This window comes from Balaenoptera borealis, assembly GCF_965194805.1.
Source record: "Balaenoptera borealis genome assembly, contig: HAP1_SCAFFOLD_440, whole genome shotgun sequence".
Lineage (NCBI taxonomy): Eukaryota > Metazoa > Chordata > Mammalia > Artiodactyla > Balaenopteridae > Balaenoptera > Balaenoptera borealis.
The window spans coordinates 62360-134448 of record NW_028123757.1 but is presented as its reverse complement, the minus strand read 5'-3'; the positions used below and the strand labels follow the sequence as shown (position 1 = coordinate 134448).

The 72089-nt window shown below is 44.3% G+C and overlaps 1 long non-coding RNA gene across 1 annotated transcript; it reads left to right on the top strand.

Moving 5' to 3' along the window:
- Positions 1 to 20365: 20365 nt before the first annotated feature.
- On the top strand, positions 20366 to 46059 carry LOC309621443. Its single transcript, XR_014240023.1, has 3 exons — positions 20366 to 20944; positions 30631 to 30765; positions 44259 to 46059. It is a non-coding gene; the product is annotated as an uncharacterized lncRNA (long non-coding RNA).
- Positions 46060 to 72089: the final 26030 nt, after the last annotated feature.

The following is a 72089-nucleotide window of genomic DNA, read 5'->3' as shown; positions in this document are numbered from 1 at the left end:
TGCAAAAGCTTTTAAGTTTCATTAGGTCCCATTTGTTTATTTTTGTTTTTATTTCCATTTCCTTAGGAGGTGGGTCAAAAAGGATCTTGCTATGATTTATGTCATAGAGTGTTCTGCCTATGTTTTCCTCTATGAGTTTTATAGTGTCTGGCCTTACATTTAGGTCTTTAATCCATTTTGAGTTTATTTTTTTGTATGGTGTTAGCGAGTGTTCTAATTTCATTCTTTTACATGTAGCTGTCCAGTTTTCCCAGCACCACTTATTGAAGAGGCTGTCTTGTCTCCATTGTATATTCTTGCCTCCTTTATCAAAAATAAGGTGACCATATGTGCGTGGGTTTATCTCTGGGCTTTCTGTCCTGTTCCATTGATCTCTATTTCTGTTTTTGTGCCAGTACCATACTGTCTTGATTACTGTAGCTTTGTAGTATAGTCTGAAGTCAGGGAGCCTGATTCCTCCAGCTCTGTTTTTCTTCCTCAAGATTGCTCTGGCTATTCAGGGTCTTTTGTGTTTCCATACAAATTGTGCAATTTTTTGTTCTAGTTCTGTGAAAAATGCCACTGGTAGTTTGATAGGGATTGTATTGAATCTGTAGATTGCTTTGGGTAGGATAGTCATTTTCACAATGTTGATTCTTCCAGTCCAGGAACATGGTGTATCTCTCCATCTGTTTGTATCATCTTTAATTTCTTTCATCAGTGTCTTATAGTTTTATTGCATGCAGGTCTTATGTCTCCTTAGGTAGGCTTATTCCTAGGTATTTTATTCTTTTTGTTGCAGTGGTAAATGGGAGTGTTTCCTTAATTTCTCTTTCAGATTTTTCATCATTAGTGTATAGGAATGCTAGAGATTTCTGTGCATTAATTTTGTATCCTGCAACTTTACCAAATTCATTGATTAGCTCTAGTGGTTTTCTCGTAGCATCTTTCAGATTCTCTATGTATAGTGTCATGTCATCTGCAAACATACAACTCAGTTTTGAAACCAGTGTTTTAGTTACTTATGATGATGAGATGGTAAGGATGATAGTATAATCATATTGACCATTTCTAACCATTAACCATTATCAACCAAATCTATTTTGAAAACTTAAGCTTATGTCTTTGCTACTCAAAGTGTGGTCTGTGGACCAGCAGTAGCAGCAACACCTGGGAGCTTGTTAGAAATGCAGAATCTCAGGCTCCTCTTTGGATCTGCTGAACTTGCATTTTGCCCAGTTCCCAGGTGGCTCATTAACTTTGAGAATTGCTAACTTATACATCTTAACGGAGACCTGGGCCTCTCCTGTGGCTCTGTCGACCTGGGGTCTTCTTTGCAGGCTTGAGGAGAAGGAATGGGGTGAGCAGAAGTAGATGCTCAGGAGGCCTTTTCTGGGGGATGCCCTAGGGTCTGAGGACCCAGTGATGCAGCAGGCAAGTCTTTGTGACCTTCTCCCCTTCACTTCCTCCAGGTTGGTAGACCAGGCCTTTTTTTGTTTGTTTGTTTTTTACTGCTGACCCCCAGTTGCTTGCCCTCTGCAAGTATTGGCATTGTGGGGGTGGAGGACAAAGCCGCTTCTAGTTTTTTCTGGGAAGCCAAGAGTTTAGGGTAATTTTCTAAGCTGCTTCCTCTGGCAACCTCCCCTTGCCCTCTTGCCCTCTGTTCTGAGTCTCTGGGGGTAGGGGGCTATGCTTTGCTGTGCTTAAATTTGGAAACCCCTTGTTACCTGTCTCAGCCCCCAGCTCTGATAGTGCCTGTCAGATTCTGCTCCCTAAACCTTCCCAGGCTCCAAATAATCTCCTGTGTCTTTCCTATAAGCTCCTTTGAATTCGCTCACTCATGTAACATCGAGGAGAAGAGCTGCGTTGTTATGCCAAAGCCAGCTTCTCCCATGAGCCTTTGTCACACAAATAAAATAGATGTTTGCTTTGTTCCTCCTGCTCCACTTTTTTACACGCCCAGGCACAGGCTTTTAACAGAGTTTATTAGAAATGGAAAAGAAAGCCTCTAAAGGCAGCAAAGGGCGCCTGTGCATTCTTCTGATTCTAACTCCTGCCCTTCCTGGTGCCTGTGTTTTCGATAATGAATGTCACAGGGGGACGGGGAGGTGAATGGGGACTGATAAGTGCAGACCGTTATTGTGTTCAGCTCTGTGGAGCCTGCGAGGGGTGCCACCACCGAGCTCCGGCTGCGACAGCAGAAAGCACTTTCCTGCCATCCTCCCATGTCCTCCACCCCAACCCGAAGGAGGACTTTTTTGTAATGGTGCAGAGGGGGAAAAGCAGTGGGTGTCCCAATACTCCGGTTACTGGTTCTGGCTTTGCCACCAACATGCTGGGAGACCGTGGCTGTGTGACTGAAGCTTTCTGGGCTATAAACCTAAACTGAACCTATAAACTTGTTCCTGCTTCATGAGCTTGCACAACTATATATGTTAAAATATTCTTACTTGGATTAAGGAAGAAATATAGGCCGCTCCATGCACCCCGAAGTGCCTACCACTGGTTGCTTTCCTGTGGGGCTCCAGAGACCAAGGCTAGCCTGACTTGATGGGATAATAGACAGATGTGGAAGCACTTGGTAAACTGTAAAGTGCTATGCCTGAGAGCAGTGTTGCCATTGCCATTATCCTTGAGTCTGCTGGGGCAGTGTGGGCCCATTGTGGGGTGCTGAGAGGGAAAAAGTGAAGGAAGTTATGAGGGTTGGGTAGGCCTGGTGAAAGGCTATTGATGGGGGAATCTAAGGTGAGATAAAAGCTGGATAATGTGGGAAGGGAAGACTGAGGGAAGTGATGGATGGTAAGAAAACAGGTCAGACAATGCACTGGAGATAATGATTGTCTTAGTCCATTCAGGCTGCTGTAACAAACCGCCACAGACCAAGAGGTCTACAAACAATAGATATTAATTTCGCACAGTTCTGGAGGCTGGAAGCCCGAGATCAGGGACCAGCATGGTTAGGTGTGATGTGGGCCCTCCTCTGGGTCACAGTGGTGAGGGAGCTCTGTGACATTTCTTTTTTTTTTTTTTTGCCTGCAACAATTATACTTGTAGTATTGTTGCAAGCTCTATTTTTTTTAAATAGATAAATTTATTTATTTATTTATTTATTTTTGTCTGTGTTGGGTCTCCGTTGCTGCGGGCTTTCTCTAGTTGTGGCGAGCAAGGGCTACTCTTCATTGCGGTGCGTGGGCTTCTCATTGCAGTGGCTTCTCTTGTTGCGGAGCACGGGCTCTAGGCGCATGGGATTCAGTAGTTGTGGCACGTGGGCCTAGAGCGCAGGCTCAGTAGTTGTGGCGCACGGGCTTAGTTGCTCCGCGGCATGTGAGATCTTCCTGGTCCGGGGCTCGAACCTGCATCCCCCGCGTTGGCAGGCGGATTCTCAACCACTGCACCACCAGGGAAGCCCAGATTTCTTTCATAAGAACACTAATCTCATTTGTGAGGGTTCCACTCAAAGGCTCCACCTCCTAATACCATTACCTTGGGCATTAAGATTTAATATATGGATTTTGGTGGGGGAAGCGCAAACATTCTGACCATAGCAAAGATTGTAAAATGCTTGGCATCTTTATTATGCTTTCAGTTTGGATTTCACCCTTGCTCCCTCATCTCTGAACTTACTTTGGGTTGTCAAAGCCCCTCCTGATATGTTACAAGACTTAAGCTCAAATTTCAGTCATCAGTAAGAATGTCACCTCATTTAAGAAACATACTCTAGAGCTATTAATATAGCCCAGAATTGCAATGATCGTTTTTTGGTCTGTTTTTGTCAATTGTGTTTTCCTGCAGACTATCTGAACTTCTTGTCCACCAATGCAGTCCCATCTTTTCTCTCATAAGCTGGTGCCAATGTGGTTCTCACTGATTCTCTATTTTATATTTAAGAGAAAAGCTTTGCTCTGATAAATAATGACATTTTTAATAATTTTAAATATTGGCAGCTTCAGCAGGCATGATAGGTAAGGGTTCAGCCAGGTGGATAAATCCTTGTATGGATATCCAGGGACTTAAAATAGCATTGGTGAAGTGGTGACCAGAAGCAGAGAGAGGAGGGGAGGGTCAGATGGTAAATGTGGGATCTAGCCTCCTTGATGACCCCCAGTGATCCTGAGCTCTAGGTATTCACACCCTTATGTAATCTCCTCCCATGATGACTCAGAGGGCCAATCAAGTATGGCAGTGGTTACAGTGTGTGACTTCTGAGGCTAGGTCATAAAAGGCATTGCAGCTTCCACCCTGGCCTCTTGGATCTCTCACTCTGGGGGAAGCCAGTCACCATGACATGAGGAAACTCAAAGGACTAGGTGAAGAAGAGCTGGGGCCTCCTGCCAACAGTGAGCATGAGTTTGCCAGCCATATGAGGGATCCACTTTGAAAGAAGGTTCTCCAACCCCAGTCAAGCCTTCAGATGACTGTAGTCCTGGTCAATCTCTTGGCCCTAATAGACTACCTCAAGTTAGAATTTTCCAGCTAAGCTGCTCCTGAATTCCTGACCCATAGAAACTCTGAGTGATAACAAATGTTTACTGTTATTTTCAGCCACTGCGTTTTGGGGCAGCAATAGGTTACTAATACAGGGGTATGAACTTGGTGGCAGGGAGATGAGGTCAAAACTACAGAAGCCAATTTTTGCTTTTAATCTACAAAGTAAAAAAGCAAGGAAACAAAAAGACTGGGATTTTTTTTTTAAAAAGAAAACTTTGTGGTTTATGAGAATCGCACTGTAGGAAGCAAAGAGGAGGATACTCACCATTTGGAGGCCTGGGACTTCCACACCCCAGATCCTTAATACATAAAGTTCCAGGCTTAAAAAATATCCATGAGTACAGCCAAAGGCCCCTATGGACGTTACCTTGTGGTCGTCAGGGGAGGAGGGATCTTGTGACATTTGTGGGGGAAAGATGAAGTCTTGTGATGCTCAGCAGAGGAGAGGAAGGTGGTCCTTGCCATAAGCTAGCAAACTTCAAAAAGGCTTTTGAAAAACATACAGATAACTTATCTTTGAAAGAAGTCACTATATTTGTCCAATAAAACATGCAGGGTCTCTAAATGGGCTCTAGCATTTTTCCAAGAGAGTAAGGCTTTGAAGATCTATAAAGGGGTCATGATGGGGGTCGAGCAGAGTAAAACACTCCAGCTGTCTTGTTAGCTGAGATTTTTCAGTTTCAGAATATGTGACATGAAGTTCAGTTAACTGTGGACTGTCATCAGCGTGAGGACAGAAGTAAAAGCCAGACCATAAGGATGAGGAGCTGGGGTCAGGGCCAGGACAGGGGGCCAAGTGAGAAGGACTTTACAGTTGTTACAGACACGGCTGCTCAGATATTTTTAGAGGGACTTAAGCCTCTATGACTGGGATAAGCAGTTCCCTGCTCTGTCTGGAATTCTCCAATTTACTTTCCAAAATTCAGGGGAAAACTTTAGTGCTTCCCTGCTCCTGGGGTGTATAAAGAAATCCATTGACTAGACCAGGATGAGGCCACAGATGCTGGGCAACGAAGGAGTCTGGCCCTTGCCATGAGAGATCCACCCCATACAGGAAGTGTAGGGTGGGGTTTTCACTTTCCTTCAGAGAAGGCAGTTTTCCTGCCCTTTCCATTTATGTGCCTGTGCCATCCAGATGGTATGTGAGATGGAGGGTGCTCGTCAAAGAATTACCGTTATTTTCAAGACATTAAATCATGTTACCTTTTCCATTAGATGGGCCTCTGGATAGTATTTTTTCTGATTTAAAATAAAGTGTAACCAATTGAGGAAATACATAACATTAGATATTAGGGAAATTTTAAAAGGCAATAATATCTTCATCCAGGCACTCAGAAATATGGGTCATTTTATATCTCTTCTGGGCAAATAAAATGACCACAAGAGAGGTATGGCCTAGTCAAGAGTGATTTGATTATAAGAGCCAAAATCCCACTTGAAACAAAATAAGCAAACCAAAGCAAAAGCAAAACGAAAAAACAAAAGAAGAAAGAAAGAGAAATTTATTGGACTGTTTCATGGTTCATTGACTTAGCTCCATCTTCCACTTTCTTGGTTCAAATTCTCAAGAGAGAGAATTGGATTGGTAAGAGTGGTTTGGGATCCTTTCCAGGCAGGCAGGTAGCATGGTGGTGCGGGCCTACCCTTGTGTGTGGGGTAGGGTCATTATCAGATAAGAGGGCCACGAAGTGCACAGACACTCTGAAATGTCTTCTACAAACTTCTGCCCTGGCGGGGAGCTCTGGTTAGCTCACAGACATGCACACCGTGAGGGACTGTAAGAAATGCAAGGCTATAAAGTTGCCAAATTAACAAAAAAAAAAAAAAAGAGAGAGAGGGAGAGAGAAACGAAAGGAGGAAGGGAAGGAGGAAGGTGGTAGAAAGAGAAATGGGAGGGAGAGAAAACTATCATTAAGTATGCAATAATTGTTATATACTAAAAAATCATTTTTTCTTTATCTGAAATGCAAATTTAACTAAGCATCCTGCATTTTATCTGGCAATGCTACCCAAGGGCAATCCTTCTCCATTGGAGCTGTCATGGAGGAGGACTAGGGAGAATTTAAACTGAGTCTTAAACTAAATTTTCTGTGCCCTGGGGCTGCTTGTGTCCATGTCCTGTTGGTTTTCTGTGATCTGTTTTTATTTTCAAGAGAAGCAACCTGGTGTGATGAAAAAGCAGAGAACCTGGCTTTGAGGTCTGGATCTGTCACTTAGGAACTGGGTGATACTGGGCAAACCATTTGGTTTTGAGGTGCCTCTGTTTCCTCATCTAGAAACCAGGGGTAGTCATGCCTATTTCAGAAGACAGCTGTGGGGGAGTAACTTCAGGCAGGCAAAATTAGCTGGAGGGATACCAGCCATGTAGCCGGTACTCAGCTAACATGTATGCCCCTTTCTTTTTCCATCCTCATTGTATGAATAGAAATACCAGTATGTATTACTATTTATTGAATTGCTGTAATCATTTATATGCCAGGTACAGGATAATATGCTGTACAAGCATCGCCTCATTTAATTCAAGCAACAATTGAGTGAGAGAGCTACTATTTTCCTTCCCAATTTGCTGATGATGAAACTGGGGCTCAGATTGGTGCAAGAGGACTGACCAGAACCTCTTAAAGGACAGAACTTGGGTGTAGACCTGGGCCTATGGGTCTCCAGAATGCCTGCTCTCTACTTTCACTCGAATGCCTTTCCTTGTGCTCATGAAGCACACAGCCCACGGCATGGCACGTGGAGCATTTGCAGTGCTGGATCCACTCACTGTCCAGTCACTCCTTTCACTAATATTTTTTGCATGCTCGCGCTGTTGCAGGCTTCCTTCTGGACACTGAGGATGCAGTGACGATCAGGTCAAAGGCCTCCCTCATAGAGTTTCCATTCCAGCTAGGAACAGACAATAAACATGTAAACAGACACAGGCAAGATATGGCATTGTGCTGTGGTATGTGATATGAAGAAGAACAGGAATGAAAGGTGTGACCTGGGGCTAGGGAGTAGGAGAGAGATATTTTAAATAAGGGTGTTCATGGAAGGCTTCTCTGAGCAGGTGACCTGTGAGCCCAGACCTAAAGAAGGCATGAGAAGAAATGGGCAGAGGGTGTGGCAAATGTAAACACAGAGACAAGAGCAAGCTGGGGTGATGTAGCACAGCAAGGAAGCCAGCGTGAAGCAGAATGTGTGAAGGAAGGAGGCCGCGGATGAGGTCAGATCCTAGCAAGGAGCTGGGGATTTACTCCTCAGTGATGGAAGGTGATCATTTGCCGGGAGCTGTTGTGCCCGTGACCCGTGGCGCCCACCACAGCTTCAGGAGAAAGGCCCCGTCGCCGAGAAGCGGCTGCGTCGGCACAAGGAAACCAATCATGCCACTTATCGCCCCAGTTCGAAAGGTAATTGCAGACACATGTGTAAAGGGCAGGGCAATCTTTTCTGCCAATTATGTGCCCTGCTATTAGGCGACTAGAAGATGGTAAAGTCACGGTGTGAGGGATTAGCAGCACAATTCCCTCTCCCGTCACCTTGGCATTTCTGCTTCTCCCGAGGGTGCCTTCTTCCCTCCTCAGGTGCTGGTCTCAGCTTGACCGGGTACCTGTCCCAAATTATGTCCCCTAAACACACCTGTCCTTGTCTATAAAAGGAAAAGAGCATTCAAGAGACTCCTGTAAAACTGCAGGTGAAAAACAGGGTTAGGTTTGCCTGGCTAGGAGATTGCAAACTTGTATTTACAGCAATACTTGTGAAGACTGTTTTGTTCTGGGTATTTCCAAAGCTGCTTATCAACCAGAGTGTGCTGGTCCTTGCTGCACTTTCATGCACATGCCTTTATTGTTTTATTTGCTTCTCATGCCTGTGCACATCTGCCCATTTCTTTGGGCCTGTGTATTCACGAATCCATCTGTCCCTTCATTCTTCAAGCCAGTACTTAATTAAGCATCTATTTTCTGCCCGGCGCAGACCTGCTCTTTGAAATTAACAGTAAAGTCTAGTGGATAAGAGCTTCAGGGTCAAATAGCCCTGAATTCAAATCCCAACTCAGCTCCTTTAGTTATTTTTGTGGTCAGTATTTCCATCTGAAAAATGGGGATGGTGGCAGAATGGGATTCTCTGCCACTCTAACCTTCTTCACCCACCCTCATTCTCAGTCCTGGTGGAGAGAGGGCTTCTAGTCTCGCACCCCATCCAGTTATGGCCTGACAGCTGCGAGAAGACATTGGTTGGTTTATAGGTGTCCCACTCTAGAGGTGAAGATCCAAGGGCAGGCAGCACTGCGGGACATGGGTTGGGGAGGAGGGTGGGACTCATGGGACTCCAGTAACTGGATGAACCTGGAAGCCTGAGAGGAAGAAGGAAAGAGGGGCAGAGGAAAGGAAGAAGGGAGCAGAGACAAGAGAAGGGGCCTCCCAAACATGCACCTAAAGGAGTCTAGACCAGCTATCCTGTACTGAGGCTGCTGCACACCTTGGTTCGCTAAGGGAGTAACTTAAACCAGACCGCTAGGGATCAAGTCCTGGCTCTGCCCCTTGTTGGCTATGGGTCCCTGGGTAAGTAAAGCCTCTAACCTCTCTGTGCCTCATTGTTTCATCTCTAACGAGATCCTAATAATAGGACTTACCTCCTAGGGTGGCCGGAAGGACTCAATGAGTGCATACATGTAAAATGCTTAGAATGATGCCCGGCACAGAGTAATCATGAAAAAAACATTAGCAGTTATGGAATTCTAAGTCTCTTCCCAAGTGCTCTCTGCTCCTTTCCTGCCTGTATTTCACCAGAACTCTTCTCACTATTTATCTTATCTCACATTTTTCTCACCCCACCGCCCACCACACTAGAATTCAAGTTCCTTGTCTGGGGCTTTTGTCTGTTTTGTTCACGACTGTATTCTAGCTCTATTTCCTGGAACAGTGCTTGGCACAGGAAAGGGACACAATCAATACTTCTTAATGGTTGAGGGAATGAATGGATAAATGAAAGAATGAATGAGTTATTATCCTGTGCACTCTGTGTTCTTGATTAACTCTTAGTAATAATGGGCTACCCACCCAAACTTTCATAAATTGTGAGCATAGTGGTGGTGTTCTATGATAATGATAGTGATATCGACTTTCTAAGGATTGAGGAGTGGAATATCTGTAAGATACCCAGGGTAAGTGCCTGCTAGTGACATTGTTGCTTTGTATGGTGTACTCTCTCCTCCAAGACACCTGGGTACCCACCAAGGTTACTGACCATGAGGAATCTATGATTGATGTAACTGAGAGATGGGGAGGATCCAACCAAGGCTGTGCAATCTGGTTGTCTGGTTCTTTCCATCTTGAGGGCAGTGAAACCATGTGGCCAGGCCCTAGAGCTAGAGCTCTTTGGTGGTGGCTGTCTGGAATCAGTGAGAATTTTACCATCTTGTGACAGGTTTCCACTGTTCATGAACACCCAGTCTTAGATGCCACAGAATTGGCTGAGACTGAAATATTTAGAAACTTCAGTTCAGTGGACAGTCCCATAAACTGTACAGGTGCCCAGTTGGTGAAACAATTCTCAATTAATGTTACTTTTATTTCTGTAATTATTCCCACCACATAGGTCACAACTTGGCAGATGGCAAGAGCTCAATGGTGATGAGTTAAGTAGCTCACCTAAGGCCTGTTCTAGAAAGTGACAGAGTGGAACTTAAACCTTGGGTGTCTGACTCCAAAGGCTGTGCTTATTAACAAGCAAGGAAACTGAGGCTTTGAGAATACTGACCTGTTCTCTGCTAAGGCACAAGTAGGCTGTAAAGACTGGCTTAGGACTCGGATGCTTGGACTCCCAGGTTAGTGCTTTTTCTTCTACAGCCCAGTGCAGGTTTGTCTGTCACTGGTCACCAGTAAAAGGGGATAATCCTACTTCATAAGGAGCTGGCTAGGATTCAATGAGAAAAACATGAGTGTGAAGTACTTGGAAAAGTGCTTGGCACTTAATAAAGATCACAGCTCTCATGATTATTTATGATGTGTGTGTATCAATGCATAGATATTATTTTGAAGTCCTATGTCTGCTTGGCACTGGGCTTATTGAGGATGTCGATGAGAATAAAACTTGGTTCTTACCTTAAGCAGCTGATAGTCCAGAGAGGGACCCCAGTAAATTAATAATGACATGTTCTAAGTGCAGTTAACTCAGCCTGGGTGGATCAGGGGTGACTTCCTGGAGGAAATGGCATGTGAGGTGATTGGTACTTAATGATGAGCTGTGAGATCTAGGCCTGCAAAAGAGAAATCCAAGAAAGCAGCATGTGCAAAGTTCCTGTGGAATGAAGTAGCCTTGCATGAGGTGAGGTGAATGCCAGAATGTTCTGTATGGCTGGTGCTTGAGCTTTGTTGTGGGAGATAAAGCAGAGCAGCCATGTAGAATCTTTATGTATGACACTGAATGCCAAGTTAGGGATTTGGAATTAAAGGCAATGGGGAGCCGCTGAAGGTTTTATATATATATCAAGAACAGATACAGGAACAAAAGCCAGGAACAAAGTTGCTGTTATTCACTGCTAAGTAAAATAATGCCTAGATTATGGTAGATACTTGATACTTACTGCTCCAATTAAAAATTACTCTAGCAACAGTATGAAAGTCAGACTGGGGAGCTGGAGGAGTCTGGCAATCTAGGGATCAACTACTTAGTTTGATTCCAGAAAAATACTCCTTTTTTTTTACTGTATCTTGTTGCTTATTACAAAACAAATTGCCGAATGAGTGAATGAACAAAGAAATGAATAAATAGTTGTTGTCCTATTCTACTTTCTATGTAAAGAGAGGGATGATTTATGGGCACGGAAGGCAAGTTAGCTGGGAGCAATAAAGTAGGAAAGTCCTAAAATAAATAACCATTTAACCCCCAAAGAATAATAACTGGGTCATGAGCATCTTCTGGGAATATGTCAAGACCTGCGTCTTCACCCTTAAGGCTCCATGACAAGCAGTGAGAATTCTTTGTCTTCTCTCTTGACATTCTGTGGTCTTCAGAGTCTCCTGGGGACACCAAGTGAATCGATAGATTCATTACATGAACAAGAACCTGGCACTCTGAAAAGGCTTTAGATGAATTCCTGAACTGTCAAGTAAGAGAAAGTCGTGTTGAAAGTACTCTACCAAGATTTCCTCAGGTGTGCCCCTGCCCCCTCAGCCTCTCCTGATTCACCTTGGGAAAACTGGGTCCTTAATTCACCTAGGATGTGCCCCGGAGTCCATATGAGCTTGGTCTTGGCAAAGAAAATAGACAGTAGTTTACTTGGCTCACTCACAGGGCCCCCGGACCCTTGATCTTATGTTTTATACAACTTAAGGCTTTGAGGTGTGCACACTTAATCCTGACTACATTGTTGCATGGTGGTTCTCTAGCAGTGTTCTGCAGTCATCAGCCATTGGACCATTACTTGGTATTCCTAACAAGATTAATGCATCTAGAGATCCACTGGTCCATCTACTCTCATTGGCCATAATATCATCTGTTCATTCATTTCTTCAAAAAAAAAAAAGAAAGGAAAATAAAAAGATTATTGAGTGCCTGTCATGGACCAGGTCTGGTTCTAGGTCCTGGAGTACAGTGATCAATAAACAGATATTTAGTTGCCATCATGAAACTCATAGTCTAGTGAGGGAAACAAACATAGAAAGAGGCAAACAATAAATAAAATAATGACAAAGGATGGCAAATGCCATGAAGGAAACAAATAAGGAAATGAGCTAAATAAAGAGTGAACTGGTGAGGGACGGCTTCTCCTCTGAGGAGGTGACATATAAACAGATTCTGGGAGGATGAATGACCTGGAAGTAGAGGAAAGAACATTCCAGACAGAGTGACTAGAATGTGCAAAGGCCCAAGTGTAGGGAAAAGCTTGGCATGCTTGATGATTGAGAGAAGAGCAGAGCACAGTGAGCAAGGGGAAAGTGGAAATGGAATGAATTTGGAGAGAGAGGCAGACTCTCCATCATTTGCAAGGCCTTGGGGGCTGTGGCCAATTTCCCTTTTCTGTCATGTCTTAGGAGAGAACTTTATAATTCAAGACATACTCCCTTTTGAGTTTTATGCAATAGAAACAGTAGACAAAATTTCCATGTGGAGTGTTGGGACCAAATGGGGACATACAGTGGGACAACAGTTTGAGAACCACTGTTCTAGGAGATGGATGCTGATAATAGAGGTGTATTGTTTGATAGTTTGTTTGCTGCAGTAATTATAGGTATGACAAACAGCAGATGTGTAAGGCTAAACAGGACCTCTCCTATGGTGCTGCACTGTTTTATTGACACATCCCTCTCATGTCTACTGAATGTCAACTCAGAGCCATACAACGTGTGGCCAAGGGGTATTCAAGGGAGAGAAAGACAGATGTCATCCCTGACATCATGGAAATGGCACACTGACCGTTTTAACTCCATAAAAGCTCAGCTTAAGAAACAAAAGAGTCTTGGATTTGCCTTTTCTGGTTCTCATTTGGTTAAATTCTGGCAGCTGTCACACATTTAGAATCATTAAAATGTAGTTTTCTGTGCTTAACTTGCTTCCACAGATTAACTTTCCTCAGCTCATTATGGTGGCCCTGACCTTGGTCTATTCATAAAAGGCCACAGAAACCATTAACCAGGTGTGTTGCTTTTTATAGGAGCAACACAATTTTATCTACTAGAGGCATTGGCAGATGTGGATTACATTGTAAATAAATTTATCCACTACAAACATTCAGGGATCTGCCTTGCATTGTAAATAAATTTTCCCAAGTAATTGTTAAGTGATGGCCTCACAACTATGCTGGCATAAGAAAAACAACCAGAGACAGATTCAGTAGCTTTGCAGTAAATATTCAGATAGGAACCTAGTGTTTTGCAAGGAGACAGCTGACTTGGATTAGGTGAGTGGAAGGAGAGGACTATTTGATAAGTCGAGAAATTATTAAGGGCTTGGATTTGTGGTAAGCATTAAACATTGGTCACACCATGTAAATGTCTATGCTCTATTTAAGTATTCACCCTTTATCCCATTTCCTGAGCTGTACATAGTCCCAAGAAGAGGGTTCATTTATGTATCAGTCAGCTGTTGCTGGATAACAAACAACCACACACTGTGGCATGCAATAGTAAGCATTGATTCCTTTGGATCCATAGGTTGGTTGGGGTTTGGCTAATCTAAGCTAGACTCTAGTTCTCACTACAGATCTGTGGATGGGTGGAGGTGGCTCAACTTCACCTGTTTCTCATCCTCCTTGGATCAGTTGGATAGCCAGGGAATGTTCTTTTCATGGAGATGGCAGAGGTGTAAGAGAGCAAACAGAAACACATGAGAGCTCTTAAGACCTAGGCTCAGACTGCACACTGCCACCATCACCTCATTCTGTTAGCCAAAGCAAGCCATATGGTCAAGCTCAAAGTCAAAGATGAGGAAGTTCACTCCACCATTAATGAGGCATGGATTAGATGCAGGGAAGGGTGAAGAATCGGAGCTCAAAGGAATCTCCTGTAATTTAATAAGTATGTTTCATTCATCTATTATTGTATAAGTTTCTTTTATGTGCCAGACACTGCTAGGCAGCAGGAGAGATTGCCATGTAATATTCCTATACCACTCACTGGTTAGAAAACTAAGAAAAAGAGTTCTGGCTCTTATCTTTTGTATGGTATGTACAATAGTTTTCTAAAGTCTCTCTTCCTTAGTTATGGCCTTGATGCAGTCCATCCTCCAGTGTGGCCAAAGTGAACTTCCTAAAATGTAAATGAGATATTGAATCTTCCCTTTAAGCAGTTTGGATGATTCCCCTTTGCCAGTAGGATAAAGCTCAACCTCCACATGTTGACATTTAAACTGATCCTAATCTGGACCCTCAAACTGCCCACACTTGTCTTCTGCCATCCCTCTGGTCATCAGCCCCTCCCCCAAGCATCCCCTCTTCCTTATTTCCCTTTTGCTCTGGCTCAGCAGTTCCCTGCTTTTAGACCACAGACAGGTGGTGGGTAGGGAGGTGGAGGGCATGGCATCATTGGAAGGCATCTTACTGAATGCACACTAAGCATTACCTGTCAACTCTAAATAATGCTCACCCTGCCCCGCCCCACACCCCACACAGACACTGCCATTTGCAATTTTACCTAGATGAGATTGTGAAGAATACACTGCAAATTAAGTTAGAGGGAGGTGTTGAATTTGAGCTGCCTTTTGCTATTATTTAGTTGCTCATCAACAGATGCAAAAAGTACAACTTCTGTCAAGTAGAGATCTATAATGGTTTTGACAAACAGTGGAAACGAACGACAGTGGAGCCCTTGCCTCTTCTTAAAGACATCCTGAGCCCCCCATATAGCTCTGGCTACTTTGACTCTCTCAGCACCTCCTGCAGCACGTTGTAATAGAATGATGTCTTTCTCTCTAGGAGTCCTATTTTCTGAAGCACACAAACCATGCTTTTTCATTTCTTTCCCTGTTACCCAGCTCAGTGGCTAATATGCAGTAGGCGCTTTATGATAGTTCTTGAATGAACGAATGAATCTATGTAAGTGAGTGCCGGAGAATTCTTTAGAGGAGTGGTTCTCAAACTATGCATATGAAAAGCTTGTAAAACAGAGATCTCTGGACTCTAACCCCAAGTTTTTGAATCAGTAGGTCTGGGGTGAGGCCTGAGAATTTCCATTTCTAACAAGTTTCCAGGTGGTGACGATGCTGCCAGTCTAGGGGCCGCACTTTGAAAACCACTGCTTTACCATATGGATGCTGAGATGATTCTCTGTGTAGAAATAACCCCACTCACTAATTTTGGGTAAGGGAGACACCTAGAGGGGGGTTTTAACAGCTTCTAGTTCCCAGGATAAAATTGGTGTCTGAATACCCAGTTTTGCTACCAAGGGGGGACTGGAGTCCTAAAGACAGTTAGGCCAGTTGAATTGAGATGGCCTAAAAGTCACTCCCTGTTTTCTCTCTGTGCTAGTGTGGAAGTCATGATTGTATTAAAATGTATTCAGAGGACACTATATTAGTGCAGTACCTCAAAAGCCAAAGGAGTATTTTCTGTCCAATTTTTAGATGTCTGGGCTCTTCATACATTGAGGAAATTCAGAAGGATGTCTCACCCCAAGTGTCCTTCACCAAAGATCCCCAAGCACCTGCCTGTTCACACTAGTCTCTGTGGAATGTTCCTTATTTTGTCTAATACTGGTCTAGACTATCATAAGAAGTGCTTGCCTTGTCATAGGCCGAATTAGACGGCCACGTGGCAGTGGAGACTGTCAAGGTCATAGGATGCTTTCCACGTGGGGGGACTGAACTGTCACCATCAGAAAGTATTTCTGTTAGGGCAGTACATGTAGGGGGGTTTCATATCAGCATCACAATTTTCAGTACAGAAGCCATTTAATGCATCTTCTCAACAAAAATCATTTGAGCTCCTACTATGTGCCAGACACTGTTCTAGAAGCTGAGCACACAGCAGCAAAAGACAGATGTGGGACTTATATTCCAGAGGAATAGACGGACAACAAACAAGCCAATGTAATTATTGGTTAGCTATTGCTGTATAACAAACCATCCCCTGATTTAGAGCAATTATTTATTTTTAGTTCATATAACTGTGGGCCAGCTGATCTGGGTGGGGCTCTGCTAGGCTTGCTCAAGTGTCTCTGGGTCCATGGGGGTGCTCATCTCTCCTCCTCTGACCAGTGAGCTAGTCTATGAATGTGCCTTTGAAGGCATTCATTGGCAGAGGCCCTAGCAAGAGCCAGGTGAAATGCACAGGGCCTCTTGGGGCCTTGGCTTATAACTGGGTTTGTGTGGCCAAACCCAAAGTCAAGGTGTAAAGGATATAGGTACAAGTTGGAGTGAATAATTGAGACAGTAATGCAAGTGACCATTTATAGTATAAGGTCAAGTAACATAAAGGACTTTGAAGAAGATAAAGCAGGTTCATGGCTCAAGAGCAATCAGGGGTCCTTTTTGGTGGCCAGGTGTTGTGAGATGGTGTACTGTCATCATCCTGGGTATTTTTAGCAGGCTATCCCACTGGGAGAGGTATAGCTTCAGCTTCAGCCTGTTACAAGGCTGTATAGGATGGGCTTCCCTCCCCATTGTCCCGGTATATCCCAGTTACCAAGGGCTCCTGGCATACCTGATAAGTGTTACATCTCGTAAGGGCATCTATTTGGTTTATTACTGTCTATTCAAATGCCTCATCACAGCAGCACATTCAGAGGTACCAAAATTGGAACAAATTATCTCTGCTGGATGATACACCAGTTGCCCCCTGTTCATATACACACACCCATGCACTTGTACACATAACACACAAGCACTTCACTCACCCACATGGCCACCTCCACACACTCAGAAATGAGGTCTTCATCATGTCAGTCAATGAGAGGAAACAGTCTCAATCCCTGGCACCTCAGGAGACAGCTGCTGACTGTTGGATGATTCCATCAGCTCCAAAGCCAGAATGATGTGCCCAGAAAAGGAGTGTGAACCTGGAATGTGTCTGAATGCAGACACAGCTTCTGGGGAGCCCACAGCTGCAAGCTGCAAAAGCAGTCAGGGGTTGTTGTGGGCTGGGGTGGGAGGAGATAGAGTCAGGGTAGGTAGGCGGTGGTTTTCAGTTTCAGTATTTACTTACCACCATCAATCAATGCATCAGCCAAAAGACCCTCATTAGGGAGCTGAAGGGAAAACAAGGCAAAACAAACAAACAGAAATGGATTTCTTCTTCAGAAGCCTCTTATCATTGGAGTGAAGTGATTTTTCTCCTGTCTTTGTTGAACAAAACCTGATATTATGTTTTTGGCAAGATGCACATTTTCTGAGAGTAGAGGGGAGTAGGGGATAGAGGGGAAAAGTGACATCAATTTTTACAACAGTTCTTGGAGTGTTATGTTATTATTCCCATTTTATTGATGAAGAAACTGAGGTTTGGGGAGTAAAAGCAACTTGCCCAATATAAGTAAAGTCCAGAGATCCCAATCCAGGTCTCATTTTGTGGACCAATCTTTTTGACTTCCTAGCTTCCATGGTTTCTAGACGTGAGCCTCAGGGCCTAAGAAGACTCTTGAAATTAACTCTCCCCAGCCCCTAAAATTCAACCTGTGGGGGCTGAGGTAGGAAGGAATGGAGACTGGCCCTTTGGGTACACTCACCTAAAATCAGGTGAGGTTGCCTGGAGCCACTCTGCCTGCCAGTAGAACAGTTCAGGACAAAAGCCCAGGACTTTGGTAAATGCCCGTGCAGGTCCTGGCTGGAGACAGAGTGAGCAGGACTTCAGCCAGGCAAATCTACATCCATCTTCACTGGTACCATCAGATGCACAAGGTCATCTGCAGCCTGGGAATCACAGCCTCCGGTTACCTGTTATGGGTCACACCTTAGTTTTCTATAGAGCTGACAAAGCTGAGGTCAGACTGGAATATTGCCCTTGGGAACAGCCAACAACTGGCCCACTGGGGGCACTAAGGCACAGCCCCCTGACTCTGTTAGGCTCATCTCTAAAGGGCCACTCTAACCTCAGAGCTCTCCTGGGATTGGCTGAGGCCTCTGCTGCAACTGCAAAGTCATCCACCTCACCCTCTGCCAGTCTTGTTTTCCTCCCTCTTGCAGTGGTTGTGGTGAGAACACTCCCCACTAAGCCTCCTGCACAAATTTCCATCCCAGCACCTATTCCAGGGAAACCAATCTGTCTCACATTGGTGATTAAATGCTCCACCTGTCACTTTTGCTCCCAGCTCATTTGCTAGAACTAGTCACATGGCCCCACAGTAAGCACAAGGGGGCCAGCAAGTGCAACCCTGCAAAAAATGGGGAAAACTGGATCTATTTGGTGAGTGGCAGTAAGGGAGATGGGATGGGAAGACCACAGAAAGAGCTGCCAGAACTATAAAATCAATAATACTGCTTTGCACCTTAGACAAGGCAGCCTTGGACACACCCTACCCTTAGGAGTGCTTCTCTGCCCAAGTGGCTGCTTGTGGAAAAGTGGCTGGAACATCATCTTACTGCCCTCTTCACCCCTTATCACGGTTGATCATCTCCCAGGAGGTCCTCTGCTCTCTCTCTGTCTCCACGTCTGCTAAATCCATGGGCTTAGCTCAGTTGACCTCTAATTGACAAGATGGCTGCTACCCTGGAATGGAGAAAAATTAGGGTATTTCAGGATGCCTTGGTCTGAAGTCTCTTTGACTTCAAAGTACCTTGTTTTACTCTTTTTTTTTTTTTTTTTTAAGAAGGTTAGTAGCTTTATTTATTTATTTATTCATTTATTTTTGGTTGCGTTGGGTCTTCGTTTCTGCGCGAGGGCTCCCTCCAGGTGCGGCAAGCGGGGGCCACTCCCCACCGCGGCGCGCGGGCCCCTCCCCACCGCGGCCCCTCCCGCTGCGGAGCACAGGCTCCAGACGCGCAGGCCCAGCAGCCGTGGCCCACGGGCCCAGCCGCTCCGCGGCACGCGGGATCCTCCCAGACCAGGGCCCGAGCCCGCGTCCCCCGCATCGGCAGGCAGACTCCCAACCACTGCGCCACCAGGGAAGCCCCCCCTTGTTTTACTCTTAATGGTGGGTAATGTGGGTATGGATCTCCACACACATGGGTTCCAAGCTGGGACAATCAGATCATCTGTCAAACGCTGCCTGCACTTCTAATAGACTCAGAGGTGGATGCCTACCTAGGCAAGAGAACAGTGGAAAGCAGAAGAGACTGGAAGAAGCAGCAGCATCCACCTTTCCTGAGCTCTTCTGGGGGCTGTTTGGCCAACATTGCCATCTGTTGGGCTAGTGCTGGCTAATGCAGCCAGGTGGTCAGATGGCATTGCATCTTCATCAGACGCGATGACCGAACTGCTGACAATGAAGCAATTTTAGAAAGTGCATTAGTTTACATTTAATGAGTGGTTATTCTGTCACTTAATCCTCACCACAAACTTGTGAGTTCAGTACAATTTATATTTTCATTTAACCAGTGATCAAACAGAGGCACAGGGAGTGAGAAACTTACTAGTCAGTAGCAGAGCTGGGGGTTAAGCTTAGGCAATGTGGCTCCAGATTTTTTGCCCCACCCCACCCTCTGCTACTTCTTGATTAAGTCTAGACATCTGTTTAACACACACTAATGATTGTCTCCATGTTTCAGGCCCTGTGCCAGATGCTGGGAATACAGCCCAACCCACTGGATCTCGGCATGGTCCATTGCACAGTGTCCTGCTATATTAGATGTCACATTATACATTTAGTCCAGTATTTACTGCTGGGGAAATTCTGTCAGAAGATATTTGTATACTTGTATCTACAAGAACTATGTAATTTAAATGTTTCTCTTGTTGCTTTGGCCACCAGGAAGCTCAGATCCAAATCAGAGGAAATACGTTAGCGTTTGGGTTTAGTATTTCAGTTTTCTGAATTTTTCCTCCTGTCCCAGATTTTTTATTTTTCTTGCATAAATTCTATTGAAAAAGTGTCCTATATTATAAAACACCTTAAATTTTTTTAGAAGGAGGCTGCATGGAAATGAGAAAGTAAGGTCTTTACTGCATATTCTTAAACTCCTACTGGGAAAGTTAGACCTAGATAGCCCTCTTACACTCATTCCCATAGCACCCCACTTATAAAATCCCTTGAACAGTGGTTACTACTGTTCCCAATCCCTGGAGATAGCTAGAAGCTTCTAAAAGACCACATCCAGAGAGAGGAAAAAAAAGTTTCCTCAAATCATGGCCTCAACTTTGGTGCCAGATGCACATTTCTGGAGTAGGCGGCCAGTCAGACTCTCACCTGAGCAGTTAATAAAATCTATTGCCCCTTGATGGATTTTTTTCTGCAAGCTACAATTGATCTGTCGTCTTTGTGATTTGTGAGATGGCAGGGAAACACCAAACACCATCATGACTTGGGCCACACTGAAAAAAAAAAAGAAAGAAAAAGAAAAAAAAGAAAATCCACCGCCAAGTCTTTCCTGGCGTAGAAAGGGCTGGAACTGCTGGGGTCATTTTATTTGATTTATTGGAAATAAAGTGGATCTTATTAACATTTTAATAAAGAGAATCTTTTGCACTGGGCTGGAAGTGGCCGCCAGTACCCGGTGGAATTCCATTCTTTGGAAAAGTGGCATCAGCTGGCGTTGCCCAGCGTGATTTGTGGGGCTGGGCCCCAACAGTCCAAAAAAGCGAACGGGCCGCCTCCTCCGAGGGGCTCGCTCTGCGCGAGGTGCTCGCCCCGTCTCTGCCATGCAAAAACGAGAGAGCTTTATGAAGGAATCCGTCTTGTAAAGCCATTGGTCCTGGTCATCAGCCTCTACCCAATGCTTTCGTGATGCTGCCGCTGATCTATTTGGGAAGTTGGCTGGCTGGCGAGGCAGAGCCTCTCCTCAAAGCCTGGCTCCCACGGAAAATATGCTCAGTGCAGCCGCGTGCATGAATGAAAACGCCGCCAGGCGCTTCTAGTTGGGCAAAATGCAGCCGACAACTCCGCTCGTCCTGTGCGTTCTCCTGTCCCAGGTAGGGAAGAGAGGCTGCTGGGCGCACCCCGCGCCCCGTTTCTGCCTTCCGATTGCCTGGCGCGGGCTGGGCGAGGGGGTTTTCGGGGGGTCAGGGGACTCCGGGCGCGGCGGCGAAGACAGCTCGGGGCTCAGAAGGGAGGTCATACCCAGCCCCTGAGATCCTGGAGGGCGAGGGGGTGGGCCTGCTTTCCCACTCCGGGTTGTGTATGTATATGTTCGGGAGATGTGGAAAGAGCTCCGAGTCCTTCTTTTTTTTGCAAGCAGGGGCGACATTCTCGCCTACATCAAGTGTGGTAACTTTGATTCGCCTCCTCCGGAGGCTCACGCATCGGAGACTCAGCTGGAAGCGACTCCAAGGAGTCGTGGTTTCCCCCAACCCAGCGCCGATCGGGGAAGCGCAGCTCGGGTCGGGATTGCGGGCTGCCGGGCTGGAGAGGTCGGCCTGGCGTCGCCGACTTCCCGGGGCGCCCGGGCCCCCTCGCCCAGCCCGGCGGCGCGCTGGAAGGCGCCTCGGGCCAGCCGAACGCCGCAGCCCGGCTGCCGCTGTCGCTCAAAGGCGCCGGCCGCGCCCGCATCGGGGTCCCTTCCCTCCCTGACCTCGGGCCCGGAAGGGCCTGAGCGCGTCCCCTCGCCCAGGCCCCAGGCCCACTCCCCCCCGCCCCCGCCCCCGCCCCCGCGCCCCCTTTGTCTGGCCCACGGGAGCTCCGGCCCTGAGCCCTTAATGCCGCTTCTGCTGTGTTCCCGGGCGGGCGCAGAGCGCGGAGAAAAGTTCAAGCCTTGCCCACCAGGCTGCAGCTGCCTGTTAACCCTCAGGGCGCTGAGGCGAGAGGGAAGGGCCGGCGACCCGGGAGAGGGGGCGATGGAGACGTGGTCCTTAAGCAACCATCTCTGCATCTCGGAGATCTCAGGAAGTCTGTGGGCAGGAAAGCAGTACTCTCAGGAGGCCAGACTGGAGGTGCTGGCTGGCGGCCGGCTCAGCCCTGCTCGAGGGCCTGTGTTCTGAGAGCGCTGTTACCCAGTCCCCCCCGGCCTTCCTGGCAGCCTATGGGACTTGGCATGAGCTAGCAGGCTACAAGTGGGTGGCTGAGATCAAGGCAGGGCCAGGCAGAGAGGAGGGAAGGAGACAGGGAGTGCCTTGGGGTGCTGGAAATGGGTGTTGAGTTCCTGGCCAGGACTCCTGGATGCCAGGGGAAGAGGCACATGTGTGAGTGTGTGAGTGGGGTGAGAGGGAGGGTGAGGCAGCTCGAGTCCCAGGCAGGGGCTGGCTGGGAAGCAGAGATGCAGTGCCGCCTGCTAAGGGGAGACCACTGATGCGTCCACGTGGGGCTTAGACTTCGGAAATGGGTCAGTGTCCCAGGAAGCAGTAACCATGGTAATGACTCAGAGTTGGGTGTGAGGGTGGATGATGGTGCTTGGGGGCAGAGTAGGGTGCCTGGCTGCTGAGCCCCCTCCCAACTCCTGCCTTCTTTCTTCCCTGGATACACAGCCCCCATTCATCAGTGCCCAGTCATACTCTTCTTCTACTAGGGCTTTGGGCTGATTCTCTTGGGGTCCCTGTAGCTTTAAGTTCTGCCACAAATCCTATGCCTGTCTGTGAGCCAGTTTTCTAGACTTTGTGAACTCTATCCCGGAGGTAGTGTGTGTGTGTATGTGTATATATATCTATACATCTATATATAGATGTATAGATATATATATCCCAATTTAGCAGGGTGGTTCAGAGCATGCCTCTGATTCAGACAGATCCTCTCTGCCATATGCTAGTGGTACCACCTGGGCAACTCGCTTAACCTCTCTGAGCTTCCAGATTCTCTGTGGTGAAGTAATTTTATCACCTTCCTAGGACTGCTAGGCAGATTGGATTGCATTCAACAGCATGTCCTAGGTAATGCATTTAGCACAAGGCCTAGCACTCTGGGAGCTTGAGGTGTCTGGGAGCACTTACCACTGCCTTACCCAGGACTTTACAGTCCTTTTCTCCGTGGGCATGTTTTGACCTCAGTGTGGATTCCAGGGTTTGGCTGAAGTTTCGTCTTCCTTCGAGCAAATCAGACCACATGACAGCACCCAGCAATTCCCATGCACTAGGGGCTTACATAATGCCTTTTGCAAAGCAATTGGTGTGTCTCCTCCCCCAGGGCCTGACTGACACAGGTGGCTTCTGAAGGCTGTCAGCTCTCTCAGTTTCTTTAGGATGGGGGAGCAGAGGTTTTACGAAGAATTTAATTGCCCGCCCTAAGAGGCTTATTTCTCTCTTAGATTGTAATTCATAATCAGAGCAAATGTCCACATTAGGACAGCAATTGATATCCTGGTAGCAATAGCACCTTGCAGGGAAATCATTTTGGTGCAAATCAGTTAACCGGCAAGAGGTTCAAGTGCAGAGCTCTGTGTGCCGTAGCAAAAGGAGGGGAGAGTCTAGGAGCCTTTGAGTCAACAAGCGAAAACAAAACTTTCCTGAGGCAGAGAGAAAACAGAGGAAAGGGGAAAAACAATGTAATAAAGCCAATTAGTCACTCGGCCTTAGTGGTGTTCAGGCAAATATGTGTGTGTTTTTCTACCACAGTTGTAGTACTCTGGGTCTGGCTTTGGAAGCCATCAATCTCTGTAAGTTTATTGGCTAGGTTGCTGTTTTAGGCATTTTGGAAGGGGGAAGAGGAATTCTAAGCAACAATGGCTGGAAGCTGGCAAAGCTGAGGAGCAGTCACCTCTCTTCTCCCCTGGGGCATTTTGGGTAAGCCCTTACCAGAAGTGGCCTCTGGAATTTGGCTATGATAAATAATGAATGTGAAACAAATCAAGAGAGGACATGAGCTAGAAATTCCACTGTAAATATGATTCCCCCACCCCCAACCCAATTAGGGTATCACATCTAGGCAGGCAAAAGTTCTAACAATGAATGAGTAATCCCCCAAGAATGAGGATTTTAGGGAGTGGTTCAGGTTTGGAGAGCAGTCACTTGGGAGTGACTAAAGTTTCCACGGAATTCTGAGATGTTGATTTAAAATGGGGAGGTTTTTATTGGAGTCAGAATCTTGATTTTCAGGATTTTAAATGAGAATCAGTGTCTTCTAGTGCCCCTGCAACTTCATATATTGTATTTTAAGGGCAGTGTTTATTTGCAGAACCCTTTTGATGGGGAGGAAAGACTGTGAGAATTGCAGAGGGCATCTCTTGCTCTGAGATGGGTTCAACATGTGACAGCCTATAAGATTTCAAAAGCACTGGGGAAGCAGAGATATAAGTGGTGAAAGGAATTGCCAAGTGGTAGTGTTCATATGTCTGAACAACTTTTTTAGCAAGTCCCCAAAGAGATTGAATAAACTGTAAGGCTGAATATGTGATCTGGAATTTATGTAATACCACAGTCTATATTAAAAGCCCCAACAGTCATCTTAGCTAATATCTCCTGCTCTGCCTCCGTCCCTTCTTTTCTATCTTTAGCCCTTGGGCTTTCCATTAAATAAATCTATTTTTTTTCTAGAAATATCCTCTGTGTGTTACCGTGCCATTGCCCAACAAACCAATGTACCCAATAACTGCATTATCTAAAAGTACCAGCATTTGGATGTTTATGTTGAGTCTCAATCTGAAGTTCACTGTTGAGGTAAAAGTACAGCTGGGTTCTGGAGAATATCTTTCTTTCTTTACCTCCTTCCAAAAAGATAGTTGCTTGGGGAGTCCAGTTAATTTCTATCTGGTGGAAGCTAAGGAAAAGGCCAAACTATGGATTCAATTCGCATCTGAATGACAGTAGCCAACAGTATTACATATTTCTGTGTGTGTGTGTGTGTGTGTGTGTGTGTGTGTGTGTGTGTGTGTGTGTTTATGTGTGTGTGTTCATCTCTGTGTGTTTTGATCTTGTTTTAATACCTGTTGAAAATTTTCTCCAGAAGAGGGCTCCATCCACAGCATTACAAAATTCTAAATCTACAGCTCATATTTTAAAGAACTTCAGTGTAGAAGCTCCATCAAAACCAAACTATTCTCCTTATTTTCAGTTATTTTCTACAAGCTCCCCTAAAGAGAAGTCCTGTCATTTTGCACTGAGTATCTTTCCTCCTTTTTTTCCCTATTGTAGTTGCTTCTGTTCTATTTTATTCTTCAACTATGTATCCCCTCTGAGTATTAGAGCAGGGAACATTTCAAAGGTAGACAATGCAGTATGATATGTGAGGAAGTTCTGAAATTTCCTGGCATTTGACTTCGGTTGGGCCTGGTTTTACTCTTTAGGCAGCCAAACGGCAGGCACAGTTCTGCCTGTGAAAGGAGATAATCTTCCCCATTAGGTCACTACCCAGAAAAGCGAATCATTAGCCAGATGCACTCACCGTGCAACACCAGTTGAAAAGGAGAGGGAAATATCAGTCTGTCATCCAATTACAATAACCAGTTGGACAGAATCAATCGAGTGACCACTGGTTTTGGCATCGTTTCCACTTAGCTGTGGGCAAGGCACCCACACGCCTGGGAGAATCTGACCCTCCTGAAGGATGCTGCCAATACAATTCCCTGCAGCTTATCACCTCTGCAGCCGCCTGGGGACCCCAGGCCTGGCTCCCTCTATCTGAGCAGACTGTACAAATGATGACTGGCTGGACTGTAGGACCCCCTGCACCTTCACCAGATATGAAGTAGTGGCTTTATTCTGGAGTTAGGGTGGAAAGTGATTTCTTTCTCTACTGAGAGAAGCTTCTAAGGGTAGGCTAGGGAGGAGAAGAAATGACATTTCAAACTTGAAATGCCGTCTGAGCCAAGGCTCATGGAGATAATGGGTCGCCCTTTGGCATAGCAGGTTGAACCTCGAGAGATCTACTTGGTGGTGCTGAAGCCCATTCATCCCAATTCTGCAACTCTAGATTCCAGGGAGAAGTTGCAAAGTAGACGCCACAGGCCAAATGTAGCTCATGGATGTCTCTTGTTTGGCCCAAATGTTTTGAAAAGTAGGATATTGTACATTAAAAAACAAAACAAAACAAAACAAAACAGGTTTCTTGCATTTCTTAAAATGTCAGAAGGTTAGGCAGCCCTAGAGCCACATTCCTGCAAGGCCACTCTTCCCTGGAGCTGAGTCACTACTGCCCCCTTTAGGACATGCCTCTGTAGTTTGCCACAATCCCCTCCACTCCCTACTGTCCACCCAGCCCATTGTACTCATTTATTTTACCTACTTGCCCTTGTAGGCATTTCCATTGGGAACTTCTGGTTTTGCAAATTTTGAGCCTTGATCAAACTGATGTAGTCAGTTTTTCAGTGATAGGCTGTTTGGAAAGGAAGGGACTAGCCCCTTTTTGATTGCTCTGATTGAACCACATGGATGTGAACTTTGGAAGAACATGACCAAGGGGACTGCACCTCCTCCCTGAGAACATTATTACCATCAATGCCATTAGGTGACTAGGGCTACCCAGAGCAACACAACACCCAGGTCACTGTTTCATGTGGAATAGTTACACCCAGAGAAGTGACACACTGCAGTTTTCAGTCAGTCTGAGTGCTGGTACCAGGGTGTTGGTACACCTTAAACATTGTTCTACATCAGCAGCCAAGGGGCTCTGGGACCACTGGATAATATGTAGGCCCTAGTGCACTGTACGAAGTATTACAGCAAGGGCATCCCTGCCCTTGGAGTACAGTGACTCCCTGGGCATTGCCATTCCAACAGTGTTGCTCACGCACAGGATGCGTATCATCAGAACGTCACAACACCTTACTGTCCTTAGTCCTGCAGGGAACTCTGGGAGAACTGAGCTAACACTCCGAGCATTTATAACTTCAGGGTAATGTTAGCTTCGTAGCTTTGTTGTCTAGAGTGCTTTTATACACAGGACATTGTCACCTCTAGTGCCAACTGCAGTTTGTGTGATGTTTTTGTAACTGTTTTTAGCAGTTAACACCCACCACAGTCTACACGCAGTGCTAATGCTACAATTAATGTCCTCTGGCTCCATAAATACTAGACTAATCTGTCCACTCATCCCGTACCAGCAGGTAAGCCTCAGGTAACTATTGTTTTCAGTAGCTACAGACCCCAAAGATCAGCGTAAATATACCTACATACATATACAAAAAAAAAGTGATTGTTTTTCTTCTGTCAGTTGCCAGCAGAAGTCAAATTCCTGAAAATTAGCCTTAGCAATAGGCACGTTTTAACATGCCATGTCTCATTTCAAAGGCCCCAGTGAGTGTCACCCAATCTGCTACAGAAGCACAAAGCCCCTGTGTCTCCCAGCTGAGCGCAGGCTGGGCTGGGGTGGAGGGCAGCAGCTGCTCAGCTGAGAGCAGCCCTGCCACATGCCTGGGCAGGGCCAGGAAGTGAGCTCAGCCTCTGGAGGAGCCTGGGGACCCTGCAAGGAATGTGGCAGCCTCATTCCTGCCTTATGCGGCCTCTAGGCCAAAGTCTCTTTCCTCCAGGGTGGCAGGGAACTGCTTTTCCATGAGCTGCAGGAGATGGTGACTGCAAATGCCTGAAGCTCAAGCTATTGGGATAATCTCCCTGTCAAACAATGTGGGGTCTGCGGAGAGTTGCTGGACCCTGCCAGTAGAACCCATGGCTGACTCAGGCCACACAGGCCCCGCCTTCAACTGCTGTAAGCTGCGGGGCATCTGGGATCATCTAACTCAGGGGTTGCAAACTATGGCCCGTAGGCCAATTCCTGCCTGCAGCCTGTTTTTATAAATAGTTTTATTGGAACATAGCCATGCCCATTCATTTATATAATCGTCTATGGCTGTGCTTGTGCTATAACAACAGAGTTGACACCATATGGCCCACAAAGACTAAAATATTTACTATTTGGGCCTTTACAGAAAAATTTGCTGACTCCTGCTGTGGCTCAAAATTACAGCCAGAGAGACTGCAGAGAGCCTTGTCAAAGTGCAGAGAGACATTAGGGGTTTGTATTAGGAATTGTCCCTTCTATGCCCCAAGCACTCAAGCAACTTGACTTCAGGGAGATTCACCTGGGACCAAATGGATTCAATAAATACCTATTATATACATGTGGGACCTACTGTGTGCTCCAGGTACAGCTGCCAGTAAGGCTGATTCAGTCTCTCTTCTCTTGGGGCTCAGACCCCAAGAGATCCCCTGGCAGGGGAGATCAATGTCAATTAATAAATATTTCAAAACAGAGACAACTGCTAGATGGACGGAAACACAGTTGTGTGAGATCATGTCATTCTATATGGTTTGCTTGTCTGTGCCTTTTCTTTCTCCTCTACTAAAATATAGGCTCCGTTACAGCACGTGTTGTTGTCTGATTGAATCAGTTTTGTAGTCTCAGGGCCTAGAACAGAGCCTGGCATATAGTAGGCCCTCAGTAAACATGAATGAATGAATGAATGGATGAATGAATGAATATAAGAAAGGCATCAGATCCAGATGAAGGGTCTGGGAGGCTTCCCTGATAGCCTGCTGCTTGGGCCACAGTCTGGAGGAGCAGTGAGGCTTATGGACAAAGGAACACTAGGGTGTGGTGATGGGGGAAGCATTCCAGGCAGAAGGCCCGGCCTGGGGGAAGCCTGTGCAGGAGGAAACACCACACAACCCAGAGAGTGGTGTGAGGAACAGCTGGGGTTGCCAGAGCTGCTAGCACCTTGTCAGCCATCTCAAGGATTTTGGTGTTCGTCCTGGAGCAATGGGCAGTCATTGAAAGCAACATGGGGAGGGTATACTGTGACAAGGCCAGATTTCTATTTTGAAAAGGTAATTTGGCTGCAGTGTAGTTAGTGGATGGAGCTGGATATGAATGGAAGGGAGAAGCCAGTCTAGGCTTGAGATCATAGGAAGAGCAGGGACTCTTGTTGCTCTAGACTAGGGAGTGACAGTGCAGATGAGAGAAGTAGACACACCCTACTCAGAGCATCCTAGAGACATTTAGGGGAGAATTTGGCAGGGCTGGGTTTGAGATGGCAGGACAAGGGCTAGGGAGGTGTTAAAGATGCAAGCTTGAGTTCTGGCTCTTCCAGTTGGCAGAAAGCTGGAGCCAGTTGCCCAAACAAGGAACCATGTGTTTGACGTCATAAACAGGGCCTGAGGGCTCTTCCCATGGGGGTGTTAGCCAGGCTGCAGCATGCTCCTCACGCGAGGCGTCCAGGGCCCCAAGGTACGCTGATGTCCGCAGACCAATCCATGCTTGCATCTGGGATGGGCACCGTGGGGCCTGGCAGTGCCCTTGGCTAGAGTGACTGATGTGTAGCCTTTATAATTAACCAATCTCTGAGGATTTTCATGCAAAAGATATTTGAGAGAAACATTGCTAAGCCCTTTAATTGTTTCTTGAACATTCAATCAGCAGCACTAGAAATATTTCTTACATGAAGCAAATAATGATCTACTATTTTCAGCAATCACTTTGCGAATGCTAACAAAACTTCATTTCAGCATCCTAGATATAGCCTTGGTGATGTTTATGTTCCTAGGTATAGTAATCTTCTTCAGCTGGGTGCCAGGCAGTGGTATGCTGCTAAATGTTTAACAACTGCTTTCTCTCTAAAAAAAAAAAAAAAAAGCAGCACAGGTACGTTATCCTCAGAAGGTGAGGGATGTACAGTTGTCCACTTGCTAAGTATTTACTGAAGCATTTGGGGAGTTCATAGGTAAACAAGATGGACATGGACATGGAAACTGTTCTCGTGGTCTTGTGATCTACTGAGGGCAGCCAATAAGGAACAAGAAAGCAAATAGCTGAAATATACACATTTGGTAATTATTACGATAGGAAACAATAGGGGCTGAGATAGTATTGAAGGGGTGAGGCTGCTGTGCTCTCTCTCCTTTCCTTCCATCTTTCCTCCTACCCTCCCTCTGTTCCTCCCATATTTTCTTCTTTCTTCCCACAATTTTTGATATCTAGCAAGTGCCAAGCATTCTGCTAATTTGGGGATCCGGAGATGAGTACAACACGGTCCTGGTCCTCAATAGGAGAAGTGCTGGAGGTGAATCAGGGCCTCTGGTCTCCTGGGACCCAGAGGAGCTAGTGTCTTAGTTTATGAGGATCAGGGAGACTTCTGAGACTTTGAGAAGTGAATTTGAATTCTGACCCAGCCTTTTGCATGCTGTGTGACCTCTGATAAGTTACCTTTTTTCTCTCTTCTTCTGTTTCCTCCTGTGTCTAAAAAGGAGAGGCTACACCTCTCTACACCTGCCTAGCAGGTGAGTATTAAATAAGTGTATGCTTACGGCTTCATCACATGATTGCCAATGCTAGGAGCTTAAAGAATACTGGTTGCATTAACTTTTATACTCCATGCTGCAAAGTAGTTTATGGCTTGAAGGTACCATGGGGCCCTGGACTTGAGCATCTGACTAACTTAGAGGGGAAAAATACTTGTGTCCTTAAAATTGTACGGACATTAAAAAAATAAAGTTTGCTCCCCATAGAAGGATTTGCCAAATCTCATATTGGGAGCTCCCCAGTGATCATTCTCCTGGAGATTTTATGCTTCATAAAATTTTTTGATCTGGTGGGATGGTATCTTCTAGATGTATCTTCCCAGCAGCTGTTCCCAGGAGGCTTTATCAGGGCAGTATGTACGTGGGTATGCTTGCCAACACCATGAGCACTTATGATTATTATTATTATTTAAAATAAATCAAAATTACTGTAGTAAACTTATTGTATAATTTACTGCTAAGTGCCAGTTGAATATATTATCTCAAATTCTCACTGCAACCCTTAGGGACAACTATTCTTGTCTCCATTTTTATCTATGATGAAAAGAAGTTCAGAGTGGATGAGTCATCTGCCTAAGGCTACACAGCCACTAAGAACTGGGATCAGGGTTTGAACCCATGCATTTCTGATTTCTGGGCATGTGAGTTATCCTCCATATTTCCCTGGTATATAAAAAATTGCTCCCTTGTGCCCTCAAATGATGTAAGAATTCTCTTCCTTGACTATTTTGTTCTCTGGCTCTCTTGGAGTCAAAATAGCTGCCTGCGATGACCTCATTTTTGAACTCCTTGTCTCTAAAAGTAGGCGTGGGACCTGGACCTCCTCTCTGGGTTACTGGTTACAACCTTCAGAACTGGGTTAGCTCAGGGTTATTTTGTATACTTTATCGATGAGTCCTTGTGTTTGACCAGGGACTAACAAGCTACCCACACCACATGCTTCCCCCAGCGAGAACAGTCATCCCAGGGAGAACAGCCACGCAGAGGCCAGGACCCAGCCTGGGTGTGGCTCCTCTGCAGCTTCCAACGTGCAGGTAAATTCTCTGGCAGTTTCCTGCCTGCTGCTGAGCCCTGAAGCTGGACGGCATCCCTCCCTGGGAATGCCAAGGAACTCCATTGTCCAAGCCAGTGTCTCCTGAGTGCCACTGTCTACAATACTGTTTTCCCCAATCTATAGGAAAATGAGAAATACACAGCCTGTATCTATATCCAGACACTCAGATCTACAGTGGGTTGCAATTGGACTGAATCTAACCTGAAGTTTAGTTGTGTTTTACTAGATGAGGTTTCTTTTTTTCTTTTTAATTCAATTTAAGGATCTTTAGTCAGGGTAGCCACTAATTCAGTGAACATTGTTGAGTGCCTGTTATGTGCCTGGCACCATTTCATGTCCTGGAGACAGAGTAGGGAGCATTCACAGAGCCCCTGTGCTGGCAGATACACACACTCCCCCTTTGCCCCAGTCCTCACCACCCACACAGTGACCTTGCCTTTCTGCCTCTCTCAGGATGTACCTGTGCCCCAATCTATTCACTCCACATTTGATTAAGTCATTCATTTAACAAATATTTACCGACCAATGACCATATCTCAAGCAGGGTGCTTGACACTGGGTGAGAAGCAGTGATTAAGAAAGACAAGATTGCCTGCCCTCATGGAGTCTATGTTCTCATAAGGGAGAAAGAGAGTAAACAACAAAAATAAGTAAACATGATAATTTTGGAAAATGATAGTGCTCTGAAAAAAAGTTTTAAATGGGATAGGCAGTTGTTCTGAGCTTATCCACTACTCTCTTTGGGGATGGAATGTTCATTGTTCTGATGCAATGACCATTCTACTTTTTAGGGTTAAAATGTCTTATAATTTGTGAAATGAAGTTGGTTAATACATAGAGGGCATTTTTGTCCTTAGTGTTAAAGTGTTATTGGCAAACCTTTGCCATTCTCTATTTTTTGTTTTTCTTAAAATTTTGCTTTTGGGAATCCAAAACTATGGCAACCAATGACTTAAACCACAGGTAGGTAATCTTTTTCTGTAAAGGACTATCGAGTAAATATATGGTCTCTCTTGCAACTACTCAATGCTATCAATGTAGCATAAAAGTAACAACAGATAATATGTAAACAAATGGGCAGGGCTGTGTTCCAATAAAACTTTATTTACAAAAACAGGCAGAGCTGGATTTGGCCCTCAGGCTGTAGTTTGCTGATCCCTCATCTAAACCATTAGCCGCCTCACCAGTTGGTCAAATTGGAATAGGGCAGAGGCCAGGGATAGAGACCAGAACTTTTTCTTTGTTGTCTTGTCTTCATGAGAACTGTGGTACTTCTTTAGCACCACATATCACTGGGATTCTACGTTAACTTAGATCAAGGTAAAGATGCTGGTAGTCAACTATGGAATGTAATTCTTAGACCAGCTCTAAAAGATATAATAATTCAGCTTTTATATTAATTATCTGGACTACAATTCTTAAGGCTTACTCACCACCCAAAGGTATATTGGTGCTAAACCCTGTATCTTGGATTGAGTTCTCCCAAACGGTGATGGAGACAAAGGCTTGTACGCAGGGAGCTGATGTGAGAGATGATTCCAGTTCACAGACATGAGGACTGTAAAACAAGAAAGAAGGAAAGCCAATAAAAAGTGTATCTTTGAGCTGGTTATTGTCATGGGCAACGGAGGCTCACTGCTGCTGGGGGCCCTCGGAAGAACTGTGTAAAACTCGCTTCAGAATGGTCCCTCTGCAGGATAGGAGGCTGGAGTGTACATCTACCTATGCCCGCTTTCCATTGGTCAAGGGTGGCCTCTGGTGCCATTATTTCCTCTGTGATTCCCTGCTGAGCCTTTGTGACCCTGGGGGCAACCATGGTTTTAGAAAAGTTCTGAGCAGAAAAATGAAGAGGCATGACAGGTGCTTGGATGGGCAGTACACGCCCTGAGTAGAACATGAGTATATAAGGGATTCCAATTGCCACCATTATGTGTTACTGGAAACTTCCTCAGTAGAGTTAATGATAAAGGAAACAGTTGTGGTGGTTGTTTTTATAAACCCTCCAAATTCAGTTTAGCACCCACCTGCAAATATGCTCTTTCCCACTAGATGGTACCAGTATGCCAAAGCCCTGGAATGCTACCTTAGGCCCTCATTTTTGAGGAATACTTTCCCACTACTTTTGAACAATTTAGGAATAAACGAGTTGAGATTGGAGGAACAGACTATGGGTGTTTTGGGAACAAAAGATGGAAGAAAAGTGGAGGTTGTCTAAATAATTACCCTCATTCATTCGTTCACCAACACATCTTACTGACAACCTTCTAAGTGCTCACTCTCTTCTTGGCACTGGGAATACAGAAGTGAACAGTGTACACAAAGCCCCTGCCACAGTGAGCTTCCATACCGGTTGCGGGAGAGACAATAAAAAATGAATGGGGGGGCTTCCCTGGTGGCGCAGTGGTTGAGAATCTGCCTGCCAATGCAGGGGACACGGGTTCGAGCCCTGGTCTGGGAAGATCCCACATGCCACGGAGCAACTAGGCCCGTGAGCCACAATTACTGAGCCTGCGCGTCTGGAGCCTGTGCTCCGCAACAAGAGAGGCCGCGATAGTGAGAGGCCCGTGCTCCGCGATGAAGAGTGGCCCCCGCTTGCCGCAACTGGAGAAAGCCCTCGCACAGAAACGAAGACCCAACACAGCCAAAAAATAAAATAAATAAATAAATAAACCCCCAAAAAAAGTTTAAAAAAAAAAAATGAATGGGTAGATACACGATGTCTATCAGGTGGTGCTGTGTGCTCTGGAGAATGACAAAGCAGGCAAAGGGATGGATGGGGGCAGGGAAGAGCGCAGCCCTTCTCATATCTTCCTGTCCTGTCTGCTGGTAGGGTGAGAGATTATTTCCATCTATTTCCTAAACCCAGTTCTGCCACTCACCAACCTCTTATGAGTATGTTTATGTGGTTTATTTTCAAAATGAGACTGTGAACTTGTAGAGGGCAGAAGCAGTGCTTTGCAAACGGGCGTTGACCAGCTGGAACCTACTTCAGCCTAACGCCCAACTCCACCAACTACTTGTTGGCTGATTTCATTTATCTGGAATCGTTGTGAATTATTGTTGTTGACACATAATAGAGTCACATTTTACTCAAGGGTTAGATTATAAAGTCAAGGTTTCAGGCAAACATAGAGTCATCATTAACCTTGAGATCTCTAAGTTGCCCATTAAATTGCAGTGTGTTTGGTTCTGTGTACGCAACCTTGTACTGTAATCAATATATAACAATGTATAATGCATGCAGTGATGTACAGTGCATAATAAGGAATATATGCAAGATATAATTTTATAGCATTTAATTGCAGTATTTAAATTGTTCTTTTTCCTTCTCTTTTTGGTGGAAGAGCTAGATTTCCATTAGTTAAATGTGCATATGATAAGACTTTGTGTTCATTTAAACTGGTTTCCTAATCATGTAATCCCCACCAGGCTGTGCATAGGGGAGGGCAAGAGCTATGTTCTTTGTGCTCTATTCATCTTTGGGTTCCCACCACCAGTCGCATGCTTTGGGGCAGAGGAACAGCAGACTAGTAATATTAGTAGTAGTGGCCGTAATGGAGGCTGACATCTTAGTAGTGCTTACTATGAGCTGGGCCCTGTGTGAGTACTTTAGTTGTATTAATTAGTATATTCAAGCCTCCTAATGACTCTGTGGTATATCTAGTATGATTTTAATTCCATTTTACAGATGGAGGAATTCCAGGAGAACTTGATAAAGGTCACAGAGTTTTTTAGCTCTGGGGCTGAGATTCAAACTTGGGCAGTCCCAGACACAAAAGGCCACATGTTGTATGACTCCATGAAATGGAAAGAACTGCCCAGAATAGGCAGATCCATATAGACTAGAAGTAGATTAGTGGTTGCCTAGGGCTGGCTGGGGGAAGTAGGGAGTGGGGAGCGACTGTTAATGGGTATGGGGTTTCTTTTGGGGGTGATGGAAATGTTCTGGAACTAGATAGTGGTGATGGTTGCACAACTCTGTGAGTGTACTAAAGACCGCAGAATTGCATATTTTAACAGGGTAAACTTTATAGTATGTGTATTATGTCTCAATAAAGCTGTCGTTAAGTGGGAAAACAAGCCGACCTCGGGCAGTCCAACCTCTGGGTTCCTGCAAGTGCCACCCCTGAGCACACACAACCTATCCTACAGGCACTCACCACTTGCTAATGGCATCCTGCTTGTTTTACTTATGCTAACTTGACTATTCCTTAAAAGAGCCCTATTGTCTGCCCCATTTCAGAGATCAGAAAACTGAGGCAGAAGGATACCGAGAAACTTGGGGCTGGCAAGCGACCCAGGGAGTTCTGGGCCCAAATCATCCTTTGACTGCTACACTGGTTTTCACACATTTTACTAATTGAAAGCAATAGTGATTCAGGGTTGCAGGTAGCTTTAGCCCATTAGAAATAAAGCAATGGTTCCTTGCTTTTGTTTTGCTGATTTCCAAAGTGGATTAAGATCCATCTTTGTCTCATTGGTTAGTATGCCCATCTGGCTCACTTGTCTCTGGTGTAGGGTCCTGACAGTAAGACCCAGAAACTATAGGAGAAGGAGGTGTGTTAGAGTGGCTGACTTCAAAAAGTAATAAGCATATGTGGCTCAGGAAGAGAGAGGGAGAGAAGAGAGGGAGGGGAAAAGAGGGAAAAGCAGGAGAGAGGGAGAGGGAGAGAGGTAGGGAGAGGAGAGAAAGTGGGAGAAGGAGTGAAAGAGGGTGAGGGAAAGAACTGAATTGACATGCTGTCGTTGTACTCCAGTTGATACCCAATTGCTGAAAGGATTTACCCAAATTAACAAGAATGTTTGGCACCCCTTGGCTGGTTCAGTTAAAGATTTCCAACGCTGGTAAAGAGAAGGCAATCTAAGGTCTAAGGCACTCATCATAGTCTGAATCAACGACCTGCTCCCCATCCCAAGCACACTCCCCCATCAGCACCTGCCACCTATCCAAGACCTTCTTTGATTCCCAGGCTCCCTAAACATGTATGTTACTCCTCTCTGCCCTTAACCTTGGGTTGCTGATTTGTATTTCTCTTTCACGTTTAATATTCAGAGTGACAAAGCCCTTAGTCATGCGCAGTGCAACAGGGAAGGGCAGCAGGGCTCGCCCCCTGACCAGCCCAGGATGCCTGTTTGTGGTCCTGGGAAGCGAGGATTTATAAAGGCACAGCTAAGAGACTGTAAATACCTTCCTGAGTCTCCAGTCTAGAGGAAAAGCCACAGTTTGGACTGGAACAGGAGCTGGGGATTGAAAGGCCTCTGGCTGAGACCTGGTCACCCACACGGCCGGCTCCCAGGTGACAGGGATTCTGCTGGGCTCCCTGTGATTCTTAAAGCCTTCCCCGGTGACAGCAGGGGATCATACAAAGCCACATGAGTGTCTGATTCAGCCCTCCCTCATCATTTCTCCAGTGCACTGTTTTGCAAAGTGTATTGTGAAGACATACTGGTTCCGTGGGTGGTTAATAAGGGTTCTGGAAAACATAGGTTTGCATGTGCTAATATTTTGGGAAACTCTGAAGTTGCACAGAGAAGTGAACCAGGTTGTGTTTTGTTTTTCATGACTGAACATCCTTGAGACTTTAACGTGCATTTGAGTTTCAAAAAGATGCTCCCCAAGGCTGCATTACCAGTGCTCTCCCCAAACTCCCAGGGGTAAGGGTATTCTTACATAGAGGACATCATGAGATAGGGATTCACAGGACTTGGGTGGGAAAACAAGCTGTGTGGACTCTGGGGTCTCAGAACTTGGGGCTTGACCTATAGGACCAGCAGTGTCAGCAACACCTGGGAGCTTTCAGAAATGCAAATTCTCTACCCAGGACCTACTGAGTCAGAGCTTCTGGGGGTGGACCTAGCAATCTGTGTCTTCACATGCCTGCCCTCCGGGGGATTTCGATGCTCTCTGAGGTTTGCGAAGCTGCTGGTCCAGTGGGCTAGTGGGGAGAGAACTACCTGGTGTTCTTCTGGGTGAAGGAGGGAGACACAAAGCCAGGCTAGGAACGTGGCTCCCCCACAGAAAGCAGAGATTACAAAATGAAGATCACCAAGACACAGGAGTCGGAGCTAAAAGTTCTGCTTGGTCCCATTATGGCCATGGGTGTTTACTTCTGTGAGGCCCTGAGCTGTGTTTGCAGGATGCCTTTAGGTGAAAATTTCTGTCCACACAGGCAGACCAGAAGACTAGGGTGAGGACAGAGAGACAGTCTGTGTAGGGGAGGCAAAACCATACCTCTACCCATGTTAGGTTTTTAGCTGGGGCTCTTTAAGAAAAAGACAGATTAACAAGAGAAAAACCAACAATTTGTTAACACATATAACTCATGTATACATGAGAGATACCCAGGGGAAAATGAGTAACTCTCAGAGGTGGCTTAGAACTCCGGTTTAAATACTCTCTTAAACTAAAGAGAAAGAACAGTATGTGGGAGGCCAGTTATGGGGAGGTAACCAGGAAAAGCAGGGTAAACAAGAGTAAGATAGGTTATGCAGATTTAAGTCTGCCTTCTCCATTGATAAGGATCCAAAGATGTCTCCGGTGATTAACTTTTGTCCTTCCAGGTAGAGAGGGGAAGAAGGACTCCTTTGTAAAGTTTTGTCCTGCTTTAAGGCAAATAGCCGGACGGCAGTAAGCTTTTCTTGTAGCCACTTCTTCTCAATTGCCTTTAGCTCAAAATAATCCTTATGCCAAACTGGTATATTTTGGGGTCGTATATTCTGCTACCCTTCATTTGATTTGGCAGACACCTCCTTTGATTTTATATGTATGTGTGTAATGTGTGTATGTGTATATATATGTATACATATATGTGTCTATATATCTACACACATACATATATAACACAATACATAATATATATACACATGTATATACAGATGTATATACATACATAGCACATATACACAGAATGTATATATGCATATACAACATACATAAGTATACATATACACAGGTACACACATGTACATGATGTGTATATATATCCACATAAATACATATAAATTTAAATATATTACATAAATATATATATTACACCTATTAAGCACTAGTCACTATTGGTACCTACTAAATTCTAGGCCCTCTAAGGTGAACCAGACAGACACAGATGCTGCAGATGCTAATCTTGAGGAGATTCGAGACATGAGGGAAGAATAATAAAAAGACAATGACACTTCTGGGTCTATGAGAAGAGCTCAAGGCCAGCTAGGTCTACAGCCATTGGGTTTTGAAACCCACCCAGAATAATTCTTTGTGTGCCCTTGTGAATCTTTGCTGACCCTTCTGATACCTGCCCATGATTCTTACTTGAGAAGTTCAGTCTACACCAGTGGTTCTCGGCCAGGGGCAGTTGTGCCCACCAAAGATCACGTGGTGATGTCGGGAGACATGTTTGGTTGTTGCAACTGGTGGAGGGGATACTATTGGCATCTAGTGGATAGAAGGCAGGGATGTTGTTCAGTATTCTACAGTGCACAGGACAGCCTTCTACCATAAAGAATTACCCTGACACAACTGTCAATAGCGTGAGGTGAGAAGACCTGGTTTAAATGCAGAGCTTTATACCCCCCCAGCACACACAGGGAATTTTTATCTCTACCCCATCTCATTATTACTAGAAAGTCAGAATCGAAACTTGGGTCTGTGAAAAAATAACTGGAAGCAAGCCCCAAACGTGTATAGTTTTTCAAAAGGTAAAACCATGACTTTCAGGTAAATATGACCGTTAATTCATTAGATTATGAGGAAACCAGTAAGATCTGATGGTAGTTTCAAAGGGTATTTAATAAGCTAGGGTATTTATGAGCAATTTAACAAAGAAATATTAGGAAGAGATTGTTCAGTTAGAAAAAGAACTAGTTAATGTGCAATATGCCTAAATTGTTGGGATTATCTGTTATGTTAGACAGAAATTATTTGCATCTCCACTTGGACAAAATCGACAAGTAACTGGCGACTTCTCTAAGTCTAGAGGCCTCAATCAAGAGCAAGCAGTGAGATGAGCTAAGAACGTGCTCCTAGACATCTTCCCATGGCCTTTGTCCCTGAATGATGTTCAAAGGATTGCCATCAATCATTTTGGTCTAGTTTACAAGCTTTGGATAATTTTTTCTTATGCCTCAAGCACATGACATTTAATTTACTAGTAAAGAAATGGTCTGTGAAACGTGGGGCAAAGAAATGGAGGTTGGTTGAGGGCTAGAAAGTGCTGGGAGGAAAGGTTATAGAAGGTCAAAGTGACAGTATTGCATAGATGCCATCCATTACCTGCCTGTGATGAAGTGTGCTCTGTGCTAGATGCTTTCTTTCAACCCTCTTAGGTAGGTCTTACTATCGTCCCCATCTACAGATGAGGAAAGCGAGTCAGAGGGAGAGTCAGGAGTGTCAGTAGTGGACTTGGACAGAGTAAGAAGAAAATGGTATGTGATCAAGACCATAGCGGGAGAAATAGGATTTAGCCAGAGAAGGAAGGGAGGGTGTTATGAGCTGGAGGGAAGCCTAGTCCCAATTTGAGGTAGAAATACTCATAGCATGTTCAGAGGGCAGTGAGGAGGCCATTCTGGGTGACAGTGAATATGTGAAATTAGATCAGTGCTACATGAATGACAGCTATTAGTAGTACCAGTGTTATTTTAGCCAAAGAATCCTACTATCATTATAAGGCAGTGCCTGGCAGTACACTATGTGCGTTAAGAGCTCAGGCCTTGGGGGGAAGGTGGAATTACAGTTTGAATCCCAGCTCTGTCACTGCAGGGCTGTGTGGCCATGGACAAGTTGCTTAACCTCTCTGTGCCTCACTTGCCAGATCTATGAAATGAGGGCAGTGATATCTACCTGATATGACTGGGATGGGAATTCAAGACAAACATGTAAAATCTTGGTCTAACAAGCAATGAGACTTTGGAAAATGGAAGTTGGTTCTTTGAGGAGGTGAATGGATAGGATTTAGCATGGTTTTTAGTCATTTGCCTGTAAGTGTCACAGTCTCAGTCTGAGTTCCCTCAAAAACAGATTCTGGGGCTTCCCTGCTGGTGCAGTGGTTGAGAATCTGCCTGCCAATGCAGGGGACACGGGTTCGAGCCCTGGTCCGGGAAGGTCCCACATGCCGCGGAGCAGCTAAGCCCGTGCACCACAACTACTGAGCCTGCGCTCTAGAGCCTGTGAGCACAACTACTGAGCCCACGTGCCGCAACTACTGAAGCCTGAGCACCTAGAGCCCGTGCTCCGCAACGAGGGAAGCCTTGGCAATGAGAAGCCCGCGCACCGCAACGAAGAGTAGCCCCCACTCACTGCAACTAGAGAAAGCCCGCACACAGCAACAAAGACCCAACGCAGCCAAAAATAAGTAAATTAAAAAAAAAAAAAAGCAGATTCTGAGAGGAGAATGTGAGTGCAGTTAATTTCATTTGGAAGGTGAGCCAGGGAAAACTCTAGCGGGGTGGGGAAACAAAGCAAGGAAGGGAGGGCTGCCACATAAAGGGTCTTTGATTCAGCCAGTTGCTACTGCAGGTACCTGGGGACCTTTGGGAGCCAGTGTGGAATACCTCAGAGTTATCACACCTGAGGGGCATGGGAGCTTCAGTCTTTATGCCACAGATTTGGGTGGGCATTGTTTTGGAACTGCCCCAGGTGCCGTTGATTTTGAGCACTATCAGACTGCTGAGTATGAAGTCTGGTCCCGGAGGAAGCCCTTGGTAAAGAGGTGTAGATTCTTGCAGTGGAAGTTGGGTCCACTAACGAAAGGCCAGAAGGGGATGTGGGCTTGGCAGTGGGAAGCCATCAGCGTCTGCAGTAGTCAGTATCACAAGGCCTAAAAACAGTAAAGCCCTTTGGGCCAGTAATCCACATCTGAGAAGTTAAAGAAACAGAGCGAAATACAGAAAAAGATGTACAGAAATACTTCTCTGCATTATTTGTGATAGCACAAATTGGAAATAATAACAATAGCCAACATTTATTGAGTGTTTGCCGTGTGCCTGGCTCTCCTAAGTGCTTGACAAATAAGCTAAATTTCTAGCAGATGGAAACTCGTTAAATGACTCAATGGAATATTACATAGGCATTAAAGAGGAAGGTTATGAAGACAATGATGACATGAAAAAATCATATAAGCGAGAAATGAATACTGAATAGGAGAATATGTGTGGAGTAGGATTCTTACTAAGCAAAAAAAGTTTCTATGTATGAAAAAAGGGGGATGGAGTCTGAAAGGATATTTTTCAAAATGCTAACTGCAGTTTTGTTCATGTGATGGGTTCCTGAGTGATTTTTTTCCCCTCTACAAATCTCCGTTGATATGTATATATTACATTTATAATGAAAAATATAATAAACTTGAAAAGTGAAAGAAGAAAAAATTGAAGAAAAATAAGTAGTGGAGATTCAGTGGTGGTTTTGAAGAAGGGAATAACATAATGGAAAATAATATTTCAGAAAAATTAATCTGGGGGCGGTGTGAAAGACGGACTGGGTCCAGAAAAACCGAAGGCAAGAAATCCAGCTTGTGAGCTAATAAAGGTCAAAAGAAGTGTGGAAAAGAAAGGACTGGTTTTAGAGGCTTGGTGGTGAATGGGCTGACGGGGAAGAAAGAAAAAAAAAAATGCCAGAAATGATCTCAAGAGTTTAAGGTTGATTGAGTGAGAGAAAATTAGCAATGAGACAATAAATATGTGTTGAGCACCTCTGTGAGCCAGGTTTCCTTGCATCTGCTGTCTCAGTTAAACCTAACAACAATCCTATAAGCTATGTTTTTAATATTTCTGTTTTATTGGTGAGGTAATAGAAGATCAGAGAAGTAAAATGACTTGTCCAAGTTTACGGTGAATCTGAGCTCAGATAATTGTTAAATGAACTGGATAGATGGACGGATGGATGGATGGGTGGATGGGTAGATGGATGGATGGATGGATGATGGATGAATGGATTGGTAACCATGTAAGGGGGAAGAAATATAGGGTATTATAGTGTCAAAGCAGGAAAGAGGGAATTTCAAGGAGGAACTTGCAGATACCTTAGAAGATAAAGAAAGAAGGGCTGGGGAAATTGCTAGATTCTGCAGGAAGAAGGAGTGGCCACTGGTTCTCTGCTTTGAAAAGGCCACTGTAGTCAAGTAACGGGAAGTCGGCTTAGCTGCATGGGGGACCAGGACGTTGTGGGGGACCCTATGAAATTACTGGTCAGACCACGTACAAGCTTAAAAACAGGCACACGTCTAAGGAGTAGATGCAACATTAGAAAGGAGGAGGGACGTAAGAGAGCAAAGGGAAGGAGAGGGGAAGTGAAGGAGAAAAGGAAAAAGGAAAAGCAATTACTGGTTAAGAATGAGGGCACCAGACCGCCTGGGCTTGACTCTCAGCTCCCACTGCCCTGTGACCTTGAGCAAGTCCCATACATAACTCTCTTTGTCCCAGCTTCCTTATCTGTCAAATGGGGAGAATAGTGATAACTCCATCCCATGGGCTTCTTAGGAGGACGAACTGAATCACGTAACATGCTTAGCACAGTGCCTGGTACAATATAAATCCAAACTGGGCAGGGATCTCGGTGTCTTTTTTTTTTTCTTCCCAGCCATGCTGTGTGGCATGTGGGATCTTAGTTACCGGACCAGGGATTGAACCCGTGCCCCCTGCAGTGGAAGCGCAGAGTCTTAACCACTGGACCGCCAGGGAAGTCCAGGGATCTTGGTGTCTTAATCATCACAATAAATGCCATTTCTTGGGAAACAGTCCCAAGCTATAGATCAAGAAACTGAGGCTCAGTCACTGAATGTGCCCCAAGAACGTACGTCTGGAAACCCAACATCACACTGTTGGGGACACAAGTGGTCAGCTCTCCCATCCTTCAGAAGAAAATAGATTTTGCATAACACCCTATGCGTAGTTTTATTAGATGGAAATTAACCTTACGCAGTTTGCAAGAAATGAGACGTATTAGGTTTCTTTTTTTTTTTTTTTCTTTTTGACCAAAGAGTTAATAAACAGAGGCTGCTCATTAAAGCAAAGTTGGAAGGAGTTTTGAAGGCACTGGAGAATAGCTGAGGGAGCAAAGTAATGAAGCACTAGGAAGATTCGGAGGGGGCGGATGAAGACCCGTCAGACCCCAGCAAGCATCATGAACTCAGCGCCCTTTCTCCATTCCGGAAAGTTTTATGCTGTTATAATTGATGCTTGGATAGGTCTGTGCACTGCAGACTCGGCATGAGAAATCCTAAAAGCCTTATTAACCCAGCCACTTAGACTTTCTGAGTGTAACCCCTACCCTGGCTATTTTGGTTCAGGATTAACTGAGACCCCAAATGTTCTGCTGTTGGGATGAAGAGGTTCAATTTAACACCGTTCTCTGGGCAGTCTCCTTCTAAATCCCCCTGCCTCTCTAGCGCTGGCTGCCGGCAAGCTGCATCGTGCTCTGCCTGCTCACTCCTGCCCTTTGAGATCATGGAACCTGCCAAGGAAGCATTCTCCCCGAGGCTGAGCCACCAGAGAAATTGCACACCCAAGATTGATTTTGCACAGTGTAAAAATCAATCTGCACACTGCGTAGTAGAGTCTGCAAGAGAACCAGTTCAGGCTGGTTGGAGCCCCAGTGGGGCAGGGCAGCAAGCAGTTTAAGTCGAAAAGTTAAAAAAGTAAACAGAAAAAACAGGTGAAATTGAGGGGTGTGTTTTGCCAGGCTGGAATGGGCTTTTCTCTTTCTGTGTTAAGGAGCCTTATCTGGTGCCGCTGGTCTCTACCTGGTGCATGGTTTTTGTGGGGAGGGGGGAGTTGGAGAGAGACCCCCCATTAGACACATTCCCCTGCTGGCAGGTGGGGCCCCAGGGAGATACTGTTAGCTTGACACTGTCTCTCCAAGGACAGAACTTTAATTTGCTTCGGTGGTAAGGCTAAGAACAACCATCATCATTTGTGCTCGAATAATTAATTATTATTTAATTAAATGACACCATAATAATTACTTAAGTTAAAAAATAACATTTATGGAGCATCATCTATGTGTCAGGCACTCAGCTAAGTATTTATTACATACAGGGTGTCTGATTCAAGTCTCTGAATGTGGGAGTTACTGTGATCCCTCTCATTTTGTAGCTAAGGACGTCACCTTTTGCTGGGCTTGCTCACACACAACCTCTTCCTTGATCTCCACTCAACCCTCAGGAGGCTGCAGATGATGTTTTTCAGTTAAGGAACCTGAGCCTCAGGGACCTGTCTTCTTCAGCAAATAATTGGCAGAATCAGGATTTGAATCTGGATCTCCTGACTCTTTATTGTTGCAACTGTATTGGGAGAGAGAGGTGGTGTGTATTCATTAAATTCCTTCTGTTAAGACTGGAGAAAAGAGTTTATTGTGCTTTGTTTCGATCCTCAGTCAGGAGGGTGTTGCTTTCCCACTTTACAGATGAGAAGGCTGAGGCTCAGAGAGGGGAAGCCATTGGAAGAAAACCACTCAGGTAGTTGTAGGGAGTAGATCTGGGCCTTATAGCTTCCCATTCTGCCCTGCGGGTTTTCCCTGTTATCCCCACCTCTCCACGGCAGTGCCTTCGATAGCAGAAACAACACCATGTGATTTCCCAGCAGGTTCAGTGAGAGTGTGATTCTTGACTTGGACCTTAGGATTTAGGATGGATCATGGGTATTGACAATTGAATAGGCTGCTAGAAATGTGATCCTGGCCTGGAAGGAAGATCAGACATGACTGAGACTTTAGGAAGGACCAGATCTGTCCAATCAGAAGGAATTTGGGGCCTTTCATCTTCTTGGAGGCTATAAGTTCCAATTTGCACTTTGAAAGCCACAACTTGCTGGGCCAACCTATTGTTGCTGCCCTCTTCTTGCCAGTCACAGTCATCAAAGCAAAGTTCTCCGAACATGCTAATGTCACAGCACTTTCTGGGGAGACCATTGTACTGAGCAAGGCTCGGGTTCTGGGGAGGAGGGATTACATTGTAGAGTTGGCTCTCCATTTCCCTGGAGTCTTGTGCTTTGGAAAAGCATTATTTGTTTTTCATTCCTGACAGTCACTGGTGACACCTCCAGGCTCTGAAAGGTTACAGGAAAATAAAAGGCTTCTGGCAGTTTCCAGCAGGTTCTCTTTCTCACCTGGGCTAGGATTGTGCATGTGCTTTTCATTCGTGACAAGATGAGGAGAGCTTGGTTAAATAAGGATCCGCTGCTCTTTATTCATCCACTTTTCTGATTATATGGCATCAGAAAACCATTCATCTGGTTTGAAGATAGACAGGTGGTTGCCGTCACTACACTGCGGGCTTTTGAAGCTTGCTCTGTGATGTGATTACAGCACATACTTAGCTTGTGCTCCAGGGGGTAAGGTTGACCTTTGATCCTACTCCTCATTTAAAAATCACAGATCTTGGGAAATGAACCAATCTAGGAAGATGCTGGATGCTGCATTTGCTGCTGAGGTTGGCTGTCAAACCAATTTAACTGGCCTGCTTTACCTAGAATTCTGGTTTTTCTGATTAAAACAGATGACCTTTAAAGCCTTTTTTTCCTCTGACAATCTCTAGAGGACATCTGGTCTTTTGTGAGTTTCAGTGGGAACCCAGAATCATGCCGCTACTGTAGGTTCCAAATGAGGAAGATGCACAAAGCATCGATTGGAAGAAATTCAAGACCATTATCCAAACAGAGTGCATGTTATTTACCTTTCTCTCTCATTCATTCATTCGGTCAACATTTATAGAGAACCTATCATGTGCCAGTTCTGTGACAGGAGCAGCAATAAGGAGGTAACAGAATCGTAGTCCCTGACCGCGGGATCTTATGATTCAGAAGCTGAAACAGAACAGTCAGCATTGTCAAGACAGGATGAAAGGGACTGGGAATTCATCTGCTTGGAAAACTGTTTGGTTTTGGCTTTGATAGATACCACCAGACAGTTTTCCAGCGTGGTTGTAAAGAAGGCGGGAGGGGGGCTTCTGAGAACCTGATCGTGTTTTATTTTTTGACCCCAGTTGCATGGCACCTTGTGGAAAATACTGAGCTATATACTGAGGCTTTGCACACTTCCTGTAGTGCCACAGTAGAATTTAAATTAAAAAATAAAGAAATAAAGTATTGTCAGCTTCAGGCCCTTTGGGAGCACAGAGGAGGGACTGGGCTCTACCTGGGGGAGGAGAGCAGAGAGATTGAGGAACTCAATTGATATTGATATTTGAACTGGGCCCAGAAGGATCAACAGAGAGTAGGCAGTCAGAAAATGGGGTGGGATGTGCTTGCACAAAGGCCTCAGTCAGAAGGAAGGCGTGGAGTGGAAGGAGCTGGCAGTTAGGGCTTGGGAGGGCTGTGAGTTGCTTGCTGTGGCTGAAGCCCAGGGTGTGGGGCTGTAGACATAGGAGAGGTCAGCAGGGGAGGAAGCTGGACTGTTTCACAGACGTAATGTCCCGAAAGCAGCGGGAGCCACGAGGGATTTTTAAGCAGCAGAGTGACACTGTCAAGCCTGGCTTATCTGACAATCAGCATGCTTATGCCTGCATGGGCGTGCAAATGGGAGATGTTTAGGTGTCTTTTGCAATAGTCCCAGAGGAGAAGGCTGAAGGCCCCATGTAAGGCACTGAGAGAGGAGAGGAGGAGACAGATCAGAGATCAGCAGATATCATACAATACATGAAACTTGTTAGTCCACTGCAAGGTCGGGGGGTTGTTGCGGGAAGAGATGGGGAGAAATCAGAAGGTTTCTCTTCCAGCCCAGGCTCTGGTGAGAACCACTCGGATAGAAACACCTGGGCCTGAGCGCCAATTTCTCTTATTATATAAAACCACAAAGATCCTCATTAGCCATTCCAGAAACATCTATTTATGCCCACGATATGTCAGGCAGTAGGGGAGGTTCCGAGGATACAGAGATGGAAGGGACCAATTCTTGCCTTCAAGGAGCCACCTGTAGAGTGTGGGGAGACAGCAGGTCCTATTCGCTCTGCCTTAAACCTCAGAAGGTGTCTTTGAGTTTATGCAGTGGTGTTAGTTTCTTCTTTGATTCAAGGTCAGTTCCCCAGCCCCTGCAACATCACTGACAGGGCATTCCCCAGATCCCTTGCAGAGAGGATCATTCCCATGAGTAGTTGTGAGCCAGGCATATAAACTTGCGTGAATGTTTGAAAACTTCTCCTAGTTCTCAGAATGCAATTCCAACAGTGCTGAAGGCTGCCAATTAAATGAAGATTTAGATAAAGGCTGTGTGGGAGAAGGAGCGCAATATTCTTAAACCTAATAATGGTTTCCTTCTGTCTTTTTGAAGCTCTTGAATAATGCTGATTGACTGGCTCTCTGCTTTGGGCATCCCCATTTACTGGACAATTTAATAACGTTTAAAATGTTTGACAACCTTTATTTGAGGGCAGACAGCCCAGGGGAGCAGGCTCTGGGTAAGGATACGAATGCTGTACAGGTAAAAAGAGGAACCAGGGTTTAAATAAGTTTTTTCGTAGGCAGAACAAACCCCCTGCCTGCTGGGTGGCAGGGGGCACAGAAGGGGTAAGAACAGGCTCCCGGATTATCATATGAACCGTGGGAACACGTGACGACTGCCACGTAGCCTTGCGCCAAGTGCTTTCTCTCCTGTCACCTCAGTTACTCTGACAACACTGAGGTGGGTCTTAAGACTGTGCCAGTCATGCAGGTGAAGTAGCCAAGGCCTATGACCATGCAGCTAAGAAGCCTTGGGGCTGGTGTTCTCCATCCTGTGCTCATTCTCTTGGCTCTGGAGTACTCGGTGTGCTGTAGGAATTGAAGAAGGAATTCAGAAAGAAATCCAAAACAACTTTCCTCCCTTTCCCACTGTCTCAGGGGATTCATCTGTTCATACATTCATTCATTCATTCATTCACATTTATTGAATGCCCTCTATGTGCCAGGTATGGTTCTAAGCACCAAGAAAACAACAATGGATACAACCAAGTCCCTGCCTCTATAGAGCTTTTGTTTTAGTGGGAGGAGCAAATAGCAAAGAAAGTCTGTTAGTCATAAGTGCTGTACATAAACCAAGGCACTGTCAAGGATAAAGTGTAACTAGGATGCTCTTTTCCATAGGGGTGGAGGGTTGGCGGGGGCTCCTCTGGAGAAGGCACATTTCACCTGAGACCTGCCTGTAGTGGAGGAGACAGCCATGTAGGCCTGTGGGGGACAGAATACGCCAGGCAGAAGAAAAAGTGTAAAATCCCTGAAGTAGGAACATGCCTGGTGTGTTCCAGAAATAGCGAGGCGACCTCAGTGGCTGGACCAAGAAAATGAGATGAGATCCAGAGACAGACTGGGCCATGGGGAGAGTTTGGATATTATTCTGAGAGTGATGGGAAACCATTGGTGGAGGGAGGGCAAAGCAATGACATCATCTGTTACTATGTGCGGTAGAGGAAGCCGAAAGCAATTTGGAAGTCTGAAAAAGCTCACCTCCTCCACAGTCTGTTTTCCTGTTTACATATGTTAATTTTACATATGTAAAATTTCTTTCTGAATTCCTTCTCCAATTTTATTTCATTATGTCCTCACAACAACCAATGAAATAGGCGTTGCTCTTATTATTATTCCTCACTTTGCAGTGGGGAAACTGAGGCCCAGAGCAGGCATGGTCACCTGTATAGGAAGCAGTGGAAACAGGATGCCTTAGGGTTAATAGCCCACTACTCAAGTGCTTTAATTCCAGCTAGCATTTAGTGGGCACCTGATATGTGCCAGGTGTGCATGAGGTTCTGGGATGCCTAGACACACCCTTTAGACCCTGGCTTATCTCCAGGGAGAGACAGAGGATTAAGCAGAGAGTTAATGTGCAGAACAGCTAGTGCTCTGATTTTAATTTGGCAGTATGGAGAAAAAGCGTCTGGCCCAGTAGGGGTGGGGAAGCCAAAGGTGACATCTGAGCTGGGAGTGGGCACCATGTTGGAGATGGTCAAACAAAGCTGCGGGTATGGGGGTGGGGAGGGGGATTCCAAGCAGAGAAATGAGTGGTTCAAAGGCATAGGGTGGAGAGTGAATGGCAGCGGCTGGAGAGAAGCAAGGGTGCACCTGGTAGCGTCTGGATAGGAGGCTGGATAGAGAGACAGGTTTACACTTGGTTTCATTTGTTTTTTTCAGTTTTTAAATAGACTTTATTTTTATTTTTTATTTTATTTTGTTTTTTATTGAAGTATAGTTAATTTACAATGTTGCATTAGTTTCTGGTGTACAGCAAAGTGATTCAGTCATAATCACTTCCTCCCTAACCCCTGGCAACCACTGATCCTTTGTCTCCATAGTTTTGCCTTTTCCAGAATGTCATATAGTTAGAATCATACATTTTCAGATCGGCTTCTTTCACTTGGTAATATGTATTTAAGTTTCCTCCAAGTCTTTTCATGGCTTAATAGCTCATTTCTTCTTATTGCTGAATAATACTCCATTGTCTAGATGTACCACAGTTTATTTATCCATTCACCTACTGAAGGACATCTTGTTTGCTTTCAAGTTTTGGCTATTATGAATAAAGCTGTTATAACATTTGTGTGCAGGTTTTTGTATGGGCATACGTTTTCTACTCCTTTGGGGAAATAGCAAGGAGTGCAATTGCTGGATCATATGGTATGTTTAGTTTTGTAAGAAATTGCCAAATTGTCTTCCAAAGTGGCAATGAATGAGAGTTCCTGTTACTCCATATGTTCATCAGTATTTGGTGTTGTTAGTGTTTTGGATGTTGACCATTCTAATAGGTGTGTAGTAGTATTTCAGTGTTGTTTTAATTTGCATTTTCCTAATGACATACAACGTTGAGCATCTTTTCATGTGCTTATTTGCCATCTGTATATCTTCTTTGGTGAGGTGTTGTTAATGTCTTTGGCTCATTTCTTAATTGGGCTGTTTATTTTCTTATAATTGAGTTTTAAAAGGTATTTGTATATTTTGGATAATAGTCCTTTACCAGATATATCTTTTGCAAATATTTCCTCCCAGTCTATGCATTACTTTCTCATTCTCTTGACAGTATCTTTTGCAGAACAGAACTTTTCAATGTTAATGAAGTCTAGCTTATCAATTCTTTCTTTCTTGCGTTATACTTTTGGTGTTATATCTAAGAAGTCATTTCCATACCCAAGGCCATCTGCATTTTCTCCTATGTTATCTTCTAGGAGTTTTATAGTTTTGTGTTTTACACTTAGGTCTCTGATCCATTTTGAGTTAATTTTTGTGTAGGATGTGAGATCTGTGTCTAGACTCAATATTTTGCATGTGGGTATCCAGTTGTTTCAGCTGGATAGTCTTTGTTTAAAAGACTATCTTTGCTCCATTGTATTGACTTTGCTCCATTGTATTGCCTTTTCTCCCTTGTCAAAGATCACTTGACTACAATTATGTGGCTCTTTATTCTGTTCCAGTGATATTTTTATCTATTCTTCCACCAATGTCACACTGTCTTGATTACTATAGCTTTATGGTAAGTCTTAAAGTTGAGTTGTGTCAGTTGTCTGACTTTATTATTCTTCAATATTGTGGTGACTAGTCTGGATTTTTTGCCTCTTCATATACATTTTAGAATCAGTTTGTTGATATTCATAAAATAACTTGCTGGGATTTTGATTGGGATTGTGTTGACTCTATAGATCAAGTTGGGAAGAACTGACATGTTGACAATATTGAGTCTTCCTATCTATGAACGTGGAATATCTCTTCATTTATTTAGTTCCTTGATTACTTTCATCAGTTTTGTAATTTTCTCATACAGATTTTGTACATATTCTGTTAGATTTATACCAAAGTATTTCATTTTTGGGGGTGCTAATGTAAATGACATTATGTTTTTAAACTTCAAATTTCTCTTGTTTATTGCTGGTATTTAGGAAAATGAGTGACATATATTAACCTTGTCTCCTGCAAACTTGGCATAATCACTTATTTTCATGAGTTTTGTCGATTCCTTCAGATTTTCTACATAGACCACTGTGTTATCAGCAAACTAAGGCAGTTTTATTTCTTTCTTCCCAATCAGTACAACTTTTATTTCCTTTTCTTATCTTTAGATAGGATTTAGATAGGCATTAGATGGGACTTCCAGTATACTGTTGATAAAGTGCACTGAGAGGGGACCTTCTTGACTTGTTCTTGATCTTAGCATTAAATATGACATTAGCTGTAGGTTATTTTGTAGATGTTCTTTATCAAATCAAGTTCCTTTCTATTCTTAGTTTGCTGAGAGTTTTTTTTATCATGAATAGGTGTTGGATTTTGCCAAGTGCTTTTTTTGCATCTATTGATATAATCATGTGATTTAGTTCCTCAGCCTGTTTATATGATGGATTACATTAATTGATTTTTGAATATTAAACCAGACTTGTATACCTGGGATATATCCTATCTTGGTTACATTTTGATACACTTACTTCTTTCTGAACCTGTCTCAAGAGAGAGTATAGTTCACTGATTAAGAGTGGAGGTGTAGGGCTTCCCTGGCGGCGCAGTGGTTGAGAATCCGCCTGCCAATGCAGGGGACACGGGTTCGAGCCCAGGTCTGGGAGGATCCCACATGCCGCGGAGCGGCTGGGCCCGTGAGCCACAACTACTGAGCCTGCGCATCTGGCGCCTGTGCTCCGCAACAAGAGAGGCCGCGATAGTGAGAGGCCCGCGCACCGCGATGAAGAGTGGCCCCCACTTGCCGCAACTAGAGAAAGCCCTTGCACAGAAATGGGGACCCAACACAGCCATAAATAAATAAATAAATAAATAAATAAATAAATAAATAAATAAATAAAAATTAAAATGGATATTTCTTAAAAAAAAAAAAAAAGGCACTGCTCTCCAGTCTTGTGACAACACATCCATAATATAGTAATCATCTCCTTTAAAAAAAAAAAAAAAAAAGAGTAGAGGTGTACTGCCTAAGTATAAATTAGGTCTCTATTGCTTGTTAGGTACAGGAACTCAGGCAAGTTATTTAACCTCTCTGTGCCTCAGTTTCTACATTTATCAAATAATAATAACTGATCCCAAAGGGTGACTGTGAGAATTAAATTATATCTAAACAGTTTAGGACTCCACCCAGTACATGATGGATGAAATGATGATTTGCCATGATTATCTCTCTTCATTTGAACGTATACTCCATGTGTTAGTTTCTCATTGTATTCACAATGCCTAGTATAAAATAGATGCTTGACAAAAGAAAGCACTATGGAAAAAATGTACATTTTTCCTTTCGTGTGTGTGTATGTGGTGAGACTTCTGTAATTCTACTTTGATTGTACACTTGCTAATTCAGATAAATTAGCCCTAAAGAAGGTTCTCAAGGGAGTGAGTTTTCTTGGACTGCTCTGATCATAGCCCCCAAAGCATTCTCCATCGTCTTGTGTTGACTCTGACCTCCTCCTGGTCATCATCTCTGGTTGGTTCATAGCAGCTGCAAACAGGGTGCTTGCCGATGAGGTGCGATAGGTAATATCCCCATTTTATAGAAAATGATGCCAGAAGAAAAAACCATACATAGTTGCTAATGGTTCCCAAGGGTTATAAAACTTCTTCAAATGTTTACCATCACCTGTTTCAGCATCTAGGTGGTGTAACTTCTCTATGTGACCCTGGTCCTGCTACTCCTTTCTTACTTTTAATACCACTCGAATCAGAATGCTCACTATCAACCTTGTAGAAATTACCCTAAAGGTAGAAACACATAATTTATAAACAGGTGTGAATAAACATTAGTCATAACAATGGAAAGATGGCCTTGGCATTGAGAGGAGGATGGCAGAAGCAAGGCTATAGAAGAGCAGTGCACTAGCAGAGCTTATGTGTTGTCTGTGTGTATTTGTGCAAAGTTATTAAAAATGGCAGTGTGTAGTCCACTCCCAAGTGGAAATTGATACAAAAAGCAATGTAAAAACAAAAGTTACATTAAAGGAAAGAGTATATACCAACTGTTGTAGACATGTAAAAACCATATGCATGAACACAAACGTCTTTATGGGAATTTTCCTTAAAAAAATATTCCCCCCAAAATAAAACACCATGTTCACAAGAGCCCACCATAGGCCAGGTACTGTGTGAGGCACAGGGAATACAACAATGAGTAAGATGGACTTGAGGACTAATGAAAACCTCATGGCAAATCCTGGGAAAATCTGAATGTGTAATATTAGGACAGGGTTAGCACTGTTGTCATTTTGGGCAGGATGATTCCTTGTGGTGGGGCCTGTCCTGTGCATAGTAGGATGTCTCAAAGCATCCCTGGCCTTCACCCACTAAATGCCAGTTGCATCTCCTAACCTGTGACGACCAAAAGTGTCTCTAGACGTTGTCAAGTGTCTCCCAGTGGGGGGTGCAGATTTGCTCCCCAGTGAGAACCATTGCTTTAGGAGAATACTTAAGAAGTTATGGAACACTCACTCAATAGGAAAATAAAACTGTAATCGGGAGGCTTATACAGCACCATCTGAAAAAAGTGTGTTCAGTTTAAAAAGCAGAAACTAAGACTGCGTTTCTTCTACAGATTGCAACCAGCTTGGCTGAGGTTCTAGGTTCAGAGGAAGCTGTTGATAAAAGGGAGGAGAGAAAAACTGGTGACCTAGAAATCGCAGGAGCCAGAGAACCTCAAGGAATTGAGTATACTGGCTCAGTCTTGGATGAGGAGCCCAAAGATAAACACGAGTCAGGCAGACACAAGTAAAACAATCATATGCGGGGCCATGAAAAGGGGGTGTCCAAAGTAAGTTAAGTCAAGGGCGACGAACGGGTATACCAGGAGTGATATTTTAAATGTTTAACAATCAAATACGGCAGAGGAACCACCAATCATAATGGCCATCTGCTGAAACCACCCAGCACGGGCTTTAGCATGCCTGCAAAGGTCTGGGGGAAATCCATGAGAGAGAAACAGTTGGCCAGAGTAAGTCAATCCAGCCGCGGTCCAAAAATGGCACAGGGATTAATCTTAGAGCAAAACCTGGCAAAACAGAAGTGGTCAGAGGCCAGGGAGAAGTGGAAGAAATAAGAGGGCCTAGGGCCCAGAAGAAAATCCGCTGGAGGGTTGAGTTATATTTAATCTCATTCATTGTGTACCTGGAACCAAAGACACCAGAGATGTTTCAGGCATAAATTATGTATACACGTAAACAAAGACAGAAAGGGAGCACAGAAAAATGGAAACAGTTTGATTTGTGGGGCTTTCAGTATCATGGGTGATTTTTTTTTCCTTCCTTTATTTAGAGGTCTGTTGATGCTGCTACAATTTTGTTCCGGCAATAAAAGGAAAGTATATGTGGATGTTAACAAAGATGAGAAGAGTCTTTGGAAGGATGTAACTGGTTAGAGTTTAATATTCATTAAGTTAAAAAAATCTATTAAGTTCATTGAAGAAGTCATAAAAACAAACCAAGCACCCACCATCTTCTTCCTTCCCCGGAACATGGCAGTGGTCCCTTCAAAGTCGTCCTGAAGGAAGGGGCTGAGTGTGTGATGACTGCCCAGGGGCCAGTGTGATGTTTCACGCCGGAGGGGTACAGCTGTTCATTTCCTTTGCCTCCTCTTATCCCGCTCCAGCGTCAGCTCATTGTTCATGCTGACCCAGTGAGGTTGGCATCAAGCTCTCCCTCCCCATGTTGCAGCGAGAGAGAGTCCTGAGGACACACACTTCATCCATCGCAACAGATTAGCTCTGGTCACAGCCTGATTACATGAACTGCAGCCAAACCCCTTATTTATGCTCTTCTGGGGATGGGCAGGAACAGATAGGAATGGGTAATTAAGGGACATTAAGAAAAACACTAAAATATTGCGTGTCGTGCTTTAACACGAGCACTACTAATGACGCAGTATTGTAAACACTGAGTAAAGAGGTTGCTGCCAGCTTGTTCCTGCCAGGCAGCCAGCAGACCCTTATTCCCAAGTGGAGGATTAGTGTAGGTGCCTCCTTGGTGAAAGCCTAGCTATCAGCAGTAGCACCTTGTAGGAGGTCCAGCCTATCTGGTTGCTTGAGGGCAACTGTGCAACTCCATACAGGATGCTAATGGATATAGGAAGCTCTGTGCCTCAGGGCTAGTTAGCAGCAAATATATGGGCACATCTGCCTTTTATTTCATCGAATGAATGCAGTTTATAGGAACCTGGTGTATTATTTATAGAGAACACAAAGTATTGGGGAAAACCTCAATTAGGGAATAGTGAGCTAGCAGAACTCAGATATTCACACACACACACACACACACACACACACACACACACAGATGTGCATCCCATCAGAATATCTAATGAAGATAATTTAGGAAAAACTAATGTATGCCCTTCAATTAGGGGACTCATTAAATCTGCACTGCCCAGTACGGTAGCTACTAGCCACATGTGACCACGTTTACATTTTAATTAATCAAATTAAAGAAAATGAAAAATTAACGATTCAGTCCCTCTGCCACATGAGGCACTTTTCAAGTGCTCAAGAGCCTCATGTGGCCAGTGGCTACCAGATTATACAGTGCAGATACAGGACAACTCCATCATCACAGAGAAATCTGCTTGGTAGTGCTGGGTGAGATAGATGATGGTGTATCCATATAATCAGCTACTCTGCATATTCTCAGAAGAACGAGGTAAATACAGATATTCTGACATGAAAAGGTCTGTGTTGTGTATTGCATGTAAACAAGTTACAAAACTTTATATTAGGTTGGCCAAAAAGTTCGTTCGGTTTTAAGTACAAATAAAAGACACATTTTTCATTTTCACCGAGAACTTTATTGAACAACACATTCATTAGCCAGACATACTTTTTGGTCAACCCAATATTAATTTTTCCTTAAAAAACAAATGCATTATGCACACACACACATACTTTTTTGTGTTAGTGTAGGAAAAAGAGTGTAAGGATAATCACTAAATTGTTAGTAGTAATTGCCTTGAGATGGAAGGCCTAGAGCTTTGCTTTTTATTTTCTCCACTTATGTATTGTCTGAATATATTTCAATGAGAATGCATTACTTTTGTACTTAAAAAGAGATTAATTTGATGATAACCCATGAAGACAATTTAGAAACATGAATAGGGAGGTTTATCTCTTTGGGACTTTAGTTGGTGAAAGCCTGGTTAATGAGGGCACCTGAGTGGGGTTGACCAGGTGGCTTGTTAGGAAGGTGCATTGTGGGAAGAGAAGGGGGCTGATTCAGAGGAAATCCATCCCTACTGTTCTCAAGACACACTTACAGGCGTGCCCTCCTTGTCTTGAATGTTCTGTTCTGGTAGGGAGACAAACGCACTTTATAATCAATTCTGAGGACCTTTTACTATTAATCTTTGGGTGAGTCGATAGAAGCCTCTGCTCTGGGATGAGGCAGAAATACCCTGGGCTTAAATGTCAAATAGCACCTGGGAAGCATATTCAACCAAAGATACATGTTGGTCAGGGAGGGCTTCTCTGCCACGTAAGAGGGGAACAAAAAGATATCTTCCAGGCTGGTGTAAAAGTATTAAAATTGTGTGTGTACGTGTGTGTGCAGGTGTGTGAGATACCCTTATCCTTCCTGTCCTAGGAAATTTACTTCTCTGCTAGCTTACGTACTATGTGAATAAAGCATGGGCTTGGAGAAGAAATACTTTCTTCTTTCTTTCAGAAAATCATCTCTGCTATCCAGCATTACAGACTTTCTACTCTGGGTTATGAGACACTTGAACTCTTAGGACAGTTCTGGATCCACTTCTGCTCCTGTAACTATGGGTCACTGGGCAGAGTTCCTTGACCTTTGAAATTCATTCTCATTCTGGGGAAAATAGAGTATCACTAGCCCTTACCTCATAGGGTGGTTGCTCAAAGTCAAAGGGAGAAGTAGGGCGAGTGCTTGGCACATAGTAAGTGCTACAAAGTGTTAGCTTCCATTGACATTAGCATTACTTTTTCTAAGCAACAGTGCAAAGCAATTTGCTGTACCTGTTCTTGTGGATGCGTGTCTCCTCCCCAGATGGAAGGAGTGTCCTTGGAGGGCATGAGTGCCACACTTCTTTCTCTTCCTCTGGGTTCCTGACAGTGACCTGCACTAGCTAATCAGTACATTCATGCCAAGTGCCTGGTGCTTGAGAATGAGAGCGCAGTGCTACCCAGTGGAATGTGCCAGCCAGTGAGCCCAGTACAATCCTGGGGTCCTGTCAACACAGTAGTTGGGTAAAAGAAGTCAGCCATAACTTTGAAGCATAACTTTCTGAGGGAGAAGGCTGGAAGTCTTTCCATTTTGATGGTAGGGAGAAAGGATCTGCACTTTCTTCTGCGTGTTTCCTTAAAACAGCCTCACTCTTTACGTGTGATTTTTGTCAGTGTTTTCAAAGAGAAGAAAATGTTGTTAGTCTCTGACTATTGACCATACTTACAGTTTCCTGTTTGTTTAGTTCATTAAAATGAAGATCTACTTTTGCATAGTGACAGATTTTTATATGAAACAATAACAATAATATCATGTATTTTTCAAGTAAACATTTTATATACATACATGTATGCATATACATGTGTAAGTATGTATATGTATATATGTCTTCACACTCACACTCATGCATGCAGATTTGATCTTTATTATTCAAATATTCTGTATTTGTGAATTTGCCTGCTCACTAAAATGTTCTGTAAACCCCCAAACCAATACTCACAGTGTTTTCTCCATCATTTGCAGTCATGCACAGACCAGTGAAAAATCTGAGTCGTCCGACATGCATGTTCCTAGTGTCAACAAGGTGACACTCTGCCTTCTTGTTTCAGCTCTCATACTGCAAGCAAATGTCCTTTTAGTGGTATTTAGTGCCATTTTTCTTTGCATTTTTGTGCTTTTTGTTGGTGATTTTGCTGTTTAGAATGGCCCACAGGTGTAATACTGAAGCGCAGTCTAGTGTCCACAAGCGCAGAAGGCTGTGATGTACCTTATGGAGAAGGTACGTGTGTTAGATGAGCTTCATTCAGACGAGGGTTACAGTACTATTGACTGTGAGTGCAATGTTAATGATTCAACAAGATATGTTAAATAAGTTGTCTTTAAACAGAAACACATAAAACAAGGTTATATATTGATTGATTGACAGAAATGTTGTGACCAGAGGCCTGCAGGAACCTAACCCTGTACGTCCACCAGGAGCGTTGATTCACTATTTGCTAATTCATTATTCATGGTGACTGTACAGAACATAACTGCCATATCTATTGTGTATATAAATCTCTTTAAGTCCACATAGAGGCTGTATGAGAGGGAGTAGACTATGGTGCTTAAGTTCCTGAGCTCTGGGCCAGAGTCACAGTGTCCCTTTCTGCCTTCAGCTACTGTACACCTGGTTTTGCCGGGGCCCATAGCTGCTGGGGAACCCGCTTGGGGAAGTTGGTGTGTGTTTGCCTTTAGGTGTCTTTCCGTCTTTCCAAGCTCCTGCAGTCAGGTGTATACTTAGGGGAATGGATGACTTATCATTCGTTGTAGGAATTATGCCACAGGCAAAACTTTTTTGTGTCCATTAAATAATAGAGACACTTAAGTAAGGCAGCCAATCTCCCCTTCAAAGGTAAGGTCCCTGGACTACGACATAGAGTCAAGAAGGAACCCCTAGGGCAGGAGGTGAGAGGCTCATAGGCCAGACAGCAGCTGGGTGCTCTCACGCTGCCCCTGCCTGCAGTTGACCGGAGCCACTCGGAGCTCTGACTGGGCACAAGCCGGGCCGGGAGGCTCCACAGCGGTGTGTGTCTGAGTCTGAGACAGCCACGAAATTGCCATCACCATCACACCCCAGTGCATGGCCCCATAGCTCACTCCTGCTCACTACGCCCCTGGGCTTCTCCGTGCCTCTGCCCTGCCACAGCAGGCGTTCACGACTATGTGTTAGGTTGCCTTTTCAATCTTTTTATGCTCTACTTTCAAAGCAGTCTTGAAATGAGATAAGTTAAAGCCTAATGCAGTTTTTCAGAAACACCTGTATTTGTCTGGCTGACCCAATATTAACACAGGTTCTCATCGCTACTTGAATGTTGCTCCATCTATTGCTACACCATTACCAGGGCTGTGCTCTGAGTCTTTAAAGCTCATCCCTGCGCCTGATGCCATGAATACCAAGTAGATCATGTAGGATGGCTCACACCCTGCAAGGGAGACAGGGTCCAGCTACCCCGTGAGTTTACGAAGACTCCCAAGAGACAGCATACAAACCATGGGCTTATTGCTTCCCCATTCAGCTGCTCCACTGAATCTTGGCGTCTAAGACTTTGGTTGTTCCCCGTGTCCCATGAGCTCTGATCACAAGGTGAGCGTTGTTCTCCAGGCTGGGAAAGCAGAGTTGACAAGAACTGCCAACCCCAGAGAGGTGTCAAGCCCACTGATAACTAAAGGGCTCCTAGGACACATCGCCAAGTCTATTATTGGTTCTAGTGGACTTGCCTTCATTCTACAAAGGACAAAAGAAGTTGACAGTGAAGCACTCAGGGCATAGGGGACATGGTTCTTACCCTACAGCTCCAACCCAGGGCCAGCCCTTCGGGTAGTGCTTTTGCCTTAAACAGAGTCTGGACTATGTGATTCAGTATCGCTTAGGACGGTATGTGTGAAAAATGAAGAGATTTTGGGGACCCAGCCTCTGGCCTTCAGATTCAGAATTCCTCAGGGTGTGGCCCAGGCATCTGTATTTTGATAAGCTTCATGATTCTGGTGCACAGTAAAGTTTGGGAACTACTGCCCTGGGTGTCATCAGCAATTCAGCCTCCCCGGAGTACTCCAAGCCATGTCATGGTCCAGCACAGCGTCTGGGAGACAACGGGGAAAGCCAAGGAGCGGCCGTGCCAAAGGGCCTTATGAGCCCTTACTTTGTTTTCAGACCCATGCCTCTTTGGACTGTTAGCAAGTTCCAGAAATTCTATGGATATGAGTTTCCCCCTGTGGAAAGCGGAGATGATGACAGTGCCTGTTATTATTCTAGAAGGTTAGAAGATTAAATGAGAGGGTGCCCATGGTGTGCCCAGCACAGTGGAACCCTAATTGTGTTTGTTATTGCTCTCATTACCATTCACACCAAAGGGGCTGCATCAGTTGGACCCATAGACTGTGGATGTGCCTTAAATCAGCAAAATCCCAGACTCAATTTTAGGGCTTTCTGAGGCTCAGACATGAGCAATATTTCCCAAGGGTGTGGCAGGAAACCCACTGCAGACCATTGGGCACCTTTTGGGAGCCATTCCTTTTTGGAGCCTTTGGGGCATGGGTAGACAGGGGGACAGCGTGTTGGATAAAACTGAGTCTCAGATCCAAGGATGGTTCCCGTAGATGCCCAGTATAGGGCAGTCAGAACCTGTCCTGGCCTTTCAAGCCCAGTAGATCATATTGCCCTATCAGAGCTCCTGAGAAGTGGACACGGGTATGATATATCTTATCCGTGACCACATTAATAAAGTCTACAGAGACAATAGTGGGTCTTTTAGGACTTACCCATTGAACCTTTTATTTTAAGTGACACATTCTAGTACTAGCGTAACTGTAATTCTGATAACATTACTTGTAATACTGTCTTCAGTCCTCAGAATTAACTTGACTGGAAAAATTCCAGAAGGACTTAAATGTTTCTCATTAAAAGCACTATAGGGCTTCTCTGGTGGCGCAGTGGTTAAGAATCTGCCTGCCAACGCAGAGGACATAGGTTTGAGCCCTGGTCGAGGAAAATCCCACACCCCACAGAGCAACTAAGCCCATGCGCCACAACTACTGAGCCTGCGCTCTAGAGCCCGTGAGCCACAGCTACTGAAGTCTGCGCGCCTAGAGCCTGTGCTCCACAACAAGAGAAGCCACCGCAATGAGAAGCATGCGCACCGCAACAAAGAGGAGCCCCCGTTCACCGCAACTAGAGAAAGCCCGCGCGCAGCAACGAAGACCCAACGCAGCCATAAATAAATAAATTTTTTAAAAAAAGCATTATAGATAACTTATTCGACATTGTAACTAATTGTAATATTGCCCTATGTAAAGCCACCCAATTAAGATGCTGTTTCCTCTCTTGCGATTAGTTGGCAAACCTTTTTCGTATGAGTATGCCCTCTAGAATCTAGACCAATTAAACATATATAATTGGACTGAACCATTTGCTCTCCCATCATCACTCTCTCTAGTGAGATATATCCCAGCCCAGTTGGTAGTCTTGCAAAGCCAAATGTCCTGAACTCTAGTTACGGAGTTGACAAATGGATCTCTATAAGCAGCTTATGTGCCAAATATTTCTCCTGGCCCCTTTGGCAGGGATGTATTTTGTTTTCTCAGTATGGAGAACTTCTTGCAATCTGTACATTCTACCTTTAAGAAATAAAGAGAAGCCATTATGTGCCTTTCCTTCTTGACCTGCCTTTAGGAGCAAATACCCCTGTTGTGTAATTGCTGTTTGTAGCAGGGTTTGAGGTCCTACCTGGGTTTCTTTTTTTTTTTTTTTTTTAACATCTTTATTGGAGTATAACTGCTTTACAATGGTGTGTTAGTTTCTGCTTCATAACGAAGTGAGTCAGTTCTACCTGGGTTTCTTGAATCACCGAGTATATGGGCTTCTGGCTGCACTGCCTACTCTCTGTGCCTGGGAATTCATTGGGGAGGTTTAGTAAAGCAAAAGAGGGATTTACCAGCTGCCACCCAAGTATTTGACCTCATACTGAATTGCAAATTTCCCGCTAATCAGAACATTTGAAAGTCATCTAGAGGGATCAGGAAATAACCTGAAGATTTTGTAGGAGAGTTAGAACACGGGCTGCTTTGGCCTGGTATTAAGAGGAAACAACTTAGAGCTATTTCCTTCCCCTTTCTTTTCTCTACTTTCCCCCAGTGGATTCTCCTTCAGGCATATGAGTGTGAAATGAGAAAAAAATCACTTGGAACAAAATCAAAAGCAACAGCAACTCTGGAATCAATGAAAAGTTCACATCTACAAGGAAGCATGAGATCAAAGGTTGTGTAACCGTATACTGCCCAGGTTTGCTGTACCTGGTGCAGCAGGGCAGATGTACACAGGCCTGGCAGGTAGAAGGACAGATGGGCTATGAATAGGGGATGAGCTTTCAATAGATTTTCAGAATGGGCCAAACGTTTGCAGTGTTCAGAGTATATAGACTGGCATATAATCTGGAGTAGCCGGGTATGAAACTTAAAGACACATCATACATGGATTTCCCTTTAATAAATCATCTCCTTCAGTAGTCATTTTTCATCAACAGGCAATTCAGTAAAAGTTAGAATTGAGCATAATGTTGCATATCATTTTGGAACATCTGGTCCTAATATGTAGTAACAGCTGTTTAGTACCTGAGATATAAACAAAACATTTTCCCCATGGCTGCCACCGCTTATCCTCCTGGAGGCACAGTATCATTGAGATAGGTCTGTTTCCCAGCGTCTCGTATCACAGATAACAGTAATAGTAACAATATCAGTGATGACATGATGATTATCATGTCTTGTTTTACTGTGTGCCAGACACTGTGCCAAGCACATTTCGTCTATGATTTCATTAAATCTTCACCTCAGCTTTCCGTAAGCATTTAGATGAATTGAAAACAGTCATAAAGCCAGAGGTTGGCTCAGCTCAAAGCTGGCATTTGTCCAATGCCAAAGCTAATGCTCTGTTACCATTACAATAAATTTCTCCTAAGTAAAGTAAATGAGAAAAGAACACAACTGTATAAGTCATCAACGACAAAGAACGGAAGGGAACTCAGAAGGATTTTTTATGGTCTTGTTTCAAAATGTAAGACTGATTTTTGCTACCATATCGTATTGAATACACTATCACCAGGCAGCGGTATTGTACCTTGGTCACATGAGCCAATCAACAAGCCCTGCTCTTTCCTAATATTCAAGATGGTAACTTCCTGATCAAAACCACATTTATGGAACTTCCTTTACAAATATTCAATCAAAACTTTTAAAATTGAATTTTAAAGAAAAGAATATCTATACACTCAATATCAAAACAGATAAATCTTTAAAGTAAACTTCATAAAAATAGTTTTAAGATCCATAGGTGTATTTTTTATCACTAACTCTTAACTGTTACTCAAATAGCATAATCTACCCATAATCTTCTACCCAGACTCTGATAAAAATGCTAATCTTTGTGAACCCAGCTGAAAGCTTCTCTAGAACTCAATTTCTTAGATCTATATTCAGGTTTCTAAAGATGTTAGTTTTTTACCTTGAGGGTTTCCTTAGGGCTTCTTTTGCATTCATGACCTATTGCTTTATACAAGAGGAGATATGTGTCCTCCTCTTGTATAAGCAGACATGTCCAAAAGTAAGGGAACTTGTATACCTGAGAAGGCCCCCTTCCTGTATGCATCGTTTACATTGTGCCTCACTGAAGAAGGAGGAATTTCTCCAGATGACTTCCCGCTCCCACCCTCTGCCTTGCCCCGCCACTATCACCTGTTTTGGAAAGAATGTCTTCACTTCTAAGATGCTCCCAGGGATCATTCCTATCTTCTCTTCTATACTCTCTCCCTTGCTTTTCAGTGCTTAAGTTAAGAACTAAGACTTTGAAGTGGGCAGATCTGTGTTCAGATTCTAACTCTGTAACTTTCTAATTGTGTGAGTTTGGGCAAATTACTTAATTTCGTAAGCCTCAGTTTTCTCATCTGCAAAATAGCAATAAAATAGGACTAATAACAATACCCCTTGGGGTAAGGATCACCTGAGATAATGTGTGTGAACCATTTAACAGAGTACAAGGCTCATCATTAACCCTCAATAAATGGTAGCTAATATTCTTGTTCAATGGACTCATACATCTATTTCTCTATTCTGATTTTTCTCTAAGCTCCCATTTATACACCATTACCGTAACTCAGTATATCAGTATGCTATGACTACTCCCTAAGGTCAGTTTTAGTCCCTCCCTAACCACCATATTTCCAGCACTGATATTACTGTCTTGAAATCACCCAGAGTCAGAATGTCCAATGCCTTTTGACCCTCAGTTGGTCCCTAATCCCTTTGCTCATGTTGTCCCACCCACTTTCCTACACATACCCCTGGGTAATCAACCACTGACTTCCATCATTTCTTCTTTTATCTGCCTTGGGGATGTCTCTTACAAGCCTTGCTTCCATTCTCCCTGAAACAGTCCTTCCATTGAGTTACTGACTTGCTAGTTTGCATAGTAATCCTTGTGACTTTCTTGGTAGGTGACGGGTATGGTGTTTCACTTAAGAAAGGAAACATTTTTATTTCTTGTGTCCTCCCTCAGTGCCCAGTAAAGCACCTGGTCCTGAGCCCTGAGTAGGAATTTGGTAAATGTAGGTGGTTGATTAATTTCCTCTTCCTATTTTTTCTCCCTGCAGTCATTTGTCCCTTTCTTCTGTCCTTTATTCAACAATTCATTGATTGATTCATTCATTCAAACAAACAAACACTCCCTGAGCTTCGTGTTCATGCTGAGATCTGAGAATAACATAACAGTTCTCTCTAGGAACTTACCAGCAAGAAAGAAAAGTGTTTTTTTCTTCAAACAAATAACCGTGGGAATTAACATTTTCAGTGCAACAAGCTTTTATTGAGCTCTGACTGTAATCCAGGCACTTCATTGGGCACTGGGTTGTCAGTGGTGAACAAGATAGACACTGCCCTGGTGGAACTCAACAACCTAGTAGAAAAGATGATTGATATTTAGGTAAATAATTCCAGGAGCCATGGAGGTTACAAAGGGGAGAATGAAATAGCACAATGAAAAGGTTTTTAACCTGAGTTGGGAAATGTCCCCTTGAAGAAATTGTATTAAACTTGAAGTTGAAAACTAAGCGTAACAGAGCTAAGCATGGTGTGTGTTGGGGCAGGAAGAAGACTGTTCATGTTAGGGTGGATTGAGGCAGGTTTCATAGAGATGATGCCATTGGCATGGGTTCCAGGCGTGTGCACAGAAGCTCGTGATTCGGTGTGGGAGCGTTAGCAACAGAGGCAAGTGCATGGGCAGCAGCTCCAAATCCTCTCAGATTGAGACACCTTTCAAGTTCCATCCACATCTGGCAACGTTCTCGTTCATACATCTCTACTATGTGGGTTGGCTTAGTGTGTTGATAGAGTCTACAGAATAAAAGTTTTCTTTCGCCTTCAAACCTTCAAAAGGCATACCCCAGGGCTCTAGGAGGGAGAACAGAGCTGCTTACGTTGGTTCTTCTGTTTGTGTTTTTCTTCCCCTTTAAGAACATACTTTTGAAGGTGCAGCTCTAAAATCTTTATGATCGAGATTGCAAACAGGCTTTCACTTGTAACAAGAGGGGAATTAGCAGGAAATCCTACTCCAGTTCAATAAACCTTGACCCTTTTCGGTGACACTGTGGCCATCTTGCATCAGTTTTGGGAAGTTACCATCTCCATTGGCAAGATTGACAGTTTAAATCTCACCCCTTTCTAAATTGTCTTTATAAAGATCTCTTTCTTTAAATCAGACTAGAGATTGCACTACAACTAATATTGCAATTGGCTTACCTGGTTTTCGTCTCTTATTTAAGGTATTTGAAATGAATGGGAGGTCTAAGCAAATGAAGGGGCATGAAAAGTATTAGTAATTCTCCAGATAGGGACATCTTCTCACTCTGTCTCTACTATGTCAAAATTGAAATGCTTAGTTAACGGCAGCAGGGCCAAGTACCTGGACTTGAAAATATCTTGATTCTTGTATTCCTAATTCTGTTCCAGAGAAGTTCTTGGATCAGATACATAAAACCAGAAGGGAACTCTCACCAGGGATTACATAGATGGTGAATATTTAAATTTGCAAAACATTATTGAGAAATATAAGATGTGTCAGCCATCTCCTAAGCTAACATTGTTTCAAAGTGAATTATTTTGTGGATGTTTGAGATGGGGGCATACTGGAAAGAAAAAAAGACAGGAGGAACCGAATTATTTATAATTATGATATGTATGTGTTGGCGGGATGGGGGCTGCCTTCTGAGACATAAATGGATGACAAAGAATAAGTTATCTCTTTAAAGATAGAACATGGCAATAATTGCATAGTTTCTGGCTTCAGAAAGTCATAATCTATTAATTTGATGGATATCCAAAAGCCATAATCTGTCAATCAGGTGTCGGAAGAAAGAGTGTCTCAGAGCTTTGAAGCATGACATTTAGAATACTGCTGGATACCTTTATTTTTATTCTGATAGTAATAGGGAGAAAGGATTCAAACGTACTCAGCATAGTTAGGGAATGAATATAGTTTTAGCTGTCTTAACAATTTTGCAACTTAAAAGTGGTATTTGATCAGTACAGTGTATTGAACAAGTGTAAAAGTCACACTGCAGTAAATTAGAAGGAGATAATTTTATCCTAAGATTTTGCTGACATACGCATGGTGTCACTGCTTTCTTGGTTTAAAGTTGAACAGAACCCAAGATTATTTCTTCGTAAATTCCTGTGGCCCATCTATTATTTCTGTATGCTATGTGGAAATGTCCTTGAAACTTACTAATGGGCACTGGGGAAAAATGCTTTAGTCTATCAGTGGAATGTCAAATTGATGGAAGGAAGAAATGAGAGATGTCACACACATAGAAAAATAGAGCTTTTCCAGAACCCACTAGGCTTGCCAGTACGAGTGGATGAAGACCTCCTCCTTCTCTGATAGGGAGAGAAGAATTAACCCTGTAGCCCCGTGATGTTACAGCACATATTTCAAAGCTGAATAGAGTTGCATTTGCTTCATTACAATTCCTGAAGTTGTGGTGTGGGCAGAGGTTATGGGGGAGAAAAACCAAGGAATGCAGGTTTCTAGGCTCTCTGTTTTTCCCAGAGGCAGCAATATGATGTGTGGATCAGAGAATGGTCGTGGAATCAACCAGTAAATCAGCCATTTACTTGCTGAACAACCCTGGGCAAATTATTTAACCACTGTGAACATCAGTTTTTCAAATCTAAAGAATGAGAACATTCATTTCCTCAAATGATTATTATGATGATTCCATCCGATGACTCGTGAGAAAGATTCCAGTACCCAGAACACTTTTCTTCCTTATACTGAAAACCCAGAGTCCCACTTACTGCACAGGGAAAATAGAGTGATGAATATCAGTAATAAATGAGAGTTTGTTTTAGTAATTATGCCAAATACTGGTAATATCCGTGGCCACAACGTACCCCACGTGTGGAATAATTCAGGAAAGAAAATATCTTGCTCAAGTTACACCAAGAGATTTCCTCCCTGTATCTCCCAGAGAGAAGCCACTGGGGGATTCTCTGTTTTTTATCAAAAGGTTAGAAATGAGAGCTCAACATTAGTAAGCTCTTGTCTAATTAAACAAAGACATTGAGGATGGGGAAGACCACTGCTTCTCTCTCTTCACAGGTGGAGGGACCTGCCTTCACATTGTACAACTGGGGAGAGAGAGGAAGAGCTGACTTCTACATATTATACGTAGGTGTCAAGAGAGCAGGTCAGCAGTTTACGTACGGCAGGCAGCCCAGGTCCCTTCTTAGGATAGATTCTAGCTTTAAAACTGATGTCAGGGACAGGTTAGCACCCACAGACAGCATAATTCAAAGGGTATAAAGGAGAAGGCAGGGTTTGGCACAAAGAGTAACTACATCCTTAGCCTGTGGGGCACTGTGCAGTGGGCTTTTGTTGTTCTTTATTCCAAATTTATAACAAGATGTAAGTGGTGTCAGCAGGAGGTCTGAGGTCTATGCCGGGTAAAGAAGAGACGATTTGCAGTATGGTTGCTTGCCATTCTGATCTCAGGCCATCAAAAGTGTGGATCCTGCGGTAGTGACCCAGCAGGGGCCTCTGTTCAAATTGGCCATCTTTGGGGTGGGACCAGAGCCAGGGTGGGATGATCATGAGCGCTAAGTGATAGGCTACCTGGCAGGCATCCTCTGGACACAAACATGCTTGGAACTGGATTGGTAGGATGACTTCACATGTTCATTGCAACACTGCAGCATTGCCAAGAGGGATTCGGGCCTTCAGTGACTGCAGACCTATATAGCAACAGTGGTCCAAGCACAGGAATGAGACCAGTGTTTGTGGCTTTGTTTTTACATGAAGTTGTTCATAACTGGGGCTTCTGCCTGGGATCTCTAAAGTGCATAACCACAGCCAGTTGCTTGGCTCTTGCTTCATGTGGACAAGCCAAGGGTCCTCTTGTTCAACACTGGCACAACCTGTCAGTAACCGCTACCTCCAGGCGGTGTCCTAGATGCCCTGCCAGGCTCCATGCTTTCTGGCTCACAAAACCAAGCACCTAAACACAGAGCAGTCCTAAGTGAAGGCAAACCATATAACTTAGGCATACTTTTAAACCTCTCTGAGCCTCACCTTTCTTACCTGTAAAAAGGGGGCCATGATCACAAGGGTGTTTGTGTACTGAATCAAATAATTACTGTTGCAAGCCCAACACTGGTCGCTATTATGATTCAAGACTCTGAAATCCATCAAAGCAGAGTCTGTGTTTACTTAGTTGCGTTTCCTGAGCTTGGCATCTGGTGGAGACTCGCAGATATTTATTGCATAAAACGGCAACTATGATAACACAGTTTAAAGACTAATAATCAAAAGATCATTCATTGGGTGCCATGTCTTGTAAACCATTTTAAGATGTTTCTGTTAGTGTCTGTAAAAGGAAGTAACGATCCAAGGGAGATGCAAGTGAGTATCCCCCAATTATTTGCTTTTTAAAATAGATTTGCAATATTTAGTAATTAAAAAAAAATACAGTGAAAGAAGGTAAGAAGACTGGAGAGGCCTGGGTTGGTGGTTTGATGACCAGACAGATGGACAACTGAAGGAAAAGGGACCAGGGTGACCACGTGGTCAATTGTGTCTTCAAAAAGGGAGGCAAATGCTTGGGCCAAGATGGGAGTGAGAGTAGACTGACTCTGGCCCTGGCTCCCTGACCACAGCCAGTGCCTGGGAACACAGAGCTAGGCCCTGCTGGGAAGCAGGGCACCTGGATTTTATCTTTCCAGGATCAGAGGGTTCAGTTTAACTGAACTGAACCAGCTCAGCCGTCTTCCGCACCTGCTAGGTTCATGCTTGTGAAAATAACATGCATAAAGTAATGGGCATGTTCTAGCAGGTTTAATGTACTTATTCAGGTTTATTCCTCTAACTTGCCTGCATCCAAACATTTTTTTTCAAAATAGAACCAGTGTGTCAAACTGTTCAACTGCCATTACCTGGTAGATTTGAGAAAATATCTGAATTAGAGATGGGCCCACACAGGTTCTAGTGAGAATGGGTTTTTCAGCAGGTGTGAATCACTGTTATTAAAAATTTATTCCAAGGATAAATTGTCAGTAAGCTACCCCATCCATCTACTCTTCTGCAAAGCCGATTTTTATCAGTTTTATCCATGATGGTCATTTTGATGACCATCATTACCATAATCAGTTTAGTAATCTCCTTTTGCATAGCATCGGTTGCTTGTTTTTGTTTTCAAAGCCCCTCATAGGGGGCAGCTTGTGGCAAATAACCCAGCATTGTTGCCTCTGTCTGAGACAACTCTAAAGGGCCATCCAGCTATGAGTTTTCTGTAAGTTCTACAAAGGCTTCTGGAGCCATCTCATTGTGGGTTTGCTTGCCCCTTTGCCCATCCCTGCTTTCATCACCTCCTAATGAGGTGTCTCCAGGGAACAGTTCCCAAAATCCTTCTGGAAGCAACTCTGTCTCAGAGCTGGTTTCTGTGATGAAGAGGGCCAGCAGGAATGGCTCTCTGAGGCCCTGACACCCAGGCCAGATTTCAGTGGAGTCCTGGTAAGAATCCATCTGCAGGCAGAAGAAAGAACAAATGTGAAAACGCCATGGCAGAAAGGGGCCTGGGACTTCAGGGCACAGAAAGTTTGCCAGAGCAGTCAGAGTTAATGATCAACAGGCGAAGTGTCAAGACAGGTGAGAGAGGCCGGCAGGAGGTGGTCCATACGACGAGGGTGGGGGGGGGGGTTTGTTTACAGTGCAATGGAAGCCATTAGGGTTTGACTAGATTTGACTAGGGATGTGACAACATCTGTTTGGTTCTTCATAATGGATTCCCTTGGCCATGGGGAAAGTGGATTATAGGAGTGTGGTCGGCTAAATAATGACCCCCAAATATGTCCAGGTCCTAATCCCCAGGAACCTGTAAATGATGCCTGTAAATATAGCAAAAAGTGACTTTGCAAATGTAATCAAGGTAAGAACCTTGAAATGGGGAGATCATCCTGGATTATCCAGGTGGGCCCAATGTCATCATAGGATCCTTATATGAGGGAGGGGGAGGTCAGAGTTAGAGAAGGGGTGTGATGATCAAAGCAGAGTTTGGTGTCATGGGGCCATAAACCACGGGATGTAGGCAGTTTCTAGAAGCTGGAATAGACAAGGAATTGATTCCCTGATGGAGACTCCAGAAGGAACCAGCCCTGGCAATGTCTTGATCCTGGCTCCAAAAGACTCATTTTGGACTTCTGACCTCCAGAACTGTAAGAATGAATTTGTGTTGCTTTGAGTTTGCAGTAATTTGCAAAGCAGCAGGGGAAATAGTACAAGGGGTCAAGCGTGGAGGTGGGCGACTAGTCCAGGAGGGCGTAATGGTGGAGGGTGGGAGCAGGTGGTGGCAGATGCTGAATGCCATCAGGAGGTGTAATGAGGGGACTGATATGGTTAACGATGACTGAGCTGAGCTCACGTGTTAGCTCCACCATCTCCCCGGTAAGTGTAGGAAACAGATTTCTCCTTTGCAAAATGGACATAGCACTTACCTAAAGGGGTTGTTATGAGACTGAAGTTAGGTAAACTGCATCAACAATTTAGCATCAGAGCTGACATTCCTTTGCCCCCTTACCACTTCTTCTCAGAACACTGATGACATGGCGGTGTGGTCCCTAGCAGCCAGAGGAGGGAAAACGCAGGATCCCCAGTGGATGGAGTCTGAATTCCTAGTGCCCATGAAGCCATGTTCGTGGCAGAACTGGGCAGTTCTCAGTAGCTGGGAAGCAGTCTGCATAGGCATTGATATTTAGTATACATGGTAGGCAGCTTCTAAAGTGGGCCCAATGATCCCATCTCCTGGTATTCACAGCCTTGTGTAATCTTCTCTCCTTGAGGAACTTGCTTCCAGCTAATAGAACACCTCTATGGAATCTCACTTCTGTGATAGGATTAGAAGAGGTTCTGACTTCTGCCTTGCTAGCGCACTCTCTCCTTTGCTGGCTTTGATAAAGCAAGTTGCTGTGCCCACGTGGCAATGGAACTCAGGGTGGCCTTTTTCCAACAGTCGAATAGGAACTGGGAATCTCAGTTCAACAGCCCAAAAGGAACTGAATCTACCTGCAATCACGTCACAAACGTTCGAATGAGACCCCAGGCCTGGCCAGCCCCTTGACTGATGCGTCAGGAGAGATCCTGAAGCAGTTAAGGCATGGCCAGATTCCTGACCATAGAAAACATGGTACAATAAATGTGCATTGTTTTAAGCCTCTTAGTTTGTGGTAATTTGTTATGCAGCAATAGATAACTAATGAACGCATGAAAATCTAGGTTTGGGTATTACCTGGGGACCTGCTGGCAAAATCCTTGTACATGATTACGCAGGTGTGTAGGACATTCCAGTCTACCCCCTTGCTGAAAGCAACATGCTTTGTCTCAGGACGACCACTGCGTGTCCCAGGATGAATGCAGACAAGCTCTGAACATTTAGGCATTCACCCCAACATTCATGTATGGGTCATAAAAGGGCACGCATCTTCCAACCATGAGCGCTCTGCAAGAATCTCCAAGTAGAGAACTCTATAAACATACCAATATGCAGGCCCACATCAAAAAGATCTGTGCTATTAGTAACTCATTAGTCAGTGCTGCTTTGCCCACTGCCATTTGTTACGAGGCATAATTACATTCCAATATTTATTTGAGTTACTGCCACTTTAGGCATATTTCATGGAAAGGCAGGAGTAGGAAAAGACATTTGTTTCATGCTATTGATCCAGAGTCATAAAACCTCCAGTAAAATTC